This window comes from Ranitomeya variabilis, chromosome 4 (genome assembly GCF_051348905.1).
Source record: "Ranitomeya variabilis isolate aRanVar5 chromosome 4, aRanVar5.hap1, whole genome shotgun sequence".
In the NCBI taxonomy this organism is placed as follows: Eukaryota; Metazoa; Chordata; class Amphibia; order Anura; family Dendrobatidae; genus Ranitomeya; species Ranitomeya variabilis.
Genome location: NC_135235.1, coordinates 2,898,000 through 2,970,088, shown reverse-complemented (window position 1 = coordinate 2,970,088; position 72,089 = coordinate 2,898,000). Strand labels below are relative to the sequence as shown.

Genomic DNA, 72,089 nt, shown 5'->3' with positions numbered 1-72,089 from the left:
GCATGAGGTATCGGGGTCTGGAACAGCATTTACATCTTTCCAATGAACGTCACAGTAAGACGAGGTGGGTGAGGGATCAATGTAGGGCTCCTTCGCTGGGAGGCCTGATACCACATGCAACAGCTCTCCCTGCTTTCATGCTGAGCCACACTCAGGTGGCACAAATGTCAGTTTTCTAGACTACCAGAGATATTGAAGGATAATAACACAGGTAGTTGAGTACAAGGAAGTGGAGGCCTGCCGGTCTCGGAGGCCTTCTGCTACAGGCAACACGCATGAAGGAGACCCAACCAGGAGTCTACACATTCACAACAATTAGTAGCAGACACCAACAAAGTGGCATAAATTGCACTAAGGGAAGGGGGCGTAACTCAGTGGCCTACCAAATAACTACTCGGGCAAGTGGCAGCAGGCGAAAACTGCAACCCAAGGATGTACAAAGAGGTGGCACCAGATGATACTCCATGACTGACCTACAGATTGTGGCAGTTGACTCCCTACAGCGCGTAAGCTGCTAAGGCCCAAAGGAAGGATGAAAAATGCAGGCAGGCACTGTAGGGACTCTGGAACCACGGGTGCAGATGTGAGTGGCTGAGGAACAGAAAAGCACTGGCAGGATGTTAGGGTGTTAGGACAGATGGGTGCTGGCAGGTGCGATCTGGACCGTCTGATGGACAGAAGAGTGCAGACAGGTACGAGCAGACAGGCACAGACAGGTAATAGCAGATGGGTATACGGTAGATAAGCAGACAGGCGGACCTGGGGAACCTGACAACTAGCAAGCATGCAAGGCAAACTAACAGCGTAGCTCAGGTACCTCCATATTGGAGGAGAAACTTTAAATAGAAGATGTCGCCCATCTATAGGTTGGGAATACCTTAGGTTGATGCGTGAGGTCCCTTTAAGAGGGAGGGAGCGTGCGAGTGCGCCCTCTAAGCATAGTTCCCGGTCCTACAACAGAACCTTGGTGGTCACTGACACATAGGGGTGAGATGAGGAGGTGGTGTGTGAGTGGGAGACACTGAATGTCCTGTCTGTTAGGTACGAGGAGATCCAACAAAGTCTGTAATGTCAACAGATCAGAACATCTGTAGTAAGAGGGAATGGTCCACTGTGTCAAAGGCAGATCCCAGGTTCAGGAGGAGGAGGACAAACTTGCGTCACTTTCATTTGGCGGATAGTAGGTTGTTGGTGACTTTAGTCAGGGCAGTTTCAGTGGAATGGTGCGGTCTGAAGTCAGATTGTACGTGGTCAAAGAGGGAGCAAGAGGAGAGGTAGGAGGACAGTTCAAAATGGACATGTTGTTCCAGTTTTTGCTATTCATATTTCATGTATTTCATCTTCGACATGCTTTGGCACGATAGAGAGCAACCTTTTTTTGTATATTGTATACGGAGGTAGCTGCTCCTGGTATGCACCTATTCACACTAGTTTGGATGTGCCAGTCGTTTTTCTGTCATTTTTATGTTGTTCCAGTAGTTTGGTGGCATAGGGGAGAAATGATATGGGGCGATAAGTAGACACAGAGGATGGGTCGAGGGTGGGCTTTTTGAGGGTGGGTGTGATCAAGGTATGTTTCAATCAGGATGGAAGACACCAATTGTTAGTGACAGGTTGAAGAGGTGGGTGATGCTTGTGATGAAGACTGTGGTAAAGTTTTTAGGGAGCACCTAAAAATGTCTAAGTTGTGGTTATACTCAGGGCCGTATATAGAGTTTCTGATGCCCTAGGCATTTTAGCGCTGCCTCCCCCATTGGTGAGTATGACACTATCTGCATAGACTTTTGGCAAGAATCACTGATGTGAAAGTCGCCTTTTGCAGCAGATCCAGCAGTTTTTCTGCATCTGCTGTGTAACGGATCACTTACGGCAACACTGCGTTTGGTTTCGTTCATTCCCTATGGGATTTGCGGTACTTGCTGTGATCTGTGAAATGCGGTACCATACCTCCCAACTTTTGAAGAAGGGAAAAAGGTCTAAAGGTTGCGTAGTGCGCCGCGGCAAAATTTAGGCCACGCTTCTGACCACACCCATTTCACAACTAATCACACCCATATCCATGTCCCAACCACACCCATTTAGCACTGCTGATCACACTGTTTCATATACAATTTGTATATGAAACAGTGTGATCAGAAGTGCTATTAAAACCCCCCAAAAATATGGCTAGGCAGTGCTCCATACTGTATAATGGCCACACATGATGCTCAATACTGTATAATGGCCACACATGATGCTCCATACTGTATAATGGCCACACATGATGCTCAATACTGTATAATGGCCACACATGATGCTCCATACTGTATAATGGCCACACATGATGCTCCATACTGTATAATGGCCACACATGATGCTCAATACTGTATAATGGCCATTGGCCACACATGATACTCCATACTGTATAATGGCCACGCATGATGCTCAATACTGTATAAGGGCCACACATGATGCTCAATACTGTATAATGGCCACACATGATGCTCAATACTGTATAAGGGCCACACATGATGCTCAATACTGTATAAGGGCCACACATGATGCTCAATACTGTATAATGGCCATTGGCCACACATGATACTCCATACTGTAGAATGGCCACACATGATGCTCCATATTGTATAATGACCCCACATGATGATAAATACTGTATAATAGCCACACATGATGCTCCATACTTTATAATGGCCACACATGATGCTCCATACTGTATAAGGGCCACACATGATTCTCAATACTGTATAATGGCCACACATGATGCTCCATACTGTATAATGACCCCACATGATGATCAATACTGTATAATGGCCACACATGATGCTCCATACTTTATAATGGCCACACATGATGCTCCATACTGTATAAGGGCCACACATGATGCTCCATACTGTATAATGACCCCACATGATGCTCCATACTGTATAATGGCCACACATGATGCTCCATACTGTATAATGGCCACACATGATGCTCCATACTGTATAATGGCCACACATGATGCTCCATACTGTATAATGGCCACACACGATGCTCCATGCTGTATAATGGCCCCACATGATGCTCCATACTGTATAATGCCACACATGATGCTGCGTACTGTATAATGGCCACACATGATGCTCCATACTGTATAATGGCTAGACATGATGCTCCATACTGTATAATGGCCACACATGATGCTCCATACTGTATAATGGCTACACATGATGCTCCATACTGTATAATGGCCACACATGATGCTCCACAATGTATAATGGCCCCACATGATGCTCCATACTGTATAACGGACACACAGTGCTCCATACTGTATAATGGCCACACAGTGCTCCATACTGTATAATGACCCCACATGATGCTCCATACTGTATAATGGCCACACATGATGCTCCATACTGTATAATGGCCCCACATGATGCTCCATACTGTATAATGGCCACACACGATGCTCCATGCTGTATAATGGCCCCACATGATGCTCCATACTGTATAATGCCACACATGATGCTGCGTACTGTATAATGACCACACATGATGCTCCATATTGTATAATGGCCACACATGATGCTCCATGCTGTATAATGGCCACACATGATGCTGCGTACTGTATAATGGCCCCACATGATGCTTCGCAAATATTTCACCACCTGTCACTGTCCACACTGCTGCCTCACAGATCCTGCACATTGCAATGTAGCCCAGCTTTGTGAACTCTGCATGCACTCAGACAACACCACTATCTACTGACTCCACTCCATAACTGATGTAGTATATAAAGGATATATACAGTGGGGCAAAAAAGTATTTAGTCAGTCAGCAATAGTGCAAGTTCCACCACTTAAAAAGATGAGAGGCGTCTGTAATTTACATCATAGGTAGACCTCAACTATGGGAGACAAACTGAGAAAAAAAAAATCCAGAAAATCACATTGTCTGTTTTTTTATCATTTTATTTGCATATTATGGTGGAAAATAAGTATTTGGTCAGAAACAAACAATCAAGATTTCTGGCTCTCACAGACCTGTAACTTCTTCTTTAAGAGTCTCCTCTTTCCTCCACTCATTACCTGTAGTAATGGCACCTGTTTAAACTTGTTATCAGTATAAAAAGACACCTGTGCACACCCTCAAACAGTCTGACTCCAAACTCCACTATGGTGAAGACCAAAGAGCTGTCAAAGGACACCAGAAACAAAATTGTAGCCCTGCACCAGGCTGGGAAGACTGAATCTGCAATAGCCAACCAGCTTGGAGTGAAGAAATCAACAGTGGGAGCAATAATTAGAAAATGGAAGACATTCAAGACCACTGATAATCTCCCTCGATCTGGGGCTCCACGCAAAATCCCACCCCGTGGGGTCAGAATGATCACAAGAACGGTGAGCAAAAATCCCAGAACCACGCGGGGGGACCTAGTGAATGAACTGCAGAGAGCTGGGACCAATGTAACAAGGCCTACCATAAGTAACACACTACGCCACCATGGACTCAGATCCTGCAGTGCCAGACGTGTCCCACTGCTTAAGCCAGTACATGTCCGGGCCCGTCTGAAGTTTGCTAGAGAGCATTTGGATGATCCAGAGGAGTTTTGGGAGAATGTCCTATGGTCTGATGAAACCAAACTGGAACTGTTTGGTAGAAACACAACTTGTCGTGTTTGGAGGAAAAAGAATACTGAGTTGCATCCATCAAACACCATACCTACTGTAAAGCATGGTGGTGGAAACATCATGCTTTGGGGCTGTTTCTCTGCAAAGGGGCCAGGACGACTGATCCGGGTACATGAAAGAATGAATGGGGCCATGTATCGTGAGATTTTGAGTGCAAACCTCCTTCCATCAGCAAGGGCATTGAAGATGAAACGTGGCTGGGTCTTTCAACATGACAATGATCCAAAGCACACCGCCAGGGCAACGAAGGAGTGGCTTCGTAAGAAGCATTTCAAGGTCCTGGAGTGGCCTAGCCAGTCTCCAGATCTCAACCCTATAGAAAACCTTTGGAGGGAGTTGAAAGTCCGTGTTGCCAAGTGAAAAGCCAAAAACATCACTGCTCTAGAGGAGATCTGCATGGAGGAATGGGCCAACATACCAACAACTGTGTGGCAACCTTGTGAAGACTTACAGAAAACGTTTGACCTCTGTCATTGCCAACAAAGGATATATTACAAAGTATTGAGATGAAATTTTGTTTCTGACCAAATACTTATTTTCCACCATAATATGCAAATAAAATGATAAAAAAACAGACAATGTGATTTTCTGGATTTTTTTTTCTTAGTTTGTCTCCCATAGTTGAGGTCTACCTATGATGTAAATTACAGACGCCTCTCATCTTTTTAAGTGGTGGAACTTGCACTATTGCTGACTGACTAAATACTTTTTTGCCCCACTGTATATATATATACTGTGCCTATGACTAACATGCTGCACTGGATTGCTCTAACTGCTGCTACTACTTCTGGTTATAATGCCTTGTACTGTAAGCACAGAAGGGCCAGCTGCAACACACATACACATGTACCTACCTCAGAATGTCCTCTCTCCCTGTCTGAACCACCGCAACGGAAGATACGAAGGAGGCATGGCCTAATACAAGGGGGCATGTCGGCTGCTTCTCCTTCTGGCTGTGCGGCAGAAGCAGAGCCCCGTGAGGGACTGCAGGGCACAGCCTCAAAATCGGGACAGTCCCGCAGTATGAGGGACAGTTGGGGGCTATGCAATCAGGCCGCTTTTAAATATGCCTTGGAGATCGTAGTCATACAGATCAACAGTTGTGAACAGCTATCTATGCAAAGGTTGAGAAATGGCTGCCTACACTCAACCTGGAGCCAGGGAAGGTCGTGTGTGATAAAGGTGCACAGCAATTCCTAAGCCACTGTCCCAGCATGAATACGCTGCTGTACAAAACACTGTTGTGTGTTCACTTTAACTATTCCACTTAAGTGGGTATAGAGATCTTTTGGACTACCGGTTAACCAATTAATATTCGAACTGACCACACCGTGGAATTCAACTCTGCACATGTTGCAGCGACTGTGGTAGTAGCTCTGAGACCTGGTGCAGTATGATATTTTGCATAGCCTGGCACATCGCAGTATGGACGTGGTGCAATTCACACTTGTGTAGCGGACACAGATGAAGGACCCTTCTGCATGTTAAGATGATTAGCAGTGACGATGCCGTAAACTGCATCACTATTACTGTCATCTAAATGCTGGACCACACTTTAAATAGTTTGTGTGAGGAAGTACACAGGCCTACTGACAGCCAAGCTCACAGGCCTACTGAGAACCAAGCTCACAGGCCTGCTGACAACTAAGCTACAGGACTACTGACAAGCAAGCTCACAAGGCTACTGACAGCCAAGCTCACAGGGCTAACAGCCTGAGAACCAAGCTCAAAGGCCTACTGAGAACCAAGCTCACAGGCCTACTGAGAACCAAGCTCACATGCTTACTGAGAACCAAGCTCACAGGCCTGCTGACAACTAAGCTACAGGACTACTGACAAGCAAGCTCACAAGGCTACTGACAGCCAAGCTCACAGGGCTAACAGCCAAGCTCACAGGGCTACTGAGAACCAAGCTCAAAGGCCTACTGAGAACCAAGCTCGCAGGCCTACTGACAGCCAAGCTCACAGGGCTACTGAGAACCAAGCTCACAGGGCTACTGAGAACCAAGCTCAAAGACCTACTGAGAACCAAGCTATTTAGTGAGCTTTATAATGTATTACGGTCACCACGCATGCGTTATTAAGAGTTCCTTCTCTTTCATCAGCTCACGTTGGGTTGTATCGGTGCACGCGCACTAGATCCAGTTCCTTCGGCTTTTTTTGGAACATCTCGGTGCACAGACCATGTGATCACATGACTCACCCGGAAGTGGAAACACACCACACTATAGTCTCCCGGCAGCACACGAGGATTACACCTCTTCACTCCTGGTTGCACACTGCACTCGCCGACAGCCATTACCACATGTAACTTGTTTCAACCGTTTATTGTGACTTGTTCTTTCTAGACATATTTTTCATTATGTCTACATTCTTTTTAGGAGAAATGCTTGTTTCTCTTTCTGCACATTCATTTTGGCGATTACCTTCCTTCTTTGCTTTGAGGACCTCTACATGTATATGTGTGGGTGTGTATATGGAGCGCCCGCCAGGACCATGGGATACTCGGTACTGGGTCGGCACAATTCTTAAAGGGGAAGTCACGGCAGCAGTGACCCAGCCCGTGGCCCTAGGCGTCCTATTAAAGGGGATAAAGTGTAGTGACAAATGAAGTCTAATGTAGTAATGTTTGTGACGCCACCTGTGGTACTCGGCCAGGGATGGCCAACGCAGCTTAAATGGATCCGCTGGGGCCAATGGTAATGCAGAGTAGATGGTTTTCCTCCCCACAGGTGGAGCAGAGGCCCCAGGACAGTCTATGAGGGGTTGTAGATGTTGGGGTGCAGGAAATAATCGGAGGACACAGGATTCGCAGTCTCTTTACCTTTTACTGGTGAAATTGCAGTCCAGGGCACAGGTTACAGGTGATCTTTGGAATCCGGGCAGCCTGGAAGCAGTTCAGAATCCCTCTAGCCAGGTGGGGTTGGAAGCCTTCCTTTCTGGGCTGTATTCTGGGTTCTTCATGCATTAGGTTTCCTCAAGTCCCTCTTTCAATCTGTCCCTTACGTGGGACTCTACCCGCATGGCAGGCAGCTCGAGCCTTTTTACCGGTGTCCCTCTCTCGTGGTGACTCCGGGCTCTAATTTGCTGCTGTGCCTTCGGGTGTCAGTGGTGGCCAGGAGACCTGCAATCTCCTGCCCTCCAGTTTCTGCTGTGGGGCATACAGCTCCCCCACAACCCCAGACTCCAGTGTCCAGTTTCTTATGCTCAGACCTGGAGCACAATCGCAGCTCCACTCCAGTTTCTCCTCTCCTCCCATGCTTCCTCTTCCTCAGACTAACTCCTCCTCCAGACCAGAACTTTAAGGGAAGCTACCCTGAAACTGGGTCTAGAGCTCCCCCTTCTGACCTGGAGTCAGGAAAGTGTTGTATGCTAATGTTACCTGCTAAGGGGACTCCTTTTCTCTCCCAGGCATGGCATCACCCTTCCCGAGAGGCAGGCAGTGCCACAGTGACAACCAGATTCCTGGGGGGTCACATATATATATATGTACATATAGGTTTCTACGTACATTTCTACATTTTACACCTACTCTACAGATTTCAGGACCATCCTCCTATGATTGAGTGGGGGTCTTATACATATGGGATCAGACGTATGATATCATTTGTATCTCGGCCTCTGAGCTGTTGCTAGGGACAATTAATTCTCGTTGGACACATTCTGGCCATTAGCCTGTGAGCCTGTGGTCGCCCGTCCCTTAAACAAATTTTCTTTTATAAGTGGATTCACATCCTCTCATTTTTGTTTTCGATTACAATATGATTACGACACTGTATATTATATGATATATACATCTATACCGAATTTTGGTATTCCTTTAAGATCTTTTGTATATATATATTTGTGATATTGATTGTATAGTGAGCTCTTTATGTTCTATTTTTTAGAAAAAAAACCTTGAAAAAGGCCACAACGGCTGTGAATTCCAATAACTTGTGCAGCTCTTGGCATCACATAGACTAAGTTGTTTGGATATTTATAAGTGCTTAAGGTTGCCTATGTTACATTGATTCTTGATTTTTTTTAAAGCTCCAGTCTGGAAATCATTTTTGAGTGCAAATAAAGCTTTGATCTTTACATTCAGTTAGTGAGAAAAGCAGAAGAGAAGATTCTTTACTAATACACAAGCACACCCGACGGGGCAACAAAATCAACTTAGGAAGTCTGCGGCTAAGTTGTCCACTCATGGGATGTGGATCACTGAAAGACCTGGGATCCTTCGTTCCGCCCAGTCGAGAATCTGAGAAACTTCAGACATTGCTTGGCGACTCAGAGATCCTCCTTGCTGATTGATGAAAGCCACGGTGGTGTTGTCAGTCTGGAACACCCAACAGCTAATCCTGCCAGGGTGACAATGCAAGATAAATTGACCTGAGCTCCATAATGTTGATGAGAAGAAGTTGTGGCTCTTCCATTGATCCCACACATTCTGAAAGACTGCTCCCCAGTAGAGTATGCTGGTGTTCGTTGTCACAATCTGCTAGTGAACTGGAAGGAGGAACGATGAAGGTGAATCAGTCGAGTGCCGCCACCATAACAGACTGTCTGACCTGGGGGGAAAGACTAATCTTAGGTTTTGTGCCCACGTTGCAGATTCGTGTGAGGATTTTTCTGCACCGTTTTTGAAAAATCCGCAGGTAAAATGCACTGCGTTTTACCTGTGTTTTTTGTGCGGATTTCACCTGCGGTTTTACACCTGTGCATTCCTATTGAGGAGCAGGTGTAAAACACTGCGGAATCTGCACAAAGAATTGACATGCTGTGGAATAAACAATGCAGCGTTTCCACGTGGTATTTTCCGCACCATGGGCACAGCGGATTTGGGTTTACATGGTACTGTAAATCTGATGGAAAACTGCTGCCAATCTGCAGGCAAATCCGCACCATGTGCACATAGTCTTACAATCCATTGAGAGAACAGACTTGTCCCAGTGAGAAAGCCGGGCCAGTTGGAATGGACTGGTGTGGAACTGAGCAAATAGGATCACTTTGATGTCTGCACCATCTTGTCTAGGACTATCATGCAGGAGTTGACAGGGAAAGTAGATGGGTGGCACAGGCAATGGATGTCAGTCTGTCGGACTGAAATCATGTCTGAGAGTAGACTTTCGATTCAACGGTGCTGAACAGCATTAGCAAGAAGATGATACGCTGAGCCGGGATCAATGAGGACTGATCGTTTGACAATTCATTGAAGTGAGATGGTGTGTCCTGCCCAGGGGCGGACATACCGCTGATGCAACTGCCCCGGGGCCCGAAGGTAAAGGGGGCCCCTGCAGGCAGGAGCGTACTGCCCCCCATAGCAGCAGAGTGTGCAGCCGCTATGGGAGCACTTAGTCAAGATTACGGGAGGGAGAGGGCGCGGTGTCAGGCAGCATCGGCCCCTCACTACCTCCCATAATACCCAGAGAGCGGCGAGCAGAGTGCAGGGGGCGTGTGATGGAGGAACGCTGGCCAATGAACGCTTTCCCCACCAGGCTGATGAGCGCGCTCACTGGTGGCTGTCTGTCCTGCATGGCGCCCCCGAATGGTGAGTGCTCAGCTGTAGTCAGGGGCCAACAGTGGGGGAAGAGCAGGGACTGACATTGTGACTTCGGCTCCCTCCACTGCTCTGTTCCCAGCAGAGGTCGGGGAGGAGGCTGCACGGGACAGCGGATATCAGCCCTCTGCTGCATCCCTATCCCCACAGTGGGGTCTGCAGCCCTCTCCAGCTGATCTCTGAGGCCGACCTCGTACACCACTCATCTGGACACCTGAGGTCGTAGGTTAGTATGTGTGTTTGTATATGTACGTACAGTAGGTGTGGGTGTATGTACAGTATACAATATGTATATGAGCGTGTTTGTGCACGCATGTGTATCTATGTGTGTATGTCTCTGTATTTATGCATCTATGTGTTTGTGTGTACATCTGTGTATGCACAGTGCCTTGCGAAAGTATTCGGCCCCCTTGAACTTTTCAGCCTTTTCCCACATATCATGCTTCAAACATAAAGATACCAAATGTAAATTTTTGGTGAAGAATCAACAACAAGTTGAACACAATTGTGAAGTTGAACAAAATTTATTGGTTATTTTCAATTTTTGTGGAAATTGAAAAGCTGAAAAGTGGGGGGGGGGCAATATTATTCGGCCCCTTTCCTTTCAGTGCAGAAGTTCATTGTGGATCTCAGAATGATCCAATGTTGTCCTAAATGCCTAATGATGGTACATATAATCCACCTGTGTGTAACAAGTCTCCGTATAAATGCACCTGCTCTGTGATAGTCTCAGGGTTCTGTGTGAAGCACAGAGAGCATCATGAAGACCAAGGAACACAACAGGCAGGTCCGTGATACTGTTGTGGAGAAGTTTAAAGCTGGATTTGGATACAAAATGATTTCCAAAACTTTACACATCCCAAGGAGCAATGTGCAAGGATCATATTGAAATGGAAGGAGTATCATACCACTGCAAATCTACCAAGACCCGGCCGTCCCTCTAAACTTTCATCTCAAACAAGGAGAAGACTGATCAGAGATGCAGCCAAGAGGCCCATGATCACTCTTAATGAACTGCAGAGATCTACAGCTGACGTGGGACAGTCTGTCCATAGGACAACAATCAGTCGTACACTGCACAAATCTGGCCTTTATGGAAGAGTGGCAAGAAGAAAGCGGCTTCTCAAAGATATCCATAAAAAGTGTCCTCTAAAGTTTGCAACAAGCCACCTGGGAGACACCAAACGTGGAAGAAGGTGCTCTGGTCAGATGAAACCAAAATCGAACTTTTTGGCAACAATGCCAAACGATATGTTTGTCGTAAAGGCAATACAGCTCATCACCCTGAACACACCATCCCCAATGTCAAACATGGTGGTGGCAGCATCATGGTTTGGACCTACTTTTCTTCAGCAGGGACAGAGAAGATGGGAAGATGGATGGAGCCAAATACAGGACCATTCTTGAAGAAAACCTGTTGGAGTCTGCAAAAGACCTGAGACTGAGACGGAGATTTGTCTTCCAACAAGACAATGACCCCAAACATAAAGGAAAATCTACAATGGAATGGTTCACAAATAAATGTATCCAGGTGTTAGAATGGCCAAGTCAGAGTCCAGACCGCAATCCAATGGAGAATCTGTGGAAAGAGCTGAAAACTGCTGTTCACAAACGATTTCCATCAATCCTCACTGAGCTTGAGCTGTTTGCCAAATTGAATTTCTGTAGACCTTGAGTCTCTAGTGGCTTTGCTATTTAGTTTAGTGTAGGACTCGTAAGCATGGGGACCCTTGGCGTGGGTTACAAGCTTGCGTATTTTGGCCAAAATATCAACCAATACCTCACTATTTTTGTGTATTTTTTGCACTATATTTTTCGGGGTGCAGCCAAGCCCCAACACGTTCAGTCTTGCATGAGGGGTGTTCACACTGGGATGCGTTGAGAGTGTGCTGGCCAGCCCGCCTAATCGAAAAGTAGGGGCGTGACTAATAGGCTGTGAACCAGACACTATGCAGTACCATTGTGTGAACAACGCCCTATGTGGGCCTTTATTGTGCACTTGTATACTGGGCAGTCACCCCCTCCAGGAGTGGGTATGTGGAGAGTGGCTGTTGATCTGGTATTTTGCACCTGTGTTGCTAACATCTTGCTTTATGGGCTGGCCGCACCCTGCAGTGCATTTGTTCCAAGATCTAGGCAGGTAAGTGTTGCTGCCTTTCTTTCTGCTGTTGAAAATTGAATTTTTGTAGCCCTTGAGTCTCTAGTGGCTTTGCTATTTAGTTCAAGGAAGAATGGGCAAGAATTTCAGTCTCTCGATGTACAAAACTGATAGAGACATACCCCAAGCGACTGCAGCTGTAATCACAGCAAAAGGTGGCGCAACAAAGTATTAAGTTACAGGGGCCAAATAATATTGCACGCCCCACTTTTCAGTTTTTGAATTTCCACAAAAATTTTAAATAACCAATAAATTTCGTTCAACTTCACTATTGTGTTCCACTTGTTGTTGATTCTTCATCAAAAAATTACATTTGGTATCTTTATGTTTGAAGCATGATATGTGGGAAAAGGTTGGAAAGTTCCAGGGGGCCGCATACTTTTGCAAGGCACTGTATATATGTGTCTGAACATCTGTGTGTATATATGTGTGTACGGTATGAGTATACGATGTGTATTTATGGTATATGTATGGTATGTGTGTGTTTGTATGCATGGTATACGTGTGTACATAGGGTAGATATATGTACAGTTTATGTATGATGTATGTGTGATCCCATTGGATTGTAGATAACTTGCTGATCACTGGGGATTCGTCCACTGGCCCCCCAGAGATTCTGAGAACAAGGGTCCACGGTCTCGTCCTAGATTATTATATTTTTTTATAGCGCGATTTATTCTATGGCGCTTTACTTGTGAAAAAGAGCAAATATAGACAAATACAATAAACATGAGCAAAAAACAAGGCACTAACAGGTACCGAAGGAGGGAGGACCCTGCCCGCGAGGGCTCACAGTCTGCAGGGGATGGGTGAGGATACACTAGGAGAGGGTAGAGCTGGTTGTGCGGAGGTTCAGTAGACTGAGGATCACTGCAGGCTTGTCGGAAGAGGTGGGTCTTCAGGTTCTTTTTGAAGGTTTCTCTGGTAGGCGAGAGTCTGATGTGTTGGGGTAGAGAGTTCCAGAGTATGGGGGAAGCACGGGAGAAGTCTTGTATGCAGTTGTGGGAAGAAGAGATAACAGGGGAATATAGAAGATCTTGTGCAGATCAGAGGTTACGTGTAGGTAAGTACAGGGAGACGAGGTCACAGATGTATGGAGGAGACAGGTTGTGGATGGCGTAGATGGAGCAGAGTTGTGTGTGCTCGGCCTCTGCTCTCTTCATTATCTATAGAGCTGCTGTGCTCGGCTAATACCATCAGTTCCACAGACAATGAATAGCGCAGATACCAGATGATACAGACACCAGACATATAATGTAATTGTTACAGAACACCCCAGCACCAAGAATATGTTATGCAGTATATGTATGTATAATAGGTTCCATGTGAAATGCATCAGTCCACAGGCTGCACCTCTGGACAAGATATTCTCCTTCTGACCTACCCCACCTTTGTAATTCCCACAGTAAATATCGGCAGGCTCCGGCCGCCTGCGGCTATTGTAATGTATGTCTGGCCTGCTGTTTTTCTATTGGCCTGCCCTCTGTATCTGTGTTATATATTCTGTGTACTGTGAATAAAGTGTTGTTAGACTGGAAATACGTGGAGAAACAGTGAGATTTTATATGCACCCATGCAACCAAGGAATTCCAGCCAGCGTCCTTCATTCAGAATCCAGCCAAGCAGAGTGGACCTCCTGAAACACAGGGTGGTACCTAAAGAGGTACTACATCACAGTAGACCCCGTTACACTGGTGGCAGACAGTGGGATGTGAGACCCCTTCTACAGGAGGAAAAGAATGAATGGAAAACAACTACCAGAAGTTAAAGAGGACTACATTAAAAGATCTGGTGGAAGCCCGAGGGTTAATCGCCAGCAACAAAACAAAAGTGGATTTGATAGCAGCCATCATGGAACACGACAGTGCAGCGCCCCCCAATGTGAACGTGGAGGAGACTGAATTCCAGAGGGAGGTAAAGAACAGACTGGCGTTCTATGGCCCAAACCCTGCAGTAGAGATCATACGAGAGGTGATGGCTGATGTGCGTACTGATCTGAAGGAAAAGATGGCAGAGCAGACCAGGATAGAGCTAGCCAAGATGGAGATGGCAGAGCGGATCAAAGTGGAGCTGGCCAAGATGGAGATGGCAGAGCGGAGAGTCAGCGAGCAGGGGGAGCTCTGGCCTCCGACCAGGTACCTTCAACAGTAAGCCACAAAAAGATCCAGTATAATGCCTTCCGACAGTTGGGGGAGGCAGAGGAAGACATTGATGGCTTTCTGCAGGACTTTGAGTGGCAGTGTGCCCTTCATCAAGTGAAGCCGGAGGAACGGGTTCAGATTCTGGCCAGCAAGCTGACAGGCCGGGCAGCGGACGCCTATCGCACAGTACCTGATGAGGACTGTATGGACTATGAGCGGATCAAAGAAGTGATCTTGGCCCGGTATGCGCTGACACCAGAGGCATACCGCCAAAAGTTCCGCAGACTATCCACACTGAATGGGCCTGTAAATTACGGCGGTCACTGCTACAGTGGGTACAAGGGAGCCAAGCAACCACTAAGGAGGACGTCCTCCAGCTCATCTTGTTAGAACGATTCTTTAATGGACTAACCCCCGAGACACAGGAATGGCTTCGGGACAGGCGGCCAACGACTCTTGAGGAAGCCGCTCGTCTGGCCGATGAATATCATGATGCCAGGAGGCCTCAGTTGTCCGGATCAAAGATGGTCACTAGGGGTCCTCCCATGGGTCTGGAGGGCCCCAAACCACCGAAGATTGTAGGGGGACCAGCTAGAAACCCGGCCTACCACAGTTCCCCTGGGGCGCGATGTCACACCTGCCGTCAGCTGGGCCACCTGCAAAGACAATGTCCCAACTGGACTCAGCATACCCAGTAGCCAAAGGCGGGAACAGCTACCTTCAGCCGGGCTGCTGTACACTGCTACCAAGGCGAAGTTGACCCGACATTGGGGGCTACAACTAACCAAGGGGTGGAAGAAATGGAGGAAGTGCTGCATGAAGTAGACCCCGTGCAGGCAGCCCGGGCAGATAATCGACAACAGCATCGACAGGTCGTGTGGGTTAATGGGAAACGTATGCAGGGACTAAGAGATTCCGGAGCAACTTTGACCCTTGTGAAGCCTCATCTCGTCCGGGACCAAGAGAAGACAGACCGGACAGTGGCAGTCCGTGTAGCAGGGGGAGCCATACATCGACTGCCCACTGCCCGGATTCACCTGAACTGGGGAGTCGGGGATGGCCTTGTTGAGGTCGGCTTGATGGAGGATTTGCCCACAGATGTTTTGCTGGGAAATTACTTGGGGCCCATGTTGTCTGCCTTCTCGGTTGCCCCTCTGGCTGAGACATCCTGTGACCACCCGGAGACAAGCTCGAGCTGCGGAGGCGAAATCACACTCAGAGGAGGCCCAGGTAAGACATCCCAGCCCTACACGTATTCCCATAGCCAGGCACATTTCTTGGGCCACACCAGATGAATTTAAGAGGGAGTTACTTGAGGATCCTTCATTGGAGGGATATCGTGGGAAGGCACAAGAGGGGAGAGGGGTACTGGAAGGGGAACAGTTTATATGGAAGCAGTGACTCCTCTACCGGATCACAGAGCAGCACCACATAGGGACGAGCCCCACTATAAAACGACAGCTGGTAGTTCCCAAGAAGTATAGGCAGGAGTTACTGCGAATCTCTCATGACATACCCTTGGCCAGGCACTTCGGCGTCAGTTGCACCAGGCATCGTCTGACACAAAACTTCTTTTGGCCGGGGGTAACCTATGATGTTCGTCAGTACTGCCAGACCTGTGACAGTTGCCAGCGCATTGGCAAGAGGGGAGATCGATGCAAGGCCAAATTACGCCCCCTCCCCATTGTGGAGGAACCATTTAGCCAAGTAGCGGTCGATCTGATAGGGCCGTTAGCCAAACCCAGTCCGTCAGGGAAAAGGTATATATTGACAGTGATAGATTATGCCACACGGTATCCAGAGGCGGTTGCGTTACCTAACATACTGGCAGAGATGGTGGCGGCTGCCCTGCTTCAGGTTTTCTCACGGGTTGGATTTCCCCGGGAGATTATCTCGGACCAGGGTACCCAGTTTACAGCAGAAGTGACCAACAACTGTGGAAGCTGTGCGGCGTAAAGTCCATTAGAAGCACCCCGTACCACCCGCAAACCAATGGGTTGTGTGAACGCTTTAACGGAACGTTGAAACAACTCATTGGGACTTTTACCAGGACCTACAGGGACTGGGAGAAATTCTTGCCTCACCTCCTGTATGCCTATCGGGAGGTGCCCCAAGAATCCACGGGGTTCTCCCCGTTCGAACTAGTATACGGGAGACGGGTAAGGGGACCCCTAGACTTCGTGCTAGAACACTGGGGAGGGCATCATAGAAGGGGTACCTATTGTACTCTATGTGCTGGAATTCCGGGACCACCTACAGGAGCTGACCCAGGCTGTACGTGGGAACATGCAGGAGGCTCAGCGGCACCAGCGCGTATGGTACGATCGGAAGGTCCTGGTGTTAGAGCCCACCAGGCAGAACAAGTTCCAAGCTGCATGGCAGGGGCCCTACCAGGCAGTGGGGAAAATAGCCGACACCACCTATAATGTCGCCGATTGTGATGACCCCAGGGTTATCCGCATGTTCCACGTGAATATGCTGAAGCCCTACCGGGAGTGCCCTGATGAGGTAGTGGCCATCTGTGCACCTGAAGCAGAGGATTTAGCCGGACTTCCCTTGCCTGATGTTTTAGGGGAAAGGACTCAGTCTAAAACATGGGACCAGGTACACTTGGGTGAAGACCTAGGTCCCTGGGAGAAACAGCAGGCGGAGGCATTGTTGAGGCAGCGACAGAGGATGTTTTCAGGGAGACCAGGCTACACTCGCCTGGCACAACACAAGGTTGAGACCCAGGATCAGACCCCCCTGAGACAACCCCCCTTCCGCGTCCCTGAGTCTGTACGAGAAGGGATGCGACAAGAGATACAAGAGGTTGCGTTTAGGGGTCATTGAAGAATCAGATAGTCCCTGGGCATCCCCCGTAGTGTTAGTGCCCAAGAAGGATGGGACTACACGGTTTTGTGTAGACTATCGTAAGCTCAATGAGAAAACAGTGACGGATGCGTATCCCATGCCGCGTGTGGATGAGTTGTTAGACCGGCTGGCAGGGGCAAAGTATTTGACCACCATCGATCTATGCAAAGGCTACTGGCAGATTCCCCTTAGTCCTGACGCTATTCCCAAGTCTGCATTTGTCACCCCGTTCGGCTTATTCCAGTTTCGAGTTATGCCATTCGGGATGAAGAATGCCCCTGCGACCTTCCAGAGGCTGGCTGACCGGCTTCTGGATGGTCTCCAGGACTATGCTTGTGCCTACCTGGATGACATCGCCATCTACAGCGCGACATGGGAAGAGCATCTAAATCACCTAGAGACAGTATTAGACAGGATCCACAAGGCCAGAATCACCCTGAACCCAAACAAGTGTCACGTGGACAAAGCAGAGGTTCAGTATTTAGGGCATTGGGTGGGAAGTGGGAAACAGCGACCAGAACCAGCCAAGATTGAGGCCATAGCCAAATGGCCCACCCCACGCACTAAAACCCAGGTCATGGCGTTTCTAGGGACAGCAGGGTATTACAGGAAATTCGTCCCCAATTACAGCAGCGTAGCCAAGCCCCTCACTGATCTGACCCGTAAGAACCAACCCCGCCAGGTAACCTGGACCTCAGAGTGTGAGGAAGCCTTCCGCCAGCTAAAGGACACCCTCACCAATACCCCTGTATTGGCCGCACCCGATCCAACTAAACGTTTCCTTGTTCACACGGACGCTTCTATGTTTGGATTGGGGGCAGTACTAAGACAAGTCGGGCCGGACGGCCAAGAACACCCGGTAGCTTACCTGAGTCGGAAACTACTGCCCCGTGAAGTGAGCTATGCGGCCATCGAGAAGGAGTGCCTGGCAATAGTATGGGCACTCAAAAAGTTACAACCATATTTGTATGGACGACAGTTTTCCCTCATAACGGACCATAATCCCCTAGTCTGGCTTAATCGGGTCTCCGGAGACAACGCCAGATTACTGCAGTGGAGTTTAGCCCTACAACCTCTGGACTTCACCATCCACTACAGACCCGGCAAACAAAACGGTAACGCCGATGGACTAAGTCGACAAACGGAACTTGTACCAACCCCATAAACTTCGGTCATCCCCAAACCGATCCGTTAAGGATCAGACTGTGTATGCCGATCGCGTCGCTGAAAAGGGGAGCCGTGTTACAGAACCCCCCAGCACCAAGAATATGTTATGCAGTATATGTATGTATAATAGGTTCCATGTGAAATGCATCAGTCCACAGGCTGCGCCTCTGGACAAGATATTCTCCTTCTGACCTCCCCCACCTTTGTAATTCCCACAGTAAATATCGGCAGGCTCCGGCCACCTGCGGCTATTGTAATGTATGTCTGACCTGCTGTTTTTCTATTGGCCTGCCCTCTGTATCTGTGTTATATATTCTGTGTTCTGTGAATAAAGTGTTGTTAGACTGGAAATACGTGGAGAAGCAGTGAGATTTTATATGCACCCATGTAACCAAGGAATTCCAGCGTCCTTCATTCAGAATCCAGCCAAGGCAGAGTGGACCTCCTGAAACACGGGGTGGTACCTAAAGAGGTACTACAGCACAGTAGACCCCGTTACAGAAATATAATACAGTGGAGAAAAAAGTATGTAGTCAGCCACCGATTGTGCAAGTTCTCCCACTTAAAAAGATGAGAGAGGCCTGTAATTGACATCATAGGTAAAGTTATGTTTCTTGCTTTTTTCAATATTGAGCGACAGGTTGTTGCGTATATATTAGTCCACCACTGTGGCTGTATTATACTTATCTAATCTGTATTTAAGGATGGCATTTTCACTTTTATTCATTAATAATTACGTTTTTTTCTATTCTCACCAAGCTACCATTGCATTATGGTGCACTACTATGCCCCTGTCCCTGGGTGGGGGAAGGGTACAGACTGAAGGCGGATTCAGGAGCTAAGGCAAGGTATGTGGCCCCGGCCTCTTCTCCATCAGAAGTAATACAGGGAATAGGGCGAGCTAGGGTGTCCCTAGCATCAGGGACAGGAAACGATCCCCTGCTCCCGGGACACCTGACAACAGAGCCATGACAGCACATTTTAAAAAAGACACTGAAAAACTGGAGCAAGTTCAGAGAAGAGCTACGAGGATGGTGATCGGACTGCAAAGTATGTCCTACGAGGAATGGTTAAAGGATCTGGGAATGTTTAGCTTGGAAAAAAGAAGACTAAGAGGAGACTTAATAGCTGTCTACAAATACCTGAAGGGCTGTCACATTGTAGAGGGATCATTATTCTCATTTGAACATGGAAACAGGAAAAGCAATGGAAGAAACTGAAAGGGAGAAGATACAGATTAGATATTAGAAAAAACTTTTTGACAGTGAGGACGATCAATGAGTGGAACAGGCGGCCACGAGAGGTGGTGAGATCTCCTTCTTTGGAAGTCTTCACACAGAGGCTGGACAGACATCTGTCTGAGATGGTTTAGTGACTCCTGCATTGAGCACGGGGTTGGACATGATGACCCTGGAGGTCCCGATGACCCTGGAGGTCCCTTCCACCTCTGACATTCTAGGATTCTATGTATGGTGGTCTGTAATGTCACATGTGTGCACAGACATCGCAGCCTCCGTTGCTCGGACACTGCTGCCCGTCACATATATCCCATGTTACTCTTTGTCTCCCATCTTTTCTTGGCTTCAAATCTGAAAAAAAAAACAATAAAAGACAAATAACACTGGGGAACAATTTGAAAAAAAATTTCTGTTGAGTTAGGTTTTTGAGCTGATTTATACTAAAATTGGCATGCTGATTCCAAAAACGTAGTCATTTTTTTTCTAGCACGTCAAGTTTTTCCTCCACAACTTACCTGCCAGAGAAACACAATTGCACTGATATCTGTAATAAGACTTGTTATCTGATTACAATTCGACTCATATAGAGCTACGTGGCAACTTGTAAGAGTAGTCACAACTGCGACAGTGTGGTGAGAGGTGTGTGCAGCTCCCAATACGTCATAATTATCAATATCTTTACACAAAAAATTTATCATAGTAGGAATAAATAGGATTTGTGATAGCTTTTCTCTTTACATTGGGCACTTAGTTGTAATTTATATATCTTTTATGATTTTTTTCTTTGTTAGTTTTCAAAGCTTGTAACTTTCATTCAAAGACGTCGTCAAGAACTTTCTTGGAAATACACGTGCAAGTAATTACAAAGAAATTGTTCAGAAACTATTGGAGAGCTACAAAGCGCTTGGTTGCAACATGAGTATTAAACTACATTTTCTGCATTGCCATCTTGCCAACTTTCTGGAAAATCTTGGTGCTGTTAGCGATGAGCAAGGTGAACGATTTCACCAAGATTTGAAGGTTATGGAAGACCGTTACCAGGGTAGATGGGATGTACATATGATGGCTGACTATTGCTGGAGCATCAAACGTGATTGTCCTCAAGTTAAACACTCCAGAAAAAGCTATAAATGTACATTTTTACCTTAAATACTTGCATATATATATATATATATATATATATATATATCCTTTGTAAAAAAACATGATAGTGTTAAAAAACATATTTGTCATGCCTATTTCTTATATATTTCATTTTTCCAGGACGTCATCCTGACAGCACTCTGGAGGACGTCCTCCTCCCCTTGCTGGGACAGGAGACACACGAGAGTTTAAAAGGTCCGGTCCCACCCCCAATCCTCAGTGTTTTTCCTGTCCCTGCAAGGGACGCACGAGAGAAGCTGCGCAGCTTACCGGAGCTCAGGGGGATCGTGCGGCTTGCCAATATCCTTCCCCCTGTCAAGAGGCTCAGGGCAGAAACCCTCCAGAGGGGGGTCCCTCTGCTCCAAAGATCAGCAGCCGCTCCTCCCGGTGGGAGGCTCTCGGCTGCGGACGCGGTTCCCGAGGTCGGCAGCATCCAGCAGCGTGGGATCGCCGGGCTCTGACTCTTCCGGCGGAAGTTCCGGGGACCGCGTCACTTCCGGTTCGCGGCATCAGTTACCTTCACTTCCGGTAATGCTGTATGTACGGGGGAGGTGTGCGCTCCAGCGTGGATCTCACAGGGATCGTAGCACTTCAGTCAAGACGCTGTCAGCTGTGGGGACCTGCTACTCCAGAGCCATGGAAAGCATGCCACCTGAGGAGGGGATAAGTGCACGTAGCGCAAACTCCCCTAGCACCCTGGAAATAAGCAGCCACCCTGTTACTTTCCCTATCTTATATCGTTTAAGGATAAGGGAAACCCCGCTGTCCCCCCTGGTCAAGTTAAGAAGTCCGGCAAGGCCTCTGGGAAATCCAGTAGATGCCCTATATGTAGTGTGAAGCTCCTGGACACTCATGGCAAAACCTTATGTGCAGATTGCACATCCAAGGTTATGAGAGATGAGCAGCCCACCTTATTATCCGAGATGAGGTCCTTAATACGAGAAGAGGTCCAAGCTTCTCTGGATACCATGGTGGAAAAGTCCAGCCCTATGCCCAGTCGCAAAAGGGCCAGACGGGAGCTGGAATATACTTCTGATGACAGGTCTGACTCTGAAGACCTTGTCTCTGAGGAAGAGGGCGAGCTTCCTTCTGGAAGCCAGGATCATCAGAGGAAATACCTCTTCCAGGCGGAGGATACGAATGATCTGGTGCAGGCAGTGCGTTGCACTATGCAAATAGAAGAGACATCTAAGCCACAATCCAGGCAGGACCTGATGTTTGGGGGACTTATGTCACGTCGGCAGACCGTCTTCCCGGTTAGTGAGCATATCAAAGCCATGGTACTTGAAGAGTGGAAGGAGGCAGAACGTCGGCTGATATTGTCTAAGGACTTTAAGTCTCGCCTACCCTTCGAGCCGGAGGATGTAAAGCTATGGGACGAAATACCCAAGGTGGATGTCCCAGTGGCAAAGGTCGCCAAAAAGACAGCTATACCATTCGAGGACTCGTCAAACTTGCGCGATCCGATGGATCGAAAAGCGGACATATTGCTAAAGAGAGCCTGGGAGTCGTCGGCGGCTCTAATTAAGGCTACGTTCACATTAGCGGCGAGCGCCGCAGCGGCGCCGCATGCGTCATGCGCCCCTATATTTAACATGGGGGCGCATGGACATGCATCGCACTTGCGTTTTGCGCCGCATGCGTCGCTGCGGCGCCCGCGTCTGGGCGCAGAGGACGCAGCAAGTTGCATTTTTGCTGCGTCCAAAATCCATTTAAAAAAGGACGCATGCGGCGCAAAACGCAGCGTTGTGCATGCGTTTTGCTGCGTTTTTGTTTGCGTTGTGCGCTGCGGCGCCGACGCTGCGGCGCACAACGCAAATGTGAACGTAGCCTAAGACCAACATTGCAGCTACCTCGGTAGCCCGGTCTATGCACCTTTGGATGGGTCAATTAGAGGAGCATCTCTCTAATAAGACCCCAAGGTCAGAGATCCTAAACTCTCTCCCTATAATGAAATCTGCCACAGCTTTTCTATCTGACATGACGGCTGAGTCAGTCAGGTTTTCAGCCAGAAATGGATCATTGTCCAATGCGGCTAGAAGAGCGGTCTGGCTAAGGTCTTGGTCTGGCGATAATGCTTCCAAAACAAAATTGTGTTCAATTCCCTTTTCAGGGGCAAGGGTGTTCGGTCCTTCCCTCGACACTATATTAGAGTCGGCTTCTGACAAGAAAAAAGGGTTTCCAGAGGACAAGCCTAAGAGGTCTCAGTCCTTTCGGAGAGGGTTTCCCTTCAGAAGACAGTCCGACTTCAGAGGGGGAAGGTCCAATAGAGGTTTTAATAGGGGTTCCCGTGGCCACGGTAATAAGAACAGGAGTTTCTTCTTCAGCCCCTCCTCTAAATCTAAATCGCAATGACGCCACTCTTATAGGGGGAAGGCTTCGCCATTTCGCGACAAACTGGGGCAGAGTCACTCAAAATCAATGGGTCCTTCGGACTGTGTCAGAAGGCTACAGTATCGAATTCTACTCCCCTCCACCAGACAGGTACATCGTACCTACGGTGGTTATGCAAGACTCTCCTATGTTAATAGACTTAATGGATAAGCTTTCCTCAGAAGTCATAATACCAGTGCCACCACTAGAAGTAGGCCAGGGACATTACTCGTCCCTGTTCTCCATAACGAAACCATCAGGCGACTCACGCACAATCGTAAATCTGAAGCCTCTGAATGCCTGGGTCAGGTACAAGAGGTTTCGTATGGAGTCCATTCGATCGGCAATCCTCCTCATAGATCAGGACGCTGTGATGTGCACTCTCGACTTGAAGAGTGCCTATTATCAGGTCCCTGTCCACCGTCTATCTCAGAGGCTTCTGAGGTTTGCGGTAGTTCTGCCGTCCGGGACCTGTCACTACCAGTTTCAGTGCCTTCCGTTTGGACTTGCCTCAGCACCTCGCGTATTTACGAAGCTGGTGTCAGAGATCGTGGCTTTCCTAAGGAACCAAGGGATTATAATAGTCCCATATCTCGACGATTTTCTCTTGATAGCAAGAACACCAGAGATCCTATCGGATCACAGGAACCGAACCATCTCGATAATGGAACACTTGGGATGGGTCATAAACTGGCAGAAATCAGACCTGATTCCAGAGCACAAAAAAGTCTTCCTGGGGGTATGTCTGGATTCTGCAAACAGAATATCCCTACTACCCGAAGCCAAGCTGAAGGCGATGCAGGTTCAGATCAGACTCCTACTGGAACGCAGAGTCTCAATAAGGATGGCCATGAGAGTGCTAGGCCTAATGACGGCATGCATACCATGCGTAAGAGGGGCTCAGTTCCATTCAAGACCACTACAGAGCTTAATCCTCTCCAAGTGGGACCGGAGTCAGTCTTCTCTGGACAGTACTTTACATCTACCAGATCCAGTGCGAAGATCTCTCCTTTGGTGGACAGACTCAGAGAAACTAAGAATCGGAGTACTATGGACCACCGATCCCTATGTAGTAGTTACTACAGACGCCAGCGCCTGGGGCTGGGGAGCTCACTTAAAAGGAAGGATCCTCCAGGGACAATGGCCTCCAGACGTCGCTCACAACTCATCCAACTTCAAAGAGTTGTATGCCGTCTGGGAAGCCCTGAGAATGAACCGTCGCACTCTGGAGAATCGTCACGTCAGGATATTGTCCGACAATGTGACAACGGTTTCCTTCCTAAAACACCAAGGAGGCCCAAGACACCATCCTCTTCAGGAGCTGGCGGGGAGAATATTTCGCTGGGCAGAGAAGTCGATACTTTCCATCTCGGCAATCCACCTAGAGGGCTCGCAGAATATCGTAGCGGATTACCTGAGCAGAAGAAGAGTGTTGGCAACAGAGTGGGAACTCAACCAAGACATCTTCCAGGAACTGTGCCTGCGTTGGGGCACTCCCAGTATAGACCTCTTCGCAAACAGGAGAAACTCGAAGGTTTTAAGATTCTTCTCGCTGAACCCCCGGGATCTGCTGGAAGGGATAGACGGTCTAAGTCAAATCTGGACGGAGCCCCTCTCATATGCATTCCCTCCTCTAGCACTAATCCCGGCTGTTCTCAGAAAGATCAAGGAAGAACAGGCTCGAGTGATTTTGGTAGTTCCTTACTGGCCAAGAAGGAGTTGGTTCTCTCTTCTAGTAGACCTGGCAATCGAGAGTCCAGTGGAGCTTCCTCACAGACCAGATGTAATCCACCAGGGCCCAGTGTACCATCCGGACCCAGAGAAGCTACATCTCTCAACCTGGATCCTGAAAGGAACATCCTGAAAGCAAGAGGTGTGTCTGACCAGGTCATAGCCACTATCAAGGCTAGCAGAAAGCCGGTCACCTCGACAATCTACTTGAAGATCTGGAGGCGTTTCTGTCTGGAGGGTGGCAGGTCTGAGGTTGCGGCAGGCACTCCCGACTTACCCAGAATTCTGGATTTCCTGCAGGCTGGTTTTGATAAGGGGCTTAGACCGAGCACCTTGAAAGTGCAGATCTCGGCACTTAGCTCCTTTTTAGACTATCCCCTAGCAACACACCCGTGGATAGTTAATTTATCAGAGCCACCCAAAGGTTGCGCCCCACCATTAGACAATTATCTCCTCCTTGGGACCTTAATCTGGTCCTCAAATTCCTCTGCAAAGACGATTACGCCTCGGCGGATAACATGTCCATTTCGGCCCTGACACGTAAAACGGCATTTCTGGTCGCGATTACCACGGCTAAGAGGGTGGGGGAAATTCAAGCCCTGTGTACAAGGGACCCATATCTTCAGATTAGAGAGGATAGCGTAATTCTTAAACTAGATCCCTCGTTTATTCCAAAAGTGGGAACGCTCAAAAATAGGAATCAGGAAATTGTGTTACCATTCTTTTGCAGTAACCCTTCTAATTCAAAAGAGAAAGCTCTGCATTCCCTTGATGTCAGACAGGCGGTCCTTGACTACCTGTCAGCCACCAACTCATGGCGCATTGACCCAAATCTATTTATTTTGTTTGGCGGTAGGAATAGAGGTAAAAAGGCCTCTAAGGCCTCCACTGCTCGATGGATCACATCTGTGATCTCGGAGGCCTACCAGTCGGAGGGGATTCCACCTCCAAAGGGTCTCCATGCACACTCTACTAGAGGGATGGCTGCTTCTTGGGCTGAGAGGGCAGGCGCCTCTCTTGAGCAGATTTGTAAAGTCGCAACATGGGCTAGTGCGAATACCTTTTGCAAACATTATAAACTTGATGTTTTGTCCGGTCAACATACTGCATTCGGGAGAAAAGTTCTCCAAGTGGTAATCCCACCCTGAGGAGGTGCTTTGGTACTCTCCAGAGTGCTGTCAGGATGACGTCCTGGAAAATAGGTATTAAGCTTACCGTTAATGATGTTTCCAGGAGTCCATCCTGACAGCACGGGTAGTTCCCTCCCTGATAATATTGTTATGCTTTTGTAATATAAGCCTGACATGTATATAATATGTTCCTAGCATATGATGTAATATGTTTCTGGTACATGGTGTTATATGTTCTTTGACCATTAAAATATATATTTCTTTGCATCTCCCTTGAGGCGGTTCTTGTTACAACACTGAGGATTGGGGGTGGGACCGGACCTTTTAAACTCTCGTGTGTTTCCTGTCCCAGCAAGGGGAGGAGGACGTCCTCCAGAGTGCTGTCAGGATGGACTCCTGGAAACATCATTAACGGTAAGCTTAATACCTATTTTTGTTCATATTTGTACTATTTAAAAAAAAACAACACTTTTTAGGTACAGTAGTTTACATATTTTTGAGAAGACAAAAATCCTATAGTTCAAAAACTTGACGTGATAGAGAAAAACTGAGATCATTTCTGGATTCAGCATCCAAAAATTAATTAAGAACAGTTGTCTGACCTAACTCTTAAAAAATTGTGTTCCCCAGTGTAATCAGCATTTAATAAGCGACAAGTACAGATTCTCCCCACTACCCAGGTGAGTGCAGCGCCCCTCCCGCTCATCAGCGCCTTGCCCATGTGCTCACCCCCAGGCCGGAGGCTTGGTCTTGGTGGCAGTGTCCTGGGAAGATTGTGGCTCTTCTTTGGCTTTCATGTGTCGGTGATAAGCAGCCGCCTTTGTGATCTTCACTGCAATCTGTAGAGAAAGACGCAGGATGAGAGCGCAGCTCGGTGAATGGGGATTAGCGGATTAGAGCCGTGTCAGGGGGGCGCCATTATCATGGCCGCACATCTCTCCACAGAAGTGTCAAGAGCCAAGAGGCAAAAGCACCAAAGCATCAGAAAGTGCAGACCCCAACGTTTAGTGTCCAGGACCCCGATACTAGAGGGGTCTGAGAAACAACGCGGGGGACGGAGGATGGCAGAGAGGAGAAAAGTGAAAAGCATGCCGTGTGGAGTAGTCAAGACTACTTTACATCCGACTACTCTACACCGTGCGAGTTTACTTTATATCTGACTACGTTAGGTCTGACATAAGTCACACGGTGTAGAGTAGTCAGATGTAAAGTAAAGTCACACGGTGTAGAGTAGTCAGATGTAAAGTAAACTCGCACGGTGTAGAGTAGTCAGATGTAAAGTAAAGTCACACGGTGTAGAGTAGTCAGATGTAAAGTAAACTCGCACGGTGTAGAGTAGTCAGATGTAAAGTAAACTCGCACGGTGTAGAGTAGTCAGATGTAAAGTAAAGTCACACGGTGTAGAGTAGTCAGATGTAAAGTAAACTCGCACGGTGTAGAGTAGTCAGATGTAAAGTAAACTCGCACGGTGTAGAGTAGTCAGATGTAAAGTAAAGTCACACGGTGTAGAGTAGTCAGATGTAAAGTAAACTCGCACGGTGTAGAGTAGTCAGATGTAAAGTAAAGTCACACGGTGTAGAGTAGTCAGATGTAAAGTAAAGTCACACGGTGTAGAGTAGTCAGATGTAAAGTAAACTCGCACGGTGTAGAGTAGTCAGATGTAAAGTAAACTCGCACGGTGTAGAGTAGTCAGATGTAAAATAAAGTCACACGGTGTAGAGTAGTCAGATGTAAAGTAAAGTCACACGGTGTAGAGTAGTCAGATGTAAAGTAAAGTCACACGGTGTAGAGTAGTCAGATGTAAAGTAAACTCGCACGGTGTAGAGTAGTCAGACATAAAATAAAGTCACACGGTGTAGAGTAGTCAGATGTAAAGTAAACTCGCACGTTGTAGAGTAGTCAGATGTAAAGTAAACTCGCACGGTGTAGAGTAGTCAGATGTAAAGTAAAGTCACACGGTGTAGAGTAGTCAGATGTAAAGTAAACTCGCACGGTGTAGAGTAGTCAGACGTAAAGTAAACTCGCACGGTGTAGAGTAGTCAGATGTAAAGTAAACTCGCACGGTGTAGAGTAGTCAGATGTAAAGTAAAGTCACACGGTGTAGAGTAGTCAGATGTAAAGTAAAGTCACACGGTGTACAGTAGTCAGATGTAAAGTAAAGTCACACGGTGTAGAGTAGTCAGATGTAAAGTAAACTCGCACGGTGTAGAGTAGTCAGACGTAAAGTAAAGTCACACGGTGTAGAGTAGTCAGATGTAAAGTAAAGTCACACGGTGTAGAGTAGTCAGATGTAAAGTAAAGTCACACGGTGTAGAGTAGTCAGATGTAAAGTAAACTCGCACGGTGTAGAGTAGTCAGATGTAAAGTAAACTTGCACGGTGTAGAGTAGTCAGATGTAAAGTATAGTCACACGGTGTAGAGTAGTCACATGTAAAGTAAAGTCACACGGTGTAGAGTAGTCAGATGTAAAGTAAACTCGCACGGTGTAGAGTAGTCAGATGTAAAGTAAAGTCACACGGTGTAGAGTAGTCAGATGTAAAGTAAAGTCACACGGTGTAGAGTAGTCAGATGTAAAGTAAAGTCACACGGTGTAGAGTAGTCAGATGTAAAGTAAACTCGCACGGTGTAGAGTAGTCAGATGTAAAGTAAAGTCACACGGTGTAGAGTAGTCAGATGTAAAGTAAACTCGCACGGTGTAGAGTAGTCAGATGTAAAGTAAAGTCACACGGTGTAGAGTAGTCAGATGTAAAGTAAAGTCACACGGTGTAGAGTAGTCAGATGTAAAGTAAACTCGCACGGTGTAGAGTAGTCAGACGTAAAGTAAACTCGCACGGTGTAGAGTAGTCAGATGTAAAGTAAAGTCACACGGTGTAGAGTAGTCAGATGTAAAGTAAAGTCACACGGTGTAGAGTAGTCAGATGTAAAGTAAAGTCACACGGTGTAGAGTAGTCAGATGTAAAGTAAAGTCACACGGTGTAGAGTAGTCAGATGTAAAGTAAACTCGCACGGTGTAGAGTAGTCAGATGTAAAGTAAACTCGCACGGTGTAGAGTAGTCAGATGTAAAGTAAAGTCACACGGTGTAGAGTAGTCAGATGTAAAGTAAACTCGCACGGTGTAGAGTAGTCAGATGTAAAGTAAAGTCACACGGTGTAGAGTAGTCAGATGTAAAGTAAAGTCACACGGTGTAGAGTAGTCAGATGTAAAGTAAAGTCACACGGTGTAGAGTAGTCAGATGTAAAGTAAAGTCACACGGTGTACAGTAGTCAGACCCTCCTGATGTCAGGGCTGCAGGACAGAATACTTAGACGCATCTCATCCACAAGTTGTGCCCCCACAGTCCTTGGGATGGGACCCTGGGCCCCTGTGAGATGTGAATACAGTCAGTCCTTACTGCCTCCTTGGAGTTTCATTCCCTTTCTTAATCTTCAGATTTGTTGGGAAGCTCCTGATGAAGGAGCTGAAGGTCTCAGAAGTGCCAGGTATGATAGGAGTCCCCCAGAGCCGAGCCGCGGCCCCCGAGAGCGAGTAGACGTCCCCGCCCTGCGCTCACATTACCCGTCTATCTGCTCTCACACTACATAATACGAGCCCCGGCTTTTGTAGAGAATCCGCCGCACTTTTCACACGGAACATCCGGCATTTTGCTGCATTTTAATTAAGGCGTCTAAACATTATCGCGGGGACTGGAAATTGGTCGGAGGCTGCGGAGAAGAAAACTAAGCTGTAAAGGCTTTTATCAGTACATTTCAGGAAGCCGGGGTGTAAAATGTTCTAATTTGGGCGATATTAAAAGCCATAAAAGGTCTTTCAGGAAGATTAATGGTACTTTGCTTGGATAGCAGATAAGGCTTGAGCTGGTTTCAGAAGCCGGTCTGGCTGCTCCCTCGAGGCGATCATCTTTACAGCCACTTAGAAGCTTTGTGGAGCCGCGGCGTCACCTCCAGCCAATACTCAGCCGACGACTCCGGATTTGTCCTTCGCTCCTTCTTTAAATTCCTTTCAATTTTACAGGTTTGAAGTGTGTAAATGTGTAAATCATCTCCTGCGATGGACACAATGAAGGCGCCTTGTAAAGTATCACCCCCCTCCCCCACCGGAGGGTCCATGGACAGACGCGCACCACTGTTTACAAAGCGACCAAATAGAGAGAGTGCGCAGCTGGTAGGGCGGCGTCCACACCACGTCCAGCACCAGGTACTGTGCAGGTGGCAAGGACGGCGTCCATCACCAGGTAGTGTGCAGGTGGCAAGGACGGCGTCCAGCACCAGGTAGTGTGCAGGTGGCAAGAACGGCGTCCAGCACCAGGTAGTGTGCAGGTGGCAAGGACGGCGTCCATCACCAGGTAGTGTGCAGGTGGCAAGGACGGCGTCCAGCACCAGGTAGTGTGCAGGTGGCAAGGACGGCATCCAGCACCAGGTAGTGTGCAGGTGGCAAGGACGGCGTCCACACAGCGTCCAGAATCGTACACCAGGTAGTGTGCATTTAGCAAAGATGGCGTTCACACTGCGTCCAGCACCAGGTAGTGTGCAGGTGGCAAGGACGACGTTCACACTGCGTCCAGCACCAGGTAACGTGCAGGTGTCAAGGACGGCGTCCACAGCGCGTCCAGCACCAGGTAGCGTGCGAAGCTGGTAGGGCGGCGTTCACACCGTGTCCAGCACCAGGTAGTGTGCATTTAGCAAAGACGGCGTTCACACTGCGTCCAGCACCAGGTAGCGTGCAGGTGGCAAGAACGACGTTCACACTGCATCCAGCACCAGGTAGCGTGCAGGTGGAAAGGACGGCGTCCACACCGCGTCCAGCACCAGGTAGCGTGCAGGTGGCAAGAACGACGTTCACACTGCATCCAGCACCAGGTAGCGTGCAGGTGGAAAGGACGGCGTCCACACCGCGTCCAGCACCAGGTAGCATGCGAAGCTGGTAGGGCAGCATTCACACCACGTTCAGCACCAGGAAGTGTGCATTTAGCAAAGACGGCGTTCACGCCACGTCCAGCGCCGTGCACCAGGTAGTGTAGTGTGCATTTAGCAAAGACGGCGTTTACACCGCGTACAGCGCCGTGCACCAGGTAGTGTAGTGTGCATTTAGCAAAGACGGCGTTCACACCGCGCACAGCGCCGTGCACCAGGTAGTGTAGTGTGCATTTAGCAAAGACGGCGTTTACACCGCGTACAGCGCCGTGCACCAGGTAGTGTAGTGTGCATTTAGCAAAGACGGCGTTTACACCGCGTCCAGCACCGTGCACCAGGTAGTGTAGTGTGCATTTAGCAAAGACGGCGTTCACACCGCGCACAGCGCCGTGCACCAGGTAGTGTGCATTTAGCAAAGACGGCGTTTACACCGCGTCCAGCACCGTGCACCAGGTAGTGTAGTGTGCATTTAGCAAAGACGGCGTTCACACCGCGCACAGCGCCGTGCACCAGGTAGTGTAGTGTGCATTTAGCAAAGACGGCGTTTACACCGCGTCCAGCGCCGTGCACCAGGTAGTGTAGTGTGCATTTAGCAAAGACGGCGTTCACGCCACGTCCAGCGCCGTGCACCAGGTAGTGTAGTGTGCATTTAGCAAAGACGGCGCTTACACCGCGTACAGCGCCGTGCACCAGGTAGTGTAGTGTGCATTTAGCAAAGACGGCGTTCACACCGCGCACAGCGCCGTGCACCAGGTAGTGTAGTGTGCATTTAGCAAAGACGGCGTTTACACCGCGTACAGCGCCGTGCACCAGGTAGTGTAGTGTGCATTTAGCAAAGACGGCGTTTACACCGCGTCCAGCACCGTGCACCAGGTAGTGTAGTGTGCATTTAGCAAAGACGGCGTTTACACCGCGTCCAGCACCGTGCACCAGGTAGTGTAGTGTGCATTTAGCAAAGACGGCGTTCACACCGCGCACAGCGCCGTGCACCAGGTAGTGTAGTGTGCATTTAGCAAAGACGGCGTTTACACCGTGTCCAGCACCGTGCACCAGGTAGTGTAGTGTGCATTTAGCAAAGACGGCGTTCACACCGCGCACAGCGCCGTGCACCAGGTAGTGTAGTGTGCATTTAGCAAAGACGGCGTTCACACCGCGCACAGCGCCGTGCACCAGGTAGTGTGCATTTAGCAAAGACGGCGTTCACACCGCGCACAGCGCCGTGCACCAGGTAGTGTAGTGTGCATTTAGCAAAGACGGCGTTCACACCGCGCACAGCGCCGTGCACCAGGTAGTGTAGTGTGCATTTAGCAAAGACGGCGTTTACACCGCGTCCAGCACCGTGCACCAGGTAGTGTGCATTTAGCAAAGACGGCGTTCACACCGCGTACAGCGCCGTGCACCAGGTAGTGTGCATTTAGCAAAGACGGCGTTCACACCACGCACAGCGCCGTGCACCAGGTAGTGTAGTGTGCATTTGGCAAAGACGGCGTTTACACCGCGAACAGCGCCGTGCACCAGGTAGTGTAGTGTGCATTTAGCAAAGACGGCGTTCACACCGCGTCCAGCATCGTGCACCAGGTAGTGTAGTGTGCATTTAGAAAAGACGGCGTTCACACCGCGTCCAGCATCGTGCACCAGGTAGTGTAGTGTGCATTTAGCAAAGACGGCGTTTACACCGTGCACAGCGCCGTGCACCAGGTAGTGTAGTGTGCATTTAGCAAAGACGGCGTTCACACCGCGCACAGCACCAGGTAGCGTGCAGCCACAGGAGTCGTCCCACGCTCACCTGCCGCGGACCTATAAACATATTTAGAATGGCGACAATTTCCGATTGTCTTAACTGGAGCTGAACATTAGTGTCAGGCGCGTTACCGTGGAGACCGCAAAGATCAAAGCGACAAAGAAGTGAAAAAAGCCCCAATTGTCTGATTAATCAAGTCAGCAAACAGCTTATTTCTTTCAGGCGGCATGCACGTATGAAAATGAGATTCCGGGAGCTCGGCTTTGTGAGATTTGCTCATTCTTATCAGAACAAAGCCAGCGGCAGACTATTTCACGGATCATTGGCGCTGTCAGGCCTGATGCACAGAATGGGTGACAGCCCCTTATTCTGAGGCTTCAGGAAAATTAGCAAAAAAGTCGCCACAAATTACCCCCTCATCTTTACAGTAATGTGACATTATTCACTTTTTTATCCAGTTTTCAATTTTGGTCACACTTCCTACTAAATCTCTCACACACTGGAGCAGCTACAAGCTGTGGAAAACCAGGGCACGGAGTGGGGCACGCTGCAAGATCCGGGACCACAAGAGGGGCGCGCTGCAAGATCCGGGACCACAAGAGGGGCGCGCTGCAAGATCCGGGACCACAAGAGGGGCTCGCTGCAAGATCCGGGACCACAAGAGGGGCGCGCTGCAAGATCCGGGACCACAAGAGGGGCACGCTGCAAGATCCGGGACCACAAGAGGGGCGCGCTGCAAGATCCGGGACCACAAGAGGGGCACGCTGCAAGATCCGGGACCACAAGAGGGGCGCGCTGCAAGATCCGGGACCACAAGAGGGGCGCGCTGCAAGATCCGGGACCACAAGAGGGGCGCGCTGCAAGATCCGGGACCACAAGAGGGGCACGCTGCAAGATCCGGGACCACAAGAGGGGCGTGCTGCAAGATCCGGGACCACAAGAGGGGCGCGCTGCAAGATCCGGGACCACAAGAGGGGCGCGCTGCAAGATCCGGGACCACAAGAGGGGCATGCTGCAAGATCCGGGACCACAAGAGGGGCGCGCTGCAAGATCCGGGACCACAAGAGGGGCACGCTGCAAGATCCGGGACCACAAGAGGGGCGCGCTGCAAGATCCGGGACCACAAGAGGGGCGCGCTGCAAGATCCGGGACCACAAGAGGGGCGCGATGCAAGATCCGGGACAACAAGAGGGGCGCGCTGCAAGATCCGGGACCACAAGAGGGGCACGCTGCAAGATCCGGGACCACAAGAGGGGCGCGCTGCAAGATCCGGGACCACAAGAGGGGTGCGCTGCAAGATCCGGGACCACAAGAGGGGCGCGCTGCAAGATCCGGGACCACAAGAGGGGCGCGCTGCAAGATCCGGGACCACAAGAGGGGCGCGATGCAAGATTCGGGACCACAAGAGGGGCGCGATGCAAGATCCGGGACCACAAGAGGGGCGCGCTGCAAGATCCGGGACCACAAGAGGGGCGCGATGCAAGATCCGGGAACACAAGAGGGGCGCGATGCAAGATCCGGGACCACAAGAGGGGCGCGCTGCAAGATCCGGGACCACAAGAGGGGCACGCTGCAAGATCCGGGACCACAAGAGGGGCGCGCTGCAAGATCCGGGACCACAAGAGGGGCGCGATGCAAGATCCGGGACCACAAGAGGGGCGCGATGCAAGATCCGGGACCACAAGAGGGGCGCGATGCAAGATCCGGGACCACAAGAGGGGCGCGATGCAAGATCCGGGACCACAAGAGGGGCGCGCTGCAAGATCCGGGACCACAAGAGGGGCGCGCTGCAAGATCCGGGACCACAAGAGGGGCGCGATGCAAGATCCGGGACCACAAGAGGGGCGCGATGCAAGATCCGGGACCACAAGAGGGGCGCGATGCAAGATCCGGGACCACAAGAGGGGCGCGATGCAAGATCCGGGACCACAAGAGGGGCACGTGCTGCAAGAACCAGGAAAAAAAGAGGAGCGCGGAACATGGCCACAAGTGTGGACCGGAGGAAGGGTGCGAAACACGGCCACAAGAAGGGGATGGAACACGGCCACAAGTGTGGACCCAGAAGAGGGGTGCACAACACGGCCACAAGCGTGGAGCCAGAAGAAGGGGCGGAACATGGCCACAAGTGTGGAGCCAGAAGAGGGGTGCAGAACACGGCCACAAGCGTGGAGCCAGAAGAGGGGTGCGGAACACAGCCACAAGTGTGGAGCCAGAAGAGGGGTGCAAAACACGGCCACAAGTGTGGAGCCAGAAGAGGGGTGCAAAACACGGCCACAAGTGTGGAGCCAGAAGAAGGGGGCGGAACACAGCCACAAGCGTGCAGCCAGAAGAGGGGTGCGGAACACAGCCACAAGCGTGGAGCCAGAAGAGGGGTGCAGAACACGGCCACAAGTGTAGAGCCAAAAGTGGGGTGTGGAGCCAGAAGAGGAGTGGAACACGGCCACAAGTGTGGAGCCAGAAGAGGGGTGCGGAACAAGGCCACAAGTGTGGAGCCAGAAGAGGGGTGCAGAACACGGCCACAAGTGTGGAGCCAAAAGTGGGGTGTGGAGCCAGAAGAGGGGTGGAACACGGCCACAAGTGTGGAGCCAGAAGAGGGATGCGGAACACGGCCACTAGTGTGGAGCCAGAAGAAGGGGTGGAACACGGCCACAAGTGTGGAGCCAGAAGAGGGGTGTGGAACACGGCCACAAGTGTGGAGCCAGAAGAGGGATGCGGAACACGGCCACAAGCGTGGAGCCAGAAGAAGGGGTGGAACACGGCCACAAGTGTGGAGCCAGAAGAGGGGTGGAACACGGCCACAAGTGTGGAGCCAGAAGAGGGGTGTGGAACACGGCCACAAGTGTGGAGCCAGAAGAGGGATGCGGAACACGGCCACAAGCGTGGAGCCAGAAGAAGGGGTGGAACACGGCCACAAGTGTGGAGCCAGAAGAGGGGTGGAACACGGCCACAAGTGTGGAGCCAGAAGAGGGGTGGAACACGGCCACAAGTGTGGAGCCAGAAGAGGGATGCGGAACACGGCCACAAGCGTGGAGCCAGAAGAAGGGGTGGAACACGGCCACAAGTGTGGAGCCAGAAGAGGGGTGGAACACGGCCACAAGTGTGGAGCCAGAAGAGGGATGCGGAACACGGCCACAAGTGTGGAGCCAGAAGAGGGGTGCGGAACACGGCCACAAGTGTGGAGCCAGAAGAGGGGTGTGGAACACGGCCACAAGTGTGGAGCCAGAAGAAGGGGTGGAACACAGCCACAAGTGTGGAGCCAGAAGAGGGGTGCGGAACACGGCCACAAGTGTGGAGCCAGAAGAGGGATGCGGAACACGGCCACAAGTGTGGAGCCAGAAGAGGGGTGGAACACGGCCACAAGTGTGGAGCCAGAAGAGGGATGCGGAACACGGCCACAAGTGTGGAGCCAGAAGAAGGGGTGGAACACGGCCACAAGTGTGGATCCAGAAGAGGGGTGCGGAACACGGCCACAAGTGTGGAGCCAGAAGAAGGGGTGGAACACGGCCACAAGTGTGGAGCCAGAAGAGGGGTGCGGAACACGGCCACAAGCGTGGAGCCAGAAGAAGGGGTGGAACACGGCCACAAGTGTGGAGCCATCAGAAAGGGTGGACACCAACTCTTCCCTAACCTTCTGTCTTCCTTCTCCTCCCTGCAGACCAATCTTTGTTCCCAACAGCCGTCGACCCCTCTGCCATCCTTCTCCTCATAAACCTCTCGTCTTCCTCGTAGAGGAGTCATTCTCCTCCTCCCCGTAGACCTCTCTGCTGGCTTCCTCCTAAAGGCCAGTCTGTTGTCCTCCTCCATATAGAATATTCTGGCAGAATCTTATCTCTTAGAGGGCAGAAGAAAACCAGACCAGAACAGTGTCCCCTCTACCATCATTAGTCAGGGAAGAGTCTGAAGACCCCCAGACACATTCCACTGTCCAGTCCAGTAGTGATAACAGATGAGATTGTGATCTGTGGGGTCAGAGATGATGGGAGTAGTGATACTCTGTGTGACCCAGGTGAAGTCCTTCTGCTCCGGGCGGGCAGCAGTCACAGGTGAGGACTTCCTATGAGGGGTCCACGTGCAGAGAGGCGCCCGCAGTCCCGGCTGGAGGGGGACACAATGGCTGCTGTTGTCACCGGCGGCTTTATCTCATGGTGTAGGAAGCTTATTAACACGCTTTGAACTTAAAATCACATTTACAATAATGTGCCATCAACAGTTTTATAAGCTAATTAGAAAAAAAGATTAATTAATGACGAGCCCGCTAATAAAATGGCAATCAGGAAGAAAGAATCCGAGGGAGCTAAGCCGCCACTACCAGCAATTAGCAGCTAATTACAAACAAATTATAGCTGTGTTTTGCTGTGGGCTTTCATTTACTAAAATGGTTTTAATTAAAAGAGAAAACATGGCGATTAATGTGGCGGCAGCAGACGCCCGCCATTGTCTGGGATAATGAGCCCGGCCATGGCCGCCCCGCGCCCGCCGCTCACCTTCCACCACGGTGTGATGACGTCATGGCCGCCGCTCGCCCCGGCACCATGGTGTAATCAGTGTGTAATTATCCGGCTTTACCACGATAAATAAACAAACATTCGGCGTCAATCACTGATCCGACCGCCGCGGTCAGCGGGGAGTGTTAATCAGGACCCCAGGCAAACACGGCTCTGCTGCGCGAGCTCTGATAACATGGCCGCCAAGTCAGTGCACAAGGTGACAGTCATCACGGAGGAGGCCCCAGGCCCGGCCAGGTAGCAGACAATCCCAAGATCCCGGGCAGAGCCTGGCACGTCCCCGGCTGCCAGCTGAGCCGGGTTATTTGTTCCGCTGGCACTGGGCCACCTCCATCAAAGTGGCGGCTTCCAAGATGCTATTTACGGGCTTAGGAATGTTATACATCAGAAATTAGCTTCACCTATTAGGACAGGAACGGGATTAACGCTCTGCAGGACGCGCGCCCCGGAGCACGGGCTTTATCTGCCTCCTCCAGCGCCTGCCTGGGATTACTGGGAGAAAAGAGGCGCCGCAGCGACCAGAGACACCCAAAAATGGCTGAGAGCGGAGGGAGACGCTCAGAGGACACAGCAGGGAGAAGATCGCAGGAGAGAAGCAGAGGTCACGGGGCCCAGGACAGAAATCAGCAGGGCTCCGCACCAAGGACCCCCGTACTGCTCCGCACTAAGGACCCCCGCACTGCTCCGCAACAGGGACCCCCGCACTGCTCCGCAAAAGGGACCCCCGCACTGCTCCGCACCAAGGACCCCCGCACTGCTCCGCACCAAGGACCCCCGCACTGCTCACCTACACCAAGGACCCCCGTACTGCTCCGCACCAAGGACCCCCGCACTGCTCCACACCAAGGACCCCCGCACTGCTCCGCACCAAGGACCCCCGCACTGCTCCGCACCAAGGATCCCCGTACTGCTCCGCACCAAGGACCCCCGCACTGCTCCGCACCAAGGACCCCCGTACTGCTCCGCACCAAGGACCCCCGCACTGCTCCGCAACAGGGACCCCCGCACTGCTCCGCAACAGGGACCCCCGCACTGCTCCGCAACAGGGACCCCCGCACTGCTCCGCACCAAGGACCCCCGTACTGCTCCGCACCAAGGATCCCCGTACTGCTCCGCACCAAGGACCCCCGTACTGCTCCGCACCAAGGACCCCCGCACTGCTCCGCACCAAGGACCCCCGTACTGCTCCGCACCAAGAACCCCCGTACTGCTCCGCACCAAGGACCCCCGCACTGCTCCGCACCAAGGACCCCCGCACTGCTCCGCACCAAGGACCCCCGCACTGCTCCGCAACAGGGACCCCCGCACTGCTCCGCAACAGGGACCCCCGCACTGCTCCTAACAGGGACCCCCACACTGCTCCGCACCAAGGACCCCCGCACTGCTCCGCAACAGGGACCCCCGCACTGCTCCGCACCAAGGACCCCCGCACTGCTCCGCACCAAGGACCCCCGCACTGCTCCGCACCAAGGACCCCCGTACTGCTCCGCACCAAGGATCCCCATACTGCTCCGCACCAAGGACCCCCGTACTGCTCCGCACCAAGGACCCCCGCACTGCTCCGCACCAAGGACCCCCGCACTGCTCCGCAACAGGGACCCCCGCACTGCTCCGCACCAAGGACCCCCGCACTGCTCCGCACCAAGGACCCCCGCACTGCTCCGCACCAAGGACCCCCGCACTGCTCCGCACCAAGGACCCCCGCACTGCTCCGCACCAAGGACCCCCGCACTGCTCCGCACCAAGGACCCCCGCACTGCTCCGCACCAAGGACCCCCGCACTGCTCCGCACCAAGGACCCCCGCACTGCTCCGCACCAAGGACCCCCGCACTGCTCCGCACCAAGGACCCCCGTACTGCTTCGCACCAATGACCCCCGTACTGCTCCGCACCAAGGACCCCCGTACTGCTTCGCACCAAGGACCCCCGTACTGCTCCGCACCAAGGATCCCCGTACTGCTCCGCACCAAGGACCCCCGTACTGCTCCGCACCAAGGACCCCCGCACTGCTCCGCACCAAGGACCCCCGTACTGCTCCGCACCAAGGACCCCCGTACTGCTCCGCACCAAGGACCCCCGTACTGCTCACCTACACCAAACATGTCTGCACTGCTGAGCCCATGAAAGCCCCACTGCAGACACAACTGCGCCCGCTATATTATACAGCAGTGACATCACCGCTCCCCAGATATCAGTTATATTATACAGCGGTGACATCACCGCTCTCCAGATATCAGTTATATTATACAGCAGTGACATCACCGCTCCCCATATATCAGTTATATTATACAGCAGTGACATCAGCGCTCTCCAGATATCAGTTATATTATACAGCAGTGACATCACCGCTCCCCAGATATCAGTTATATTATACAGCGGTGACATCACCGCTCCCCAGATATCAGTTATATTATACAGCAGTGACATCACCGCTCTCCAGATATCAGTTATATTATACAGCGGTGACATCACCGCTCTCCAGATATCAGTTATATTATACAGCGGTGACATCACCGCTCTCCAGATATCAGTTATATTATACAGCGGTGACATCACCGCTCTCCAGATATCAGTTATATTATACAGCGGTGACATCACCGCTCTCCAGATATCAGTTATATTATACAGCGGTGACATCACCGCTCTCCAGATATCAGTTATATTATACAGCAGTGACATCACCGCTCCCCAGATATCAGTTATATTATACAGCAGTGACATCACCGCTCCCCAGATATCAGTTATATTATACAGCAGTGACATCACCGCTCCCCAGATATCAGTTATATTATACAGCGGTGACATCACCGCTCTCCAGATATCAGTTATATTATACAGCGGTGACATCACCGCTCTCCAGATATCAGTTATATTATACAGCAGTGACATCACCGCTCCCCAGATATCAGTTATATTATACAGCAGTGACATCACCGCTCCCAGATATCAGTTATATTATACAGCAGTGACATCACCGCTCTCCAGATCTCAGTTATATTATACAGCGGTGACATCACCGCTCCCCAGATATCAGTTATATTATACAGCGGTGACATGACCGCTCCCCAGATATCAGTTATATTATACAGCGGTGACATCACCGCTCCCCAGATATCAGTTATATTATACAGCAGTGACATCACCGCTCTCCAGATATCAGTTATATTATACAGCAGTGACATCACCGCTCTCCAGATATCAGTTATATTATACAGCAGTGACATCACCGCTCCCCAGATATCAGTTATATTATACAGCAGTGACATCACCGCTCCCCAGATATCAGTTATATTATACAGCAGTGACATCACCGCTCTCCAGATATCAGTTATATTATACAGCAGTGACATCAGCGCTCTCCAGATATCAGTTATATTATACAGCAGTGACATCACCGCTCCCCAGATATCAGTTATATTATACAGCAGTGACATCACCGCTCCCCAGATATCAGTTATATTATACAGCAGTGACATCACCGCTCTCCAGATATCAGTTATATTATACAGCAGTGACATCACCGCTCTCCAGATATCAGTTATATTATACAGCAGTGACATCACCGCTCTCCAGATATCAGTTATATTATACAGCAGTGACATCACCGCTCTCCAGATATCAGTTATATTATACAGCGGTGACATCACCGCTCCCCAGATATCAGCTATATTATACAGCGGTGACATCACCGCTCCCCAGATATCAGTTATATTATACAGCGGTGACATCACCGCTCCCCAGATATCAGTTATATTATACAGCAGTGACATCACCGCTCCCCAGATATCAGTTATATTATACAGCAGTGACATCACCGCTCCCCAGATATCAGTTATATTATACAGCAGTGACATCACCGCTCCCCAGATATCAGTTATATTATACAGCAGTGACATCACCGCTCCCCAGATATCAGTTATATTATACAGCAGTGACATCACCGCTCCCCAGATATCAGTTATATTATACAGCAGTGACATCACCGCTCCCCAGATATCAGTTATATTATACAGCAGTGACATCACCGCTCCCCAGATATCAGTTATATTATACAGCAGTAATGAAGCGATGGCCGGGGGACCACCACGGTGCAGGAAGACTACTGTACACAAGATGAGGTGCAAACAACAAAGGGTAGATTTATTGGGAGGCAAGGAATGAAGTGGGTGAGGAAGATGCAATCGGGTATGCAATGGCAAGAGACACTTTACAAGAGTTACAAACTTTATCTTGTCCGTAAAATAGCACGGTGCTCCAGCTATTACAGACTCAGAATATGTCTCACAAGCAACTTTAAACAATACACAAATAACGATGCTACTCTACGTATAACCTCCCTGGCCTTTACTAAGCAGGCCCCACGGCTGCCGTGTACTGACTACTGAAGCCTACACTAGGCCCTAACAGGTGCACCAAACAGGAACAGACTCGCGGTGATGTTGGGGACTCAGGTCCAGTCCCAGGGGGGCCTCCAGAAGTCTATAATGGTGGTGCGCACGGCTTTCTGTCAGCTCTGTGAAACGTGGTCTTCTCCTTGCTTCTGGGTCCTAGGGATGCTCCTGGAAACTGTAAGCCCCTTTCTCAGTATATTCGTGGCTTCACAAACTAGCACAGAACAGCCACCTGTGCTGTACCCGGAAAAGTCTTGCAAATTTCACAAGTACACTCCGTCCCAGGCTGTGGGACCTTTCTTGTAGCAAACAGCACAAAGTTCTCTCTCTAGCAGCTTCAGCTCACACACGCAGTTCAGGCTCAACTCCTCCCCTTATTCTAGGGCAGTTTATCTTCACAGTCTATAGCAGGGGGAAGCAGAACATTCCATCACACCAGACAAGGGGGTGCTGTCTCTTAAAGTGGCAGCGTGTTACTGTCCATAACAGCACCACCCTCTTACATGCCTCCCTTCGTAATGATGGTCGTCCTCGGCCATCACAGCATCAAGGTCGAAGTGTAATGAAGGAACGTGCAATGCGGAAACAGCACATACAGAGGAGGCAACAAAGTTGGAAAAACAGACAGAGCACATTGTTCTACATATCGGACTGGTGGAACCCCTGCATTAGACTTCTGGGATCTCCGGAGCTCTTGGATGTCAGGCAAGGCTTGACTATCTTCCAGAGGAACACTTGCTGCAGGAGTCATCGTGGGCTCTTGTCTGGTCTCGTTCTCGCGTGGCGGTACTGGTACATCCATGGGATTACCGTCTCTGTGCGGCTAAGGACCCCCTACATCAGGGACGGTCCACCACTCGTCATCGATTTCACCATCAGGCATGACAGATTCAGGAAGTGGAGTAGCGCCCTCAGGCGACAATGGCGTAGAACAGATCTCAGACCGGCAGGGCCTCAGCATATTTCTGTGAAGTACTCTAGGGGCGGACACCCCACTCTCAATTTGCACCTTGTAGACAGGGCCATTAGCATACACTCGCTCGATTACTCTATAAGGCTGTACTTTCCATCTCTCACTTAGTTTTCCCTTAGGGCGTTTCTCTCTGACCAATACTCGGTCTCCAGGTTGGAGCGGTAACTCTTGAGTCGGTTTACGGCCTGTATGCTCTTTTTCTTGCAGCTGCTGACCCCACAACCGCTGTATCGTTTGTAGTCGTTGTCGATGCTCTTTTACCCATGAGGTGACAGTTCGCTCCATCAGCTCCTCTGGCTGTTCCAAATTCAGCTCAATGATATCCCGTCCAGCTCTTCCAAAAAGCAGTAGATAGGGGGTATAACCCGTGGTGGAGTGGACCCGATTGTTGTAGGTCCAGACCAACTCTGGCAGGTAGTCTGGCCAACACGCCTTCTTATCCTCCTCCAACATTCTCAGCATTTGAAGTAAGGTTCGGTTGAAGCATTCACATGCTCCGTTGCCTTGAGGATGGTAAGGGGTGGTCCAAGACCGCTCAATGCCATACATACGATACAGTTCTTCCATCACCTTGCCTTGGAAACAAGCGCCTTGGTCGGAGTGGATGCGCTTTGGGCACCCATACACCCGGATGAAGTCTTGACAGATGGCTCGCGCCGCCGACTCTGCAGTCTGATCTCTAGTCGGGGTAACTACTGCGAACTTGGAGAAATGATCAGTCATCACCAAACAGTACTGTAGCCCCCGGGCCGAGTGTCCCACGAGGAGATAGTCGATCATCAAGACTTCTAGCGGTTCCTTAGTTTGAATGGTCTCGATGGGTGCTCTCTGTTCGGTACTCTTAATGAGGTCGCATACTCGACATTGCCGGCAAACTTCTTCCACCACAGACTCCAACCGGGGGCAATACACATATCGCTGTAACCATTAGTAGGTCTTTGTGGGCCCGAAGTGAGCTCCAAATTCATGGGCTTCTCTAGCTACTTCTTGAGCCATTCTTCCTGGGATGACCACTTGCCACCTTACTTCCATATCTTTTGGCTGTTGTCTCTTGCGATATAACACTGATTCTCGCACTTCCAGTCTATCCCACTGGTGTAAGATACTCTTCATTTCAGCGTCCAGATCATCTCTCTCTTGTTTGCCAGGCTTACGCTTCTGAGTTACCCACCATTTCATCTGTCTCAGCCCTTCGTCTTCATCCTGAACATGTCCCCATTCCTCATTGGTTCTCCCCAGGGACCGGGGTAGTGCGCAGGCCTCCCTTCTTGACTGGGCCGCAACCACTGGGGGCTTGAACTTACGAAAATCTGGGGTCTCCTCCTCTTCGAGTTGTTCATCGAGATCACCCGCTGGAGTCTCCACAGTCACTCTTGACAGCCCGTCAGCATTTGCGTTTTCGGTAGCAGAGCGATAACGGATGGTAAAGTCAAACTTGGCTAGGCGAGCCACCCATCGTTGTTCTAAGGCCCCCAATTTAGCATTCTCAAGGTGGGCCAGGGGATTATTGTCTGTTCGAACTTGAATCTTGGTCCCTGCCAGGAAGCCCGCAAACTTCTCTGTCATGGCCCACACCAGGGCCAGGAGCTCTAACCGGAAGGAGCTGTAATTGTGGGGGTTTCTTTCGCTGTCTCGCAGGAACCTGCTGGCATACCCGATGACTCTCTCATGTCCATCCTGTATCTGAGAAAGTACGGCACCGAGTCCATGAAGGCTACCGTCTGTGTACAACAAGAACGGTTGATCGAAATCTGCATAGGCCAAAATCGGGGCTGAAGTAATGGCATTCTTTATAGCCTGGAAGGCCTCATCTTGTCTCTGGGCCCAAGGGATGTACTGGGTCTTTGGCACTCCGGCGGTCCCCCTCAGCAGCTCATTCAGGGGACCCGCCACCTTCGCGAAGTCTTTGACAAACTGGCGGTACTACCCGGCAAGCCCCAGAAAGGCCTGAAGTTCTCTCACCGTGCGAGGGACTGGCCACATCTGGATAGCAGCCACTTTTTCTGGTGAGGGTAGAACTCCATCTTGTGACACTATGTGGCCCAGGTACTCGATCTCTCTCTTGAAGAGGTGGCACTTCTTTGGCTTCACCTTCAGGTTATGCGCCCACAGTCTTCCGAGTACCTATCCAAGCCGGGCAAGGTGTTCTTCGAATGAGGCCGAAAACACAATGATGTCATCCAGATAGATCAGGGTAGCCTCAAAATTTAAGTCTCCCAAACACTTTTCCATCAGCCGTTGAAACGTACCCGGAGCATTGGAGAGCCCAAAGGGCATCCGGTTAAACTCAAACAGTCCCATAGGGAGGATGAAGGCGTTTTTTTCTCTGTCTTTCTTTGCCACGGCTATTTGCCAGTATCCGCTTGCTAGGTCCAGGGTGGAGAAGTACTTGGCTTTCCACAACGCTGTCAAGGATTCCTTGATGCAGGGCAATGGATACGAGTCTCGAACAGTGCAGGCACTGAGTTTCCTGTAGTCTACACAGAACCGGATGGTCCCATCCTTTTTCTTGACGAGCACCACCGGGGCTGCCCAAGGGCTCTGACTACTCTGCACCACTCCTGAATCCAGCATCTGCCTCAGTAATGTTTTCACCTCTTGATATATCTTGGGAATTGGACGAGCTTCTCCGGTCGGTATGTCGTGCGTGATTGCTTCAGTACAGCCGAAATCCCCGGCGTGACGGGCGAATGTTGCCTGATTTTCCCACAGCATAGCTTCTATTGCTTGCACACGCTGAGGGCCCAGAGCCTTCACATCCACTTCCATTTGATTAAGGATGACCGTCCACTCCACTCCGGGGATGGCGTCTCTTCGGCCCCCACAGCAACTGCTAGGGTCCACCCGCACCTTCTTTCGGTGATAAAGACATCTCCTTCTGACTCACAACTTCGCCCTTATGTAGGTACACCAGGGCCAGATCTGTCCCTCGTGGCAAGGTGACCTCCCCGGGGCCCACATTCAAAGCTCTTATGCGGACGTGTCCTCGCTGGACCACAGCTATTGTACGAGCTATCATGACTTCTTGGTCCACTCCTCCGCCTACCAAAGGCTGAACAATCACTTCCAACCCGTCAGGGCTTGTACACACGATCCTTTTTTAACTGCGGATTTTTCAGGTCCTGATTTGTGAAAACCGCAGTGCAAAACCTGCGGTGGTTTTCACTGCGGTTTTCAGTCCTTTTTCTACTGCGGATTCCACTGCGGGTTTCCAGCTGCATTTTCCTATTGGTGCAGGTAGAAACCCGCTGCGGAATCCGCAGAAAGAATTGACATGCTACTTCTTTTTTTCCGCTGAAAATCCGCACGGATTTTCAAGCCGAAAAAAGGATAGTGGGCACAGCGAATTTCGTTTTCCATAGGGTAACATTGTACTGTACCCTGCATGGAAAACGTCTGCGGATCCGCAGCTGCAAATCCGCTGCGGATCCGCAGCGAAAACCGCATCGTGTGAACATAGCCTCAAGGTTGCGATGCATCCCCACTGGAAGGTATACTATAGTTTCTCGCTCGGGAGGCAGGATTACAGGTTCTTTACCAGGAGCCCTGATGACCCCTACCGTCTGATAAGATGGCACACTCTTCTGCGTCCCACAGACGCGGATCAGTCGTTGAAGGGCTTCTTGGGTAGGCTTATGTGTAGTAGCCTTCTTCCAATATCCAGGTCCCCGTTTGGTAAACATAATCTGATCGAGTTCACGTAGGATATTCATCTGACAGGCACATCTTGTTTGATAGGCTCAGGGACTAGCTGGATCCCTTTTCTCCCAACTTCTTGCCCACAGATTCGAATATTCATCCACACGACCCCTGTGACCAGGATCGGCTGTTGGTTGGCAGCAAACAACCGGATCAATGTCTCTTTTTCTGGCTTTGCCAGGGCCTGGAAATGCTGCTAGAAATACGTTTCTGGCATCGTTGTCACTTGTGACCCGGTATCTACCAGGCAATCCACTAGAACTCCCTCAAATTCAGCACGTAGGATGGGGCTCCCAGCAATCAAGTGTTCGTTATGATATGGAGCGGCCTCTCTCCTCGCCTCCCCCGCAGAGTGCGGCACTACTGCCGTGGTTGGTAGTTTAACGGCGGCTTCCGCTGGCCTTGAGTATAGTTCCGACAGTCTCTAGCAAGGTGCCCCCGTCCTCCACATTCCCAGCATTGGATGCCTCCTCCTCGCCAGGGGGCACCTCGAGCCTGTCCTCGTGCCTCCGATGCCTGATGGGAGGGGGCTTGTTCCCACTGATCCCTTGTGAGTCGGGCTGAAGAATGGTTGCATGAGTACGGTGGGTCAGACTGCTGTAGTTCCCCCACTCTTCGCTCCATCTGGGTCAGTTTCTCTTGCACGTTAACAAGGGACCGCTGCAAGTCTTGCACTACCTGGACCAGCACCTCTTGATGGTTTGGGTCCCCTCTGGAATTGGCGCCCTGGACACGCATCACCCCAGATGCATAGCTCTCTTCTTTACTTCGGGCCACTGTTTCCGCCAGGATTTGACGAAACGTAAGGGCCGGATCTGCCCGACCCGTTCTGACAGTGCTCGCCTCAAGGATGTGCTGTGCAGTCCCAGAATGAATTGCTCCAGGAGTATCCGGTCTTTAGAGCCCATGCCGCCAAATCCATCCGCCTCCTTTCTCTGCACCTCTGCTAACACTTCTTGCAGTGCTGTTGCATACTGAGAAATTCCTTCTTCTTCCCACTGCAGCCTAGAGAAAAATTTGGCGCGAAGCTGTCCCACGCTAGCAGTCTCGCCATAGATCTCTTCTAGGAACTTCACTAGCTCCTTCAGGGTACTGCGGGTGAGTTCTGGTTGTAGGCAGACATTTCTACGGGATTCTCCCTCTAGGGCAGTTAACGCAATGTCCACTTCAAGGTCTGGGCTGATGTTATAAATCTTCAGGGTGCTTTGCAGCCGGGACACCCAGTCTGACAGTGGCATATTCTTGCCGTCAAACTTTGGTAGCACACTAAATATGGTGCCCATAGGGAGTGTCCTTGCAGAGGTTCCACCAATGCCCACAGCATCCCCATTAATGTTAGCATTCCCGCCTTTGCTGTCTGCTGCGTCCATCTTGGTGACAGTACCCTGCTCACAGCGCCACTTGAAGCGATGGCCGGGGGACCACCACGGTGCAGGAAGACTACTGTACACAAGATGAGGTGCAAACAACAAAGGGTAGATTTATTGGAAGGCAAGGAATGAAGTGGGTGAGGAAGATGCAATCGGGTATGCAATGGCAAGAGACACTTTACAAGAGTTACAAACTTTATCTTGTCCGTAAAATAGCACGGTGCTCCAGCTATTACAGACTCAGAATATGTCTCACAAGCAACTTTAAACAATACACAAATAACGATGCTACTCTACGTATAACCTCCCTGGCCTTTACTAAGCAGGCCCCACGGCTGCCGTGTACTGACTACTGAAGCCTACACTAGGCCCTAACAGGTGCACCAAACAGGAACAAACTCACGGTGATGTTGGGGACTCAGGTCCAGTCCCAGGGGGCCCCCAGCAGTCTAATATGGTGGTGCGCACGGCTTTCTGTCAGCTCTGTGAAACGTGGTCTTCTCCTTGCTTCCTGGTCCTAGGGATGCTCCTGGAAACTGTAAGTCCCTTTCTCAGTATCTTCGTGGCTTCACAAACTAGCACAGAACAGCCACCTTTGCTGTACCCGGAAAAGTCTTGCAAATTTCACAAGTACACTCCGTCCCAGGCTGTGGGACCTTTCTTGTAGCAAACAGCACAAAGTTCTCTCTCTAGCAGCTTCAGCTCACACACGCAGTTCAGGCTCAACTCCTCCCCTTATTCTAGGTCAGTTTATCTTCACAGTCTATAGCAGGGGGAAGCAGAACATTCCATCACACCACACAAGGGGGTGCTGTCTCTTAAAGTGGCAGCGTGTTACTGTCCATAACAGCACCACCCTCTTACAGTAACATCACCGCTCCCCAGATATCAGTTATATTATATAGCAGTAAACATAAGGATGAATGACCTCGGGAAGATCAAAACATCCAACACCGCGGAGACACCATCACGTGTTTCTCAATGCAGTGATCCAGAACACTGCCCGCATCCCTCAAGGGAAATATTCAAATGCATGTAGAAAAGCCGCGGAGACACCATCACGTGTTTCTCAACGCAAGCAATGAATAGCCAGGTCTTTCACCGGGAAGGAACAACCATGGGAAGGGCAGCATCCAATAAAGGAAAACCACCTATGCCAAATCATGGTATCCATCCACAGACAGCTGTTTCGGGGTATTTGCCCCTCATCAGTGTGGAGTAGGAAATTGGCTATTAGGAGCAGTGCCTAGTGAAAGGACTATAAACATAAGGATGAATGACCTCGGGGAGATCAGTGACATCAGTGACATCACCGCTCCCCAGATATCAGGTATATTAGACAGGAGGGGATTGCGTCTGTATGAGAAGATGCGTCTCTATAACACATGGACATTACACGGGGTACAGGGAGGCTGTAGATATAACCACAGGCTGCGGAGGCTCCTGCTCTCTCCTGTGACGCCTCTTGCCCCAGCACTCACCTCGCGGGTGGCCAGGCTGTCACTCAGCTCTTCTGCTTTTTCAATGTCTCCTCTATTCAATGCTTCATCCAAATTCTGCTCTAGCCGGGACTGTGAAGAGAGGAAGCGATATATTAAATATGTATATATTATAGATATACTAGATTGTGGCCCGATTCTAACGCATCGGGTATTCTAGAATATGTATGTAGTATATAGCACAGTCCACGCAGTATATAACACAGCCCACGCAGTATATAACACATCCCGCGTAGTATATAACACAGCCCACGTAGTATATTGCACAGCCCACGCAGTATATTGCACAGCCCACGCAGTATATTGCACAGCCCACGCAGTATATTGCACAGTCCACGCAGTATATAGCACAGCCCACGTAGTATATTGAACAGCCCACGTAGTATATTGCACAGCCCACGTAGTATATTGCACAGCCCACGTAGTATATTGCACAGCCCACGTAGTATATTGCACAGCCCACGTAGTATATTGCACAGCCCACGTAGTATATTGCACAGCCCACGTAGTATATTGCACAGCCCACGTAGTATATTGCACAGCCCACGCAGTATATAACACAGCCCACGCAGTATATTGCACAGCCCACGCAGTATATTGCACAGCCCACGCAGTATATAACACAGCCCACGCAGTATATAACACAGCCCACGCAGTATATAACACAGCCCACGCAGTATATAACACAGCCCACGCAGTATATAACACAGCCCACGCAGTATATAACACAGCCCACGCAGTATATAACACAGCCCACGCAGTATATAACACAGCCCACGCAGTATATAACACAGCCCACGCAGTATATAACACAGCCCACGCAGTATATAACACAGCCCACGCAGTATATAACACAGCCCACGCAGTATATAACACAGCCCACGCAGTATATAACACAGCCCACGCAGTATATAACACAGCCCACGCAGTATATAACACAGCCCACGCAGTATATAACACAGCCCACGTAGTATATAACACAGCCCACGCAGTATATAACACAGCCCACGCAGTATATAACACAGCCCACGCAGTATATAACACAGCCCACGCAGTATATAACACAGCCCACGCAGTATATAACACAGCCCACGCAGTATATAGCAGTGTGGGCACCATATCCCTGTTAAAAAAAACAATTAAAATAAAAAATAGTTATATACTCCGGCGGCCCCCGGATCCAGACCAGGACTTTAGCGATGCTCCATTCCCAGTAATGCCTTGCGGAAATAACCCGTGATCTTGAGTCATTGCCACAATGTATTCTTGGGACCGGAGCATCGCGAGGAGCGGGAAAGGCTGCAGCTGACGCCGGAAGGTGAGAATATGTTGATTTTTTTGTATTATTATTTTTAACATTATCTGTTTTTATTATTGATGCTGCATAGGCAGCATCACTAGTAAAAAGAGAAGAGGTGTTTAACTGCCGCCCCAATATCGCTGATTGGTCACGGCCGGCTGGCACGACCAAAAATATAACGTACCCAGAACTATAGGAGGAGGCACCAGACCGTACTATGGGGTATAACGTACCCAGATCTATAGGAGGAGGCACCAGACCGTACTATGGGGTATAACGTACCCAGATCTATAGGAGGAGGCACCAGACCGTACTATGGGGTATAACGTACCCAGATCTATAGGAGGAGGCACCAGACCGTACTATGGGGTATAACGTACCCAGATCTATAGGAGGAGGCACCAGACTGTACTATGGGGTATAACGTACCCAGATCTATAGGAGGAGGCACCAGACCGTACTATGGGGTATAACGTACCCAGATCTATAGGAGGAGGCACCAGACCGTACTATGGGGTATAACGTACCCAGATCTATAGGAGGAGGCACCAGACCGTACTATGGGATATAACGTACCCAGATCTATAGGAGGAGGCACCAGACCGTACTATGGGGTATAACGTACCCAGATCTATAGGAGGAGGCACCAGACCATACTATGGGGTATAACGTACCCAGATCTATAGGAGGAGGCACCAGACTGTACTATGGGGTATAACGTACCCAGATCTATAGGAGGAGGCACCAGACCATACTATGGGGTATAACGTACCCAGATCTATAGGAGGCACCAGACCGTACTATGGGGTATAACGTACCCAGATCTATAGGAGGAGGCACCAGACCATACTATGGGGTATAACGTACCCAGATCTATAGGAGGAGGCACCAGACTGTACTATGGGGTATAACGTACCTAGAACTATAGGAGGAGGCACCAGACCGTACTATGGGGTATAACGTACCCAGATCTATAGGAGGCACCAGACCGTACTATGGGGTATAACGTACCCAGATCTATAGGAGGAGGCACCAGACCGTACTATGGGGTATAATGTACCCAGATCTATAGGAGGAGGCACCAGACCGTACTATGGGGTATAACGTACCCAGAACTATAGGAGGCACCAGACCGTACTATGGGGTATAACGTACCCAGATCTATAGGAGGAGGCACCAGACTGTACTATGGGGTATAACGTACCCAGATCTATAGGAGGAGGCACCAGACCGTACTATGGGGTATAACGTACCCAGATCTATAGGAGGCACCAGACCGTACTATGGGGTATAACGTACCCAGATCTATAGGAGGAGGCACCAGACTGTACTATGGGGTATAACGTACCCAGATCTATAGGAGGAGGCACCAGACCGTACTATGGGGTATAACGTACCCAGATCTATAGGAGGAGGCACCAGACCGTACTATGGGGTATAACGTACCCAGATCTATAGGAGGCACCAGACCGTACTATGGGGTATAACGTACCCAGATCTATAGGAGGCACCAGACCGTACTATGGGGTATAACGTACCCAGATCTATAGGAGGAGGCACCAGACTGTACTATGGGGTATAACGTACCCAGATCTATAGGAGGCACCAGACCGTACTATGGGGTATAACGTACCCAGATCTATAGGAGGCACCAGACCGTACTATGGGGTATAACGTACCCAGATCTATAGGAGGAGGCACCAGACCGTACTATGGGGCATAATGTACCCAGAACTATAGGAGGAGGCACCAGACCGTACTATGGGGTATAACGTACCCAGATCTATAGGAGGAGGCACCAGACCGTACTATGGGGTATAACGTACCCAGATCTATAGGAGGCACCAGACCGTACTATGGGGTATAACGTACCCAGATCTATAGGAGGAGGCACCAGACTGTACTATGGGGTATAACGTACCCAGATCTATAGGAGGAGGCACCAGACCGTACTATGGGGTATAACGTACCCAGATCTATAGGAGGCACCAGACCGTACTATGGGGTATAACGTACCCAGATCTATAGGAGGAGGCACCAGACTGTACTATGGGGTATAACGTACCCAGATCTATAGGAGGAGGCACCAGACCGTACTATGGGGTATAACGTACCCAGATCTATAGGAGGCACCAGACCGTACTATGGGGTATAACGTACCCAGATCTATAGGAGGAGGCACCAGACTGTACTATGGGGTATAACGTACCCAGATCTATAGGAGGAGGCACCAGACCATACTATGGGGTATAACGTACCCAGAACTATAGGAGGAGGCACCAGACTGTACTATGGGGTATAACGTACCCAGAACTATAGGAGGCACCAGACCGTACTATGGGGTATAACGTACCCAGATCTATAGGAGGAGGCACCAGACCGTACTATGGGGTATAACGTACCCAGAACTATAGGAGGCACCAGACCGTACTATGGGGTATAACGTACCCAGATCTATAGGAGGAGGCACCAGACTGTACTATGGGGTATAACGTACCCAGAACTATAGGAGGCACCAGACCGTACTATGGGGTATAACGTACCCAGATCTATAGGAGGAGGCACCAGACCGTACTATGGGGTATAACGTACCCAGAACTATAGGAGGCACCAGACCGTACTATGGGGTATAACGTACCCAGATCTATAGGAGGAGGCACCAGACCGTAATATGGGGTATAACGTACCCAGAACTATAGGAGGCACCAGACCGTACTATGGGGTATAACGTACCCAGATCTATAGGAGGAGGCACCAGACCGTACTATGGGGTATAACGTACCCAGAACTATAGGAGGCACCAGACCGTACTATGGGGTATAACGTACCCAGATCTATAGGAGGAGGCACCAGACCGTACTATGGGGCATAACGTACCCAGAACTATAGGAGGAGGCACCAGACCGTACTATGGGGTATAACGTACCCAGATCTATAGGAGGAGGCACCAGACCGTACTATGGGGTATAACGTACCCAGATCTATAGGAGGAGGCACCAGACCGTACTATGGGGTATAACGTACCCAGATCTATAGGTACTCGGCTGTCGGACGCCTGTACCTTTCGTCGGTCGCTCACCTTCCTCATCACCTTGTTGGACACAGGAGGATTCAGACGATCATCGACCCCGAAGTATCCCTGCAGGCTGTCCAGGACGGCCATCTTGTCGGTTTTCGTGCTGAGACAGAACATACAGACTTGATTTCTTGTACGCTGCTGCCCCCCTCCCTCACACTCCGCGCCCGTCGCACCTCTCACCGTTCTGCTCCTCCGGATGGCGCCGTTTTCGTTTTCCTGATTACAAAAAAGTTATATTAGGGTAAAGAGACAGATCAGCGAGCAGCAGACGCGAGAACGGCCCCGGCAAAAGGAGAACCGCCATCGCACCCGACAACCGCCATCGCACCCCGACAACCGCCATCGCACCCGACAACCGCCATCGCACCCGACAACCGCCATCGCACCCCGACAACCGCCATCGCACCCGACAACCGCCATCGCACACCGACAACCGCCATCGCACCCCGACAACCGCCATCGCACCCGACAACCGCCATCGCACCCGACAACCGCCATCGCACCCCGACAACCGCCATCGCACCCGACAACCGCCATCGCACCCCGACAACCGCCATCGCACCCGACAACCGCCATCGCACCCGACAACCGCCATCGCACCCGACAACCGCCATCGCACCCCGTCAACCGCCATCGCACCCGACAACCGCCATCGCACCCGACAACCGCCATCGCACCCGACAACCGCCATCGCACCCGACAACCGCCATCGCACCCGACAACCGCCATCGCACCCCGACAACCGCCATCGCACCCCGACAACCGCCATCGCACCCGACAACCGCCATCGCACCCGACAACCGCCATCGCACCCGACAACCGCCATCGCACCCGACAACCGCCATCGCACCCGACAACCGCCATCGCACCCGACAACCGCCATCGCACCCCGACAACCGCCATCGCACCCGACAACCGCCATCGCACCCGACAACCGCCATCGCACCCCGACAACCGCCATCGCACCCGACAACCGCCATCGCACCCCGACAACCGCCATCGCACCCCGACAACCGCCATCGCAACCGCCATCGCACCCCGACAACCGCCATCGCAACCGCCATCGCACACCGACAACCGCCATCGCACCCGACAACCGCCATCGCACCCGACAACCGCCATCGCACCCCGACAACCGCCATCGCACCCCGACAACCGCCATCGCAACCGCCATCGCACCCCGACAACCGCCATCGCACCCCGACAACCGCCATCACACCCCGACAACCGCCATCGCACCCCGACAACCGCCATCGCACCCGACAACCGCCATCGCACCCCGACAACCGCCATCGCACCCGACAACCGCCATCGCACCCCGACAACCGCCATCGCAACCGCCATCGCACCCTGACAACCGCCATCGCACCCCGACAACCGCCATCGCACCCCGACAACCGCCATCGCACCCCGACAACCACCATCGCACCCGACAACCGCCATCGCACCCCGACAACCGCCATCGCAACCGCCATCGCACCCCGACAACCGCCATCGCACACCGACAACCGCCATCGCACCCGACAACCGCCATCGCACCCCGACAACTGCCATCGCACCCGACAACCGCCATCGCACCCGACAACCGCCATCGCACCTGACAATCGCTATCGCACCCGACAACCGCCATCGCACCCGACAACCGCCATCGCACCCCGACAACCGGCAGCAGACACGTGTCCATCCAATACACGACCTGGAATAACCCTGGAGTGCGGGGGGAGGAGCCAGCAGAATGATGTCACTATGACATCACAAAGTGAATGCAGATAGCTCCTCCCCTCGGCCAGGGTGACTGCTCCCCGCCTTCCTGTGGGTACAGGGCGATATTCTGTCCTCGCTGCAGACCTCACAGCCATTGTTTTTTGGCTGTTAGGCCACGAGGGGAGGACGGATGTGCAGAGCGAAGGTAAAAGGAGGAGTTCTGAGCTTGTTATGCCATATGTGCGGGGAGGGGGAGGAGGTGAGCTGTGACATCATCTACAGGAGTGTTGTGAGCATGCTGCTGTCTGTGCAGGGGTCACTGTGCGGGGAGGGGGAGGAGGTGAGCTGTGACATCATCTACAGGAGTGTTGTGAGCATGCTGCTGTCTCTGCAGGGGTCACTGTGCGGGGAGGGAGAGGAGGTGAGCTGTGACATCATCTACAGGAGTGTTGTGAGCATGCTGCTGTCTGTGCAGGGGTCACTGTGCGGGGAGGGGGAGGAGGTGAGCTGTGACATCTACAGGAGTGTTGTGAGCATGCTGCTGTCTGTGCAGGGGTCTCTGTGCGGGGAGGGGGAGGAGGTGAGCTGTGACATCTACAGGAGTGTTGTGAGCATGCTGCTGTCTCTGCAGGGGTCTCTGTGCGGGGAGGGAGAGGAGGTAAGCTGTGACATCATCTACAGGAGTGTTGTAAGCATGCTGCTGTCTGTGCAGGGGTCTCTGTGCGGGGAGGGAGAGGAGGTGAGCTGTGACATCATCTACAGGAGTGTTGTGAGCATGCTGCTGTCTGTGCAGGGGTCACTGTGCGGAGAGGAGGTGAGCTGTGACATCATCTACAGGAGTGTTGTGAGCATGCTGCTGTCTCTGCAGGGGTCTCTGTGCGGGGAGGGAGAGGTGAGCTGTGACATCATCTACAGGAGTGTTGTGAGCATGCTGCTGTCTGTGCAGGGGTCACTGTGCGGAGAGGGAGAGGAGGTGAGCTGTGACATCATCTACAGGAGTGTTGTGAGCATGCTGCTGTCTCTGCAGGGGTCTCTGTGCGGGGAGGGAGAGGAGGTGAGCTGTGACATCATCTACAGGAGTGTTGTGAGCATGCTGCTGTCTGTGCAGGGGTCACTGTGCGGAGAGGGAGAGGAGGTGAGCTGTGACATCATCTACAGGAGTGTTGTGAGCATGCTGCTGTCTGTGCAGGGGTCACTGTGCGGGGAGGGAGAGGAGGTGAGCTGTGACATCTACAGGAGTGTTGTGAGCATGCTGCTGTCTGTGCAGGGGTCACTGTGCAGGGAGGGAGAGGAGGTGAGCTGTGACATCTACAGGAGTGTTGTGAGCATGCTGCTGTCTGTGCAGGGGTCACTGTACAGGGAGGGAGAGGAGGTGAGCTGTGACATCATCTACAGGAGTGTTGTGAGCATGCTGCTGTCTGTGCAGGGGTCACTGTGCGGGGAGGGAGAGGAGGTGAGCTGTGACATCATCTACAGGAGTGTTGTGAGCATGCTGCTGTCTGTGCAGGGGTCACTGTGCGGGGAGGGAGAGGAGGTGAGCTGTGACATCATCTACAGGAGTGTTGTGAGCATGCTGCTGTCTGTGCAGGGGTCTCTGTGCGGGGAGGGAGAGGAGGTGAGCTGTGACATCATCTACAGGAGTGTTGTGAGCATGCTGCTGTCTCTGCAGGGGTCTCTGTGCGGGGAGGGGGAGGAGGTGAGCTGTGACATCTACAGGAGTGTTGTGAGCATGCTGCTGTCTGTGCAGGGGTCTCTGTGCGGGGAGGGAGAGGAGGTGAGCTGTGACATCATCTACAGGAGTGTTGTGAGCATGCTGCTGTCTCTGCAGGGGTCACTGTGCGGGGAGGGAGAGGAGGTGAGCTGTGACATCATCTACAGGAGTGTTGTGAGCATGCTGCTGTCTGTGCAGGGGTCACTGTGCGGGGAGGGAGAGGAGGTGAGCTGTGACATCATCTACAGGAGTGTTGTGAGCATGGTGCTGTCTGTGCAGGGGTCACTGTGCGGGGAGGGAGAGGAGGTGAGCTGTGACCATCTACAGGAGTGTTGCGAGCATGCTGCTGTCTGTGCAGGGGTCTCTGTGCGGGGAGGGAGAGGAGGTGAGCTGTGACATCATCTACAGGAGTGTTGTGAGCATGCTGCTGTCTGTGCAGGGGTCACTGTGCGGGGAGGGAGAGGAGGTGAGCTGTGACATCTACAGGAGTGTTGTGAGCATGCTGCTGTCTGTGCAGGGGTCACTGTGCGGAGAGGAGGTGAGCTGTGACATCATCTACAGGAGTGTTGTGAGCATGCTGCTGTCTCTGCAGGGGTCTCTGTGCGGGGAGGGAGAGGTGAGCTGTGACATCATCTACAGGAGTGTTGTGAGCATGCTGCTGTCTGTGCAGGGGTCACTGTGCGGAGAGGGAGAGGAGGTGAGCTGTGACATCATCTACAGGAGTGTTGTGAGCATGCTGCTGTCTCTGCAGGGGTCTCTGTGCGGGGAGGGAGAGGAGGTGAGCTGTGACATCATCTACAGGAGTGTTGTGAGCATGCTGCTGTCTGTGCAGGGGTCACTGTGCGGAGAGGGAGAGGAGGTGAGCTGTGACATCATCTACAGGAGTGTTGTGAGCATGTTGCTGTCTGTGCAGGGGTCACTGTGTGGGGAGGGAGAGGAGGTGAGCTGTGACATTATCTACAGGAGTGTTGTGAGCATGCTGCTGTCTGTGCAGGGGTCACTGTGTGGGGAGGGAGAGGAGGTGAGCTGTGACATCATCTACAGGAGTGTTGTGAGCATGCTGCTGTCTGTGCAGGGGTCACTGTGTGGGGAGGGAGAGGAGGTGAGCTGTGACATCATCTACAGGAGTGTTGTGAGCATGCTGCTGTCTGTGCAGGGGTCACTGTGTGGGGAGGGAGAGGAGGTGAGCTGTGACATCTACAGGAGTGTTGTGAGCATGCTGCTGTCTGTGCAGGGGTCACTGTGCAGGGAGGGAGAGGAGGTGAGCTGTGACATCATCTACAGGAGTGTTGTGAGCATGCTGCTGTCTGTGCAGGGGTCACTGTGCGGGGAGGAGGTGAGCTGTGACATCATCTACAGGAGTGTTGTGAGCATGCTGCTGTCTGTGCAGGGGTCACTGTGTGGGGAGGGAGAGGAGGTGAGCTGTGACATCATCTACAGGAGTGTTGTGAGCATGCTGCTGTCTGTGCAGGGGTCACTGTGCAGGGAGGGAGAGGAGGTGAGCTGTGACATTATCTACAGGAGTGTTGTGAGCATGCTGCTGTCTGTGCAGGGGTCACTGTGCGGGGAGGAGGTGAGCTGTGACATCATCTACAGGAGTGTTGTGAGCATGCTGCTGTCTCTGCAGGGGTCACTGTGCGGGGAGGGAGAGGAGGTGAGCTGTGACATCATCTACAGGAGTGTTGTGAGCATGCTGCTGTCTGTGCAGGGGTCACTGTGCAGGGAAGGAGAGGTGAGCTGTGACCATCTACAGGAGTGTTGTGAGCATGCTGCGGTCTGTGCAGGGGTCACTGTGTGGGGAGGGAGAGGAGGTGAGCTGTAACATCATCTACAGGAGTGTTGTGAGCATGCTGCGGTCTGTGCAGGGGTCACTGTGCGGGGAGGAGGTGAGCTGTGACATCATCTACAGGAGTGTTGTGAGCATGCTGCTGTCTGTGCAGGGGTCACTGTGCGGGGAGGAGATGAGCTGTGACATCATCTACAGGAGTGTTGTGAGCATGCTGCTGTCTGTGCAGGGGTCACTGTGCGGGGAGGAGGTGAGCTGTGATATCATCTACAGGAGTGTTGTGAGCATGCTGCTGTCTGTGCAGGGGTCACTGTGTGGGGAGGGAGAGGAGGTGAGCTGCAATACCACCCGTGTTGCGGATTCTGCAGCCTCCATTTGTAGTGGTGTAACCCTGACACTTTCATTTATGCCACTTTTGGGAGACAGAACGCCATCACTTTTTTCTGCATTGGATGAATTGTAAATGATTCAAGGGCGATTCGAGAGGGCCATTTAAAAAAATAAATAAATAAAAAAATGTTTAAATCTTTTTAGCCCCGGAGTTGTCTGCTCACTTGTACACGGTCTACGTTTCGCCGCCATCTCTATCCTGAGGAGAACGTCGAGTTTACGACCATGAAGCATTACTGCATCTAGTGTAATGTGCTGCGGCCAACTCAGAGGAGGAAGCAGAACAAAGCCGCTAAATCAAAAAATGGCCCGGGAAGGAGTTAAACATGTGGTGTTGTGGAGAATCCCTTTAAAGGGAACCTGTCCCCCCCAAATCGTATCTGAGCTGCGGCCCCCGGCATCAGGGGCTTATCTCCAGCATTGTGTAATGCATTCTGTAATGCTGTAGATAAGCCCCCGATCTATCTGGAAAGGGAAGAAAAACAGGTTAGATTATACTCACCCAGGGGCGCTGCGGTTTGGGTCCGATGGGTGTCTCGGTCCGGTCCGGGGCCCCTGATGCCGGCGGCCTTAGATTTTTGGGGTGACAGATTTCGTTTAAAAGAGGCGCGTCAGAGCCGAAAACGGGGGCGTGGCAGAGCCAACAGTGGGGGAGGGTGCGTGGCAGAGTCGGCAGCGGAGGAGGGGCAGAGCCAGCAGCAGGTGAGGGGCAGAGCTGACAGTGAAGGAGGCGCGGAAGAGGGGGCGTGGCAGAGCTGAAAGCGGGGGAGGGTGCGTGGCAGAGTCGGCAGCAGAGGAGGGGCAGAGCCAGCAGCAGGTGAGGGGCAGAGCCGGCAGCAGGTGAGGGGCAGAGCTGGCAGCAGGTGAGGGGCAGAGCTGGCAGCAGGTGAGGGGCAGAGCTGACAGTGAAGGAGGCGCGGAAGAGGGGGCGTGGCAGAGCCGACAGCGGGGGAGAGTCGGCAGCAGAGGAGGGGCAGAGCAGACAGCGGAGGAGGGGCAGAGCAGACAGTGGAGGAGGCACGGCAGAGGGGACGTGATAGAGCCGACAGCGGGGGCGCTGCAGAGCCGACAGAAGGGGCAGGCGCGGCAGACCTTGTAGGTTGTAATAATCACCTAGGCAGGTTAAAGATGCAACTATTTTTTATTGCATACATCCATGGTTGTACAACAAATCCAGGTAGATGGCCAACATACAATGTCCTCAGTCCACAAGATCCCGTCCCTGGGGCCGATAGACCCCCCAGGAGATACTCACAGTCTCCCTTGCTTGGCCCACAGATTTCGTAGCTCCCGCCAGTTTAGTCTGTCGTCACAGTCCAGGCTCCTCCAGATGACAGATAACACAACTAACGCCCGTGTGTCCAGGAGAAACAGTCCTTAAGAAAGTTGGAGAAATCCAGACGACAGATCCGTCAACCATAGCTGGAGGATCCAGCCCAGCCGATGTCCAAGCTCCACAGGCCACCCACCCATCAATGTCCTCCTCGACGTCATCCTCCATCCTCTCTCTTCGAACCACTCTCCCAACTGCCTGATTAACCATGCAGCTCCTTTCCCTTCCTCCCCCTTAAACATTTGCTTTTAGCTCAAAGAATGAATCACCTGGGACTGCATGTGAGACCACTGCGGTGACGGCCCCCCTGGGTCTACTAGCCTCCTCCACACAATGGACCTAGTGCTATTAGAACAATGGAATGATGGAGTTCCTTCATTACTACCCTTGGGCTTGGCCTTAGGTTTACATAAGATCCAGCCTGCTCGTCTTCCTTACTGTCCCTGAATGGAAACATTGATTCTTGAGGATGAACTGATGAAAATCACTAATAAAGCACAGCAAGAAAATAATAAAACACAACAATATCGACACAACCGGTGCTGGAAAAAGTCTGTATCTGGTAGAGCCGTGGACTCCGCTCTACATCCATTTGTCCTGTGGTCTTTAGTAAGCGGCCACCTCCTCACACTCCTCCTCCACGTTTTCACGTAAGAGGTTTCATGTATCATCCAGTTTCCTCAAGACATATTCCATGTTGTTGTGACACTGGTCACAGTCCACGGACAGACCACACGTCAGACGTTCCAGGGTCAATGCCAAAACAGCACGTAGTAAACCAAGGGAAAATACAAAGTCGGAAGTCAGGTGACAAGTTAGGGTCAAAATACCAGAGAAATAGCGGATGAGCAAAGGGGCAATAACAAACAGGTAGTCCGAACACGATGCAAAGGTCAGCAGCAAAAGAAGATCCGAACTTCCAGCACAGGAAAGAGGCGATCACACACCAGGGAACACAGGCTCAGAACAAGCTTAGACTGGCAGTGGTCTGGGCCAGGCAGCTCACCGAAATAACAGGGAGCACCTGTGAAAATCTCTGCATCTCCCAGTCAGGTAGGTCAAGCCAGCTGTCAATCAAAGCACCGACAGCACAGGATAGGATGACAGAGCTGTCCATCACCGAGTCCACAGTCCTCCACAGTCCTCATTCCACCCTGGTGTACATAGTAGACGTCTCCAGCTGGTCTCGTATAATCCTTCAGATCCTGCCAACTCCCCGATGGCGGAAGCTCTGAGACAAGGACTCTATTTAGTTAGCTGGGACTGGGGTCTCTTTATCCCGTGGGGTCCTCCATATCCTCCCCCTGATCCGCGGATGGACCTGGGAAACTCCACACGTACCCGATGAGAACTGAACTTGTATCCATTGCGTCCAACCCCAGAGTGCTGGGGGGATGGTTACTTGTAGGCTTGGTAAATAATGTTCGGGGGGGGGACAGTATTTGGGCTGACCAGGGCGATGGTAAACTCAGTGTCCCGCAGTCCCTGGGCCCCTTCCTTGATATAATTTACCTCCCCCAGGTCACATTCCCTCATGGTAACAGTCATACTCACCACTGGCAGGGGAGTAGTCGGCATATTGAGATTGCTCTGTTCCGATCCTTGGCTTCGGGTTATGACTTTGGCCCAGTGGCCACCAACCCTGCTCCTAGGTTGTTTCCCAGCAACACATCTACTGGTAGGTGCCACAAAACTCCAACATCCACCATTCCTCCACTGTGACCCCAGTCTAAATGTAGTCGGGCCCTCCGAATGTCCAGAGATTCTCCTCCGGCTACGCCGACTAACATCCGGCTGCCGGGAACAATACGCTGGTCCGGTACTAGATGTTCCTTGATCATTGTAACAGAGGCTTCGGAGTCACGGAGTCCCGCAGCCTCCACACCCTCTACCCTGAGCGGCTGCAGATGCTGGTTCATGGTCGCTGAGGTGTTCAGGACACTTGTCCTTGTACCCCATATGCCTCGGAGTAGTGGTATTCTCTCTCTTTCAGCATTCCAGCCCCATTGTAGCACAGTGTCTACCGGTTGGGGACGTGGATGATGTTGGGTAGAACGTTCCCGACACTGTAAACCGAGAATGAGCACAACACAGGGCGGGACGAAGGGGTGCGAGGACGAGGCGAGGACGCTGTATTCCCCAGTGCTGCGCCTGGGTCATGTGATAGCAGTCCAGAGGAAGGGGGGCAGGGACACAGACAACGGTGGGACCCCGGGGTAGTGCTCCGCGGGATCTTTGCAACCACATAATTCAGTGCCACGCTCTGTCCGGAAGTCCCTTCCCTGTGGGATGCAGCTCCTGTTACCTGTCCGCCGTCTCGGCCTCCGCTCGCTGACCTCCTGCTCGCTGCGTCTCCTCTGAAGATCCACAAATTTCTACAGAGTAAAAATGGAAATCAGAAAGAGACGGAGATAAATACCAATTCCCAGGGCAAGGGGGACAAGCCACGATGACCCAGGACAAAGAGGGCGAGCCACGATGACCCGGGACAAGGCGGGTGAGCCACGATGACCCAGGACAAGGGGGACGAGCCACGATGACCCAGGACAAGGGGGACGAGCCACGATGACCCAGGACAAGGAGGGTGAGCCACGATGACCCGGGACAAGGGGGACAAGCCACAATGACCCAGGACAAGGGGGACAAACCACAATGACCCAGGACAAGGGGGACAAACCACAATGACCCAGGACAAGGGGGACGAGCCACAATGACCCAGGACAAGGGGGACGAGCCACGATGACCCAGGACAAGGGGGACGAGCCACGATGACCCAGGACAAGGGGGACGAGCCACGATGACCCAGGACAAGGGGGACGAGCCACGATGACCCAGGACAAGGGGGACGAGCCACGATGACCCAGGACAAGGGGGACGAGCCACGATGACCCAGGACAAGGGGGACGAGCCACGATGACCCAGGACAAGGGGGACGAGCCACGATGACCCAGGACAAGGGGGACGAGCCACGATGACCCAGGACAAGGGGGACGAGCCACGATGACCCAGGACAAGGGGGACGAGCCACGATGACCCAGGACAAGGGGGACGAGCCACGATGACCCAGGACAAGGGGGACGAGCCACGATGACCCAGGACAAGGGGGACGAGCCACGATGACCCAGGACAAGGGGGACGAGCCACGATGACCCAGGACAAGGGGGACGAGCCACGATGACCCAGGACAAGGGGGACGAGCCACGATGACCCAGGACAAGGGGGACGAGCCACGATGACCCAGGACAAGGGGGACGAGCCACGATGACCCAGGACAAGGGGGACGAGCCACGATGACCCAGGACAAGGGGGACGAGCCACGATGACCCAGGACAAGGGGGACGAGCCACGATGACCCAGGACAAGGGGGACGAGCCACGATGACCCAGGACAAGGGGGACGAGCCACGATGACCCAGGACAAGGGGGACGAGCCACGATGACCCAGGACAAGGGGGACGAGCCACGATGACCCAGGACAAGGGGGACGAGCCACGATGACCCAGGACAAGGGGGACGAGCCACGATGACCCAGGACAAGGGGGACGAGCCACGATGACCCAGGACAAGGGGGACGAGCCACGATGACCCAGGACAAGGGGGACGAGCCACGATGACCCAGGACAAGGGGGACGAGCCACGATGACCCAGGACAAGGGGGACGAGCCAAGACCCAGGACAAGGGGGACGAGCCACGATGACCCAGGACAAGGGGGACGAGCCACGATGACCCGGGACAAGGGGGACGAGCCACGATGACCCAGGACAAGGGGGGACGAGCCACGATGACCCAGGACAAGGGGACGAGCCACGATGACCCAGGACAAGGGGACGAGCCACGATGACCCAGGACAAGGAGGGTGAGCCACGATGACCCAGGACAAGGGGGACAAACCACAATGACCCAGGACAAGGAGGGTGAGCAACGATGACCCAGGACAAGGGGGACGAGCCACGATGACCCAGGACAAGGAGGGCGAGCCACGATGACCCAGGACAAGGGGGACGAGCCACGATGACCCAGGACAAGGGGGACGAGCCACGATGACCCAGGACAAGGGGGACGAGCCACGATGACCCAGGACAAGGGGGATGAGCCACGATGACCCAGGACAAGGGGGACGAGCCATGATGACCCAGGACAAGGGGGACGAGCCACGATGACCCAGGACAAGGGGGACGAGCCACGATGACCCAGGACAAGGGGGACGAGCCAAGACCCAGGACAAGGGGGACGAGCCACGATGACCCAGGACAAGGGGGACGAGCCAGGACAAGGGGGGACGAGCCACGATGACCCAGGACAAGGGGGACGAGCCAGGACAAGGGGGACGAGCCACGATGACCCAGGACAAGGAGGGCGAGCCACGATGACCCGGGACAAGGAGGGTGAGCCACGATGACCCAGGACAAGGGGGACGAGCCACGATGACCTAGGACAAGGGGGATGAGCCACGATGACCCAGGACAAGGGGGACGAGCCACGATGACTCAGGACAAGGGGGACGAGCCACGATGACCCAGGACAAGGGGGACGAGCCACGATGACCCAGGACAAGGGGGACGAGCCATGATGACCTAGGACAAGGGGGATGACCCACGATGACCCAGGACAAGGGGGACGAGCCACGATGACTCAGGACAAGGGGGACGAGCCACGATGACCTAGGACAAGGGGGACGAGGCAGGACAAGGGGGGACGAGCCACGATGACCTAGGACAAGGGGGACGAGCCAGGACAAGGGGGACGAGCCACGATGACCCAGGACAAGGGGGACGAGCCACGATGACCTAGGACAAGGGGGACGAGCCAGGACAAGGGGGGACGAGCCACGATGACCCAGGACAAGGGGGACGAGCCACAATGACCCAGGACAAGGGGGACGAGCCACGATGACCCAGGACAAGGGGGACGAGCCACGATGACCCAGGACAAGGGGGACGAGCCACGATGACCTAGGACAAGGGGGACGAGCCACGATGACCTAGGACAAGGGGGACGAGCCACGATGACCCAGGACAAGGGGGACGAGCCACGATGACCCAGGACAAGGGGGACGAGCCACGATGACCCAGGACAAGGGGGACGAGCCACGATGACCCAGGACAAGGGGGACGAGCCACGATGACCCAGGACAAGGGGGACGAGCCACAATGACCCAGGACAAGAGGGACGAGCCACGATGACCCAGGACAAGGGGGACGAGCCACGATGACCTAGGACAAGGGGGATGAGCCACGATGACCCAGGACAAGGGGGACGAGCCACGATGACCCAGGACAAGGGGGACGAGCCACGATGACCCAGGACAAGGGGGACGAGCCACGATGACCCAGGACAAGGGGGACGAGCCACGATGACCCAGGACAAGGGGGGACGAGCCACGATGACCCAGGACAAGGGGGACGAGCCACGATGACCCAGGACAAGGGGGACGAGCCACGATGACCCAGGACAAGGAGGGCGAGCCACGATGACCCAGGACAAGGGGGACGAGCCACGATGACCCAGGACAAGGGGGACGAGCCACGATGACCCAGGACAAGGAGGGCGAGCCACGATGACCCAGGACAAGGGGGACGAGCCACGATGACCCAGGACAAGGGGGACGAGCCACGATGACCTAGGACAAGGGGGACGAGCCACGATGACCTAGGACAAGGGGGACGAGCCACGATGACCCAGGACAAGGGGGGACGAGCCACTATGACCCAGGACAAGGGGGACGAGCCACGATGACCCAGGACAAGGGGGACGAGCCACGATGACCCAGGACAAGGAGGGCGAGCCACGATGACCCAGGACAAGGGGGACGAGCCACGATGACCCAGGACAAGGAGGGCGAGCCACGATGACCCAGGACAAGGGGGACGAGCCACGATGACCCAGGACAAGGGGGACGAGCCACGATGACCCAGGACAAGGGGGACGAGCCACGATGACCTAGGACAAGGGGGACGAGCCACGATGACCCAGGACAAGGGGGGACGAGCCACTATGACCCAGGACAAGGGGGACGAGCCACGATGACCTAGGACAAGGGGGACGAGGCAGGACAAGGGGGGACGAGCCACGATGACCTAGGACAAGGGGGACGAGCCACGATGACCCAGGACAAGGGGGACGAGCCACGATGACCTAGGACAAGGGGGACGAGCCAGGACAAGGGGGGACGAGCCACGATGACCCAGGACAAGGGGGACGAGCCACAATGACCCAGGACAAGGGGGACGAGCCACGATGACCCAGGACAAGGGGGACGAGCCACGATGACCCAGGACAAGGGGGACGAGCCACGATGACCCAGGACAAGGGGGACGAGCCACGATGACCTAGGACAAGGGGGACGAGCCACGATGACCTAGGACAAGGGGGACGAGCCACGATGACCCAGGACAAGGGGGACGAGCCACGATGACCCAGGACAAGGGGGACGAGCCACGATGACCCAGGACAAGGGGGACGAGCCACGATGACCCAGGACAAGGGGGACGAGCCACAATGACCCAGGACAAGAGGGAAGAGCCACGATGACCCAGGACAAGGGGGACGAGCCACGATGACCCAGGACAAGGGGGATGAGCCACGATGACCCAGGACAAGGGGGACGAGCCACGATGACCCAGGACAAGGGGGACGAGCCACGATGACCCAGGACAAGGGGGACGAGCCACGATGACCCAGGACAAAGGGGACGAGCCACGATGACCCAGGACAAGGGGGACGAGCCACGATGACCTAGGACAAGGGGGACGAGCCACGATGACCCAGGACAAGGGGGGACGAGCCACTATGACCCAGGACAAGGGGGACGAGCCACGATGACCTAGGACAAGGGGGACGAGCCACGATGACCCAGGACAAGGGGGGACGAGCCACGATGACCCAGGACAAGGGGGACGAGCCACGATGACCCAGGACAAGGGGGGACGAGCCACGATGACCCAGGACAAGGGGGACGAGGCAGGACAAGGGGGGACGAGCCACGATGACCTAGGACAAGGGGGACGAGCCACGATGACCTAGGACAAGGGGGACGAGCCAGGACAAGGGGGGACGAGCCACGATGACCCAGGACAAGGGGGACGAGCCACAATGACCCAGGACAAGGGGGACGAGCCACAATGACCCAGGACAAGGGGGACGAGCCACGATGACCCAGGACAAGGGGGACGAGCCACGATGACCTAGGACAAGGGGGACGAGCCACGATGACCCAGGACAAGGGGGACGAGCCACGATGACCCAGGACAAGGGGGACGAGCCACGATGACCCAGGACAAGGGGGACGAGCCACGATGACCCAGGACAAGGGGGACGAGCCACGATGACCCAGGACAAGGGGGACGAGCCATGATGACCCAGGACAAGGGGGACGAGCTATGACCCAAATCAAGGGGGAGGGGACAAAATACAGGACAAGGAGGAGGGGCCACTGCATATGCAAAGGGGAGGGGCCACTGGCTATGACAAGTGGGTGCACTGCCTATGACAAGGGGGAGGGGGCACAGCCCAGGACAAAGGGGAGGGACCACAGCCATGGACAAAGGGGAGGGACCACAGCCCTGGACAAAAGGGGAGGGGACACAATCCAGGACAAAGGGGAGGGGACACAATCCAGGACAAAGGGGAGGGGACACAATCCAGGACAAGGGGGAGGTGACACAATCCAGGACAAGGGGGAGGGGACACAATCCAGGACAAGGGGGATGGGCAACTGCATATGCAAAGGGGGAGGGGCCACTGCATATGCAAAGGGGGAGGGGACACTGACTATGACAAGGAGGAGGGGCCGCGGCCTAGTACAAGGGCGAGGGGGCACGGCTCGGTACTGGGGTGACTACTTCCGGGTGTTACGCACGGTCACACAGCTCTCGGGCACAGCCGTGTCGGTGCTCGGCCCCGGTCCCTCGCCGTCAGATGACAGGTCGCTCTCGGTCGCTCCCGGGGGTAGCAGGCCGCTCCACATCTTCCGCGCGACTCCACTGTGTGACCCACTAAGGGGCGTGTTTATGTGATCAACCAATTAGATCACAAACTGCATGATCAAAACGAGGCGCGAATCGCAAACTGGAAGCCGGTGGCTGTTGCTATGGAAACCGAAAACGCCGGAAATTGTGTGTGCAGCGCTGCTTCCTGCCCGCCCCCAGTGTGCCCTGAGGTAGTGGAGGCCTGAGAATGCGGAGAGTAGAAGCTCTTCTTGTATCTGGAGGTGACGTGTGTTCCCTTCATTGTATAGTGTATATATATACTAGATGGTGGCCTGATTCTAACGCATCGGGTATTCTAGAATATGTATGTATATATATATAGCAGCCACATAGTATATAGGAGCCACGTAGTATATTGCCCAGCCATGTAGTATATTGCCCAGCGACGTAGTATATTGCCCAGCAACGTAGTATATTGCCCAGCCACGTAGTATATTGCCCAGTCATGTAGTATATTGCCCAGCGACGTAGTATATTGCCCAGTCACGTAGTATATTGCCCAGCCACGTAGTATATTGCCCAGTCATGTAGTATATTGCCCAGCGACGTAGTATATTGCCCAGTCACGTAGTATATTGCCCAGTCACGTAGTATATTGCCCAGTCACGTAGTATATTGCCCAGCCACGTAGTATATTGCCCAGCGACGTAGTATATGGCCCAGCCACGTAGTATATTGCCCAGTCACATAGTATATTGCCCAGCCACGTAGTATATTGCCCAGTCACGTAGTATATTGCCCAGTCACGTAGTATATTGCCCAGTCACGTAGTATATTGTCCAGCGATGTAGTATATTGCCCAGCGACGTAGTATATGGCCCAGCCACGTAGTATATTGCCCAGCCACGTAGTATATTGCCCAGTCACGTAGTATATTGCCCAGTCACGTAGTATATTGCCCAGTCACATAGTATATTGCCCAGTCACATAGTATATTGCACCCAGTCACGTAGTATATTGCCCAGTGTCACGATTCACTCCGTGACTGTCAAGATCCCTTAGCCGCTGCCCACAATATGTCACGGATTGGGGTGACTTTAGACCAGCAGACGGCTATCACATGTGCAGGGGGCTTATCCTAGTTATCCCTCCACTGCCACAATGTGATGAAAAGAACACACACGAGGCTATTGACCTCTTAGGTTACAGCAGGGGCTTATTTTAGGTATCCCACTGCTCTCCAATATACCATGAACTGCAGGGATTTGTGTATATCCCGCTTACAGTTCCCCTTAACCCTTGCAGCTCTCTGGCGCCCCCCTTACTCTCAGGTCAGATTAGGTACTGCACCTAGGGTAATTAGTCGCCAGAATGGCTGCCTGCTATGTACTGGCTATTGGGCGCACTGCAGCAACGCGATAACTACTCCCGCTCAGGCAGGAACAATAATTATCAAGCCGCAGTCGCTACAATCACCCAAGAGTCTGCACACGGTATCGCCGCCACCAGCTCCGATTAAACGGGTCCGAAGCAAACCCCAAAACAGTAGCGTAATTCCCTTCAGAGACAGGGTACGGTTTAGGGCAGGAAGAACGAACTAGTATTAAATATTATACCCCATAAATGATTTTTAGGCAGTGTTTATAAAAATTTTACAAAGATGTTACAAATGAGACAATTGCAAATATGTACAAGGTAATTATAAAAATAAAAGGATTAAATGAAGAAAAGGTAACACTCACATATTCTCAGATCATTGCATTGCAGGCAACAGGCTATGAGAGCTTTCCATCTATCCCAGTGCATTTGCACTCGCAGTCTGGTCGCTTCAGGTAAAAACTCACAACTCCCCCCCTGGAAGCCTGCCAGCAACTTTATAACCTACAGCCTGTGACCTCACAGAAAGGGCTGGTTTTTCCAACCCCTCCTACTTCTTCAGTATTGCTCACTGGGCATTAAATATATCTGATGCCCGTAACTTCGCTACAGAACATAAAATAATCGCACCATACCCATCATTCATCTCGTAGTATCGTGGGCATTCCGATGAGATCAAATATGTCCTATTTGTCACGCACACTGACAGAGAAATCCCTACCTCTGTACCAGATGGAGCTAGAAACTGATGCTTAGAGTGAGGGGTAGATCCATCGAGGAAGAATAAGAATATATATTTTCGTGTCCATAACTTAAACGGTTTGCATAATATCTTCCAAAAACAGAACAAAGAACTTCCATGCGTTCTAGAAGTTTCTCTAACAGTTCCTGCTAACACAAATTTCCCTTGCAGCTATGCCAGTCGTAAATACCTTTCGTCAATAAAACTCCCCCACAAGGCAAGCTCTTCTACACAGTTAGAAACACAGGGAAGGAAAGAGAACCAGAGAGAGGGGGGGTTTAGCCCCCGCATGCTAGCAAGAAAACTAACTTATGATATTTCATACCATATCGTGACACCTCCCCCTTTTAGCGTGCGCTACGGCGGCAGAACCTCTCGGTATGCCTCCATGCGCACCTCCGTGGGTTCACCCTGGCGGGAGAGTCCATCTGCATTCCCATGCTCTTTGCCCGCTTTGTGTTTAATGGTGAAGTCAAATTGCTGAAGGGCAAGGCTCCAGCGTAGCAACCTGCCATTGGTTCCACACATGGTGCTTAGCCAGCGCAGAGGGTCGTGGTCGGTCACCACAGTGAAGGTGCGCCCGTACAAGTAGGGCTGCAAGCGCTGCAGGGCCCAGACTATGGCCAGGCACTCCTTCTCAATGGTGGAGTAGGCCACTTCCCTCGGCAAAAGTTTCCGGCTCAGGTACAACACGGGGTGCTCTTGGTCCTCCGAGTCAACCTGGCCGAGCACAGCACCAAGGCCAAACTCGCTGGCGTCGGTCTGTACCAAGAACGGTCGACTGCTGTCGACTGCTTTCAACACAGGGGCGTTGCACAGTGCGGTCTTCAACGCCTGGAAGGCCCCCTCACAGCCATCTGTCCAGTTGACGATGTGGGGTAGCTTCTTCCTGGTGAGGTCCGTCAAAGGTTTTGCCAGGCTACTATAGTGCTGCACGAAGCGCCTATAGTACCCTGCAGTGCCCAGGAAGGACATCACCTGTTTCTTGTTCCTGGGAGTGGGCCAGTTCACGATCACGCCCACTTTGTCAGGCTCCGGTTTCAGGGTGCCTCCGCCTACCCGGTGTCCCAGGTAGTGAACCTCCCTCATGCCCATCTGGCACTTTCCGGGCTTGATAGTCAGGCCTGCTTGGTGAATTCGCCCGAGCACCTCCTCGAGATGCTGCAGGTGTTCATCCCAGGAGGGACTGAAGATGGCAATGTCATCTAAGTACGCCACAGCGTACTTCTCCAGTCCCTGAAGCAGGAGATTGACCATCCGCTGGAAAGTGGCAGGGGCATTCTTCATGCCGAAGGGCATGACCGTGGACTCATACAGTCCAAAGGGGGTGATAAAGGCGGACTTCTCCTGCGCCTCGGGGCTCAGGGGAATCTGCCAGTATCCGCGACTCAGATCCATTATTGTCAGGTATTCTGCGCCAGCTAACTTCTCAAGCAGCTCCTCGATGCGCGGCATTGGGTGCGCGTCAGAGGCTGTAATGGCGTTGAGCCCCCTGTAGTCCACGCAG

General features: G+C 52.1%; 1 protein-coding gene across 2 annotated transcripts; it reads right to left on the bottom strand.

Annotated features, from left to right (window-relative positions):
• Positions 1 to 13,435: 13,435 nt before the first annotated feature.
• Positions 13,436 to 68,547, bottom strand: FAM204A (family with sequence similarity 204 member A). Of its 2 annotated transcripts, none has more exons than XM_077257885.1 (7): positions 68,394 to 68,547; positions 62,841 to 62,910; positions 53,785 to 53,827; positions 53,612 to 53,711; positions 49,215 to 49,304; positions 26,873 to 26,982; positions 13,436 to 20,117 (listed from the first exon to the last, which is right to left on the bottom strand). In XM_077257885.1, exons 1-7 carry the CDS (start codon positions 68,499 to 68,501, stop codon positions 20,066 to 20,068), a joined length of 573 nt encoding a protein of 190 aa, XP_077114000.1. In that variant the 5' UTR covers positions 68,502 to 68,547; the 3' UTR covers positions 13,436 to 20,065. The 2 variants fall into 2 exon arrangements, with proteins under 2 accessions (XP_077114000.1, XP_077114001.1); XM_077257886.1 differs by having other exon boundaries at positions 53,792 to 53,827; positions 68,394 to 68,417.
• Between the last annotated feature and the right edge of the window lie 3,542 nt (positions 68,548 to 72,089).

Coding starts and splice junctions, on each gene's coding strand:
- FAM204A (XM_077257885.1), bottom strand. CDS start 68,501: ATGTGGAGCGGCCTGCTACCCCCGGGAGCGACCGAGAGCGACCTGTCA. Junction 53,828..62,840: donor GAGGCCGAGACGGCGGACAG/GTAACAGGAGCT, acceptor TTTTGTAATCAG/GAAAACGAAAACGGCGCCAT. Junction 20,118..26,872: donor ACCAAGCCTCCGGCCTGGGG/GTGAGCACATGG, acceptor TTTTTTTTTCAG/ATTTGAAGCCAAGAAAAGAT.